This window comes from Cannabis sativa, chromosome 7, assembly GCF_029168945.1.
Source record: "Cannabis sativa cultivar Pink pepper isolate KNU-18-1 chromosome 7, ASM2916894v1, whole genome shotgun sequence".
NCBI classification, from domain to species: domain Eukaryota; kingdom Viridiplantae; phylum Streptophyta; class Magnoliopsida; order Rosales; family Cannabaceae; genus Cannabis; species Cannabis sativa.
In genome coordinates, this window is record NC_083607.1 from 36,503,156 (window position 1) to 36,574,847 (window position 71,692).

The 71,692-nt window shown below is 37.1% G+C and overlaps 6 protein-coding genes across 7 annotated transcripts; 1 reads left to right on the forward strand and 5 right to left on the reverse strand.

Moving 5' to 3' along the window:
- Positions 1–6,680: 6,680 nt before the first annotated feature.
- On the reverse strand, positions 6,681–13,001 carry LOC115697160 (protein SUPPRESSOR OF FRI 4). 2 transcript variants are annotated; one of them, XM_030624066.2, is made up of 7 exons: positions 12,650–13,001; positions 10,677–10,777; positions 9,507–9,630; positions 8,957–9,333; positions 7,995–8,146; positions 7,841–7,894; positions 6,681–7,094 (listed from the first exon to the last, which is right to left on the reverse strand). In XM_030624066.2, exons 1-7 carry the CDS (start codon positions 12,841–12,843, stop codon positions 7,023–7,025), a joined length of 1,074 nt encoding a protein of 357 aa, XP_030479926.1. In that variant the 5' UTR covers positions 12,844–13,001; the 3' UTR covers positions 6,681–7,022. The 2 variants fall into 2 exon arrangements, with proteins under 2 accessions (XP_030479926.1, XP_060974803.1); XM_061118820.1 differs by having other exon boundaries at positions 6,681–7,894; positions 12,650–12,988.
- Positions 13,002–29,855: 16,854 nt separating this feature from the next.
- On the reverse strand, positions 29,856–31,559 carry LOC115696602 (uncharacterized). The gene is made up of 3 exons (XM_061118622.1): positions 31,224–31,559; positions 30,559–31,115; positions 29,856–30,459 (listed from the first exon to the last, which is right to left on the reverse strand). Exons 1-3 carry the CDS (start codon positions 31,557–31,559, stop codon positions 29,856–29,858), a joined length of 1,497 nt encoding a protein of 498 aa, XP_060974605.1.
- An 8,718-nt stretch (positions 31,560–40,277) lies between these two features.
- On the reverse strand, positions 40,278–40,878 carry LOC133029210 (uncharacterized). Its single transcript, XM_061101700.1, has 2 exons — positions 40,528–40,878; positions 40,278–40,433 (listed from the first exon to the last, which is right to left on the reverse strand). Exons 1-2 carry the CDS (start codon positions 40,824–40,826, stop codon positions 40,292–40,294), a joined length of 441 nt encoding a protein of 146 aa, XP_060957683.1. The 5' UTR covers positions 40,827–40,878; the 3' UTR covers positions 40,278–40,291.
- Positions 40,879–41,937: 1,059 nt separating this feature from the next.
- Positions 41,938–43,127, reverse strand: LOC133039703 (uncharacterized). Its single transcript, XM_061118623.1, has 2 exons — positions 42,285–43,127; positions 41,938–42,177 (listed from the first exon to the last, which is right to left on the reverse strand). Exons 1-2 carry the CDS (start codon positions 43,125–43,127, stop codon positions 41,938–41,940), a joined length of 1,083 nt encoding a protein of 360 aa, XP_060974606.1.
- Positions 43,128–43,317: 190 nt separating this feature from the next.
- Positions 43,318–44,724, reverse strand: LOC115696600 (uncharacterized). The gene is made up of 2 exons (XM_030623493.2): positions 44,118–44,724; positions 43,318–44,010 (listed from the first exon to the last, which is right to left on the reverse strand). The coding sequence occupies exons 1-2, from the start codon at positions 44,352–44,354 to the stop codon at positions 43,933–43,935; spliced, it is 315 nt and encodes a 104-aa protein (XP_030479353.2). The 5' UTR covers positions 44,355–44,724; the 3' UTR covers positions 43,318–43,932.
- A 22,826-nt stretch (positions 44,725–67,550) lies between these two features.
- On the forward strand, positions 67,551–71,485 carry LOC115696599 (uncharacterized). The gene is made up of 3 exons (XM_030623492.1): positions 67,551–67,750; positions 67,832–68,694; positions 70,965–71,485. The coding sequence occupies exons 1-3, from the start codon at positions 67,551–67,553 to the stop codon at positions 71,483–71,485; spliced, it is 1,584 nt and encodes a 527-aa protein (XP_030479352.1).
- The last annotated feature ends 207 nt before the right edge of the window (positions 71,486–71,692 follow it).

Consider the following 71,692-nt stretch of genomic DNA (forward strand, 5'->3'; position numbering starts at 1 on the left):
AGTAGTTTTCATATTTTGCATTTCCGGTGCCCGGTATTTTGGAACCCGGCGTTTGGCTCAGTAGAAATCACAACTTAGTATGTTAGTAGTTTGGGACGGGTTATTAGACATTGGGAATGTCGGGAATGGCCGGGAAGTTAGAATTTCCCAAAAATACCCCTTTAGTGTGTTTTATGTGGTTTTAGTGTGGAGGGGCAAAATGGTCTTTTTGCCCCATTAGTGTTTTGTCTTTTGTGACTTATTATTTGAAAATAAATGTTTATTTATTTGTTATTTGGGCTGAAATGGATATAGGTTTAAAGTTTTCTTTTTTATTCATTTTTCATTCAAAACTTAGAAAATAGGAAAAATTGCAAAAAACTCTCTCTCTCTTTTCCTCTCTTTCTCTCTCGGCTGAAGGGTGATCCTAGGGCTGGAAAATTCTGATTTCAAGCTATTTCCTTTCATTCTAAGTGTTCTTCAATCTTGGTAAAGTTTCTAACTCTTTTCCCTTTGTTTTTTTTAGAAAATGTGTGAAAAGATGATTATGCATGCATGGTTATTTGAGTTTGTTGCTGTTGTGATGTTGCTGCTGAATTTTGTAATTTAAGCATGTTTAATTGAAGTTAAATGAGCTGTTTATAAAGCATGATTCTTAGGTTGAGCAAGTTATGGTTTTTCTATGCAAAAATGTGATTTTTGAAGAAAATGTTGTGAAACTGTTGCTGTGTTGTTGTTAATGTTTTTATTTGTTTTCAGAGGTTATATTATGCTAGTTTAAGAGGATTTAAGTTGGTTTGAATGCATGTTAGGTGGTTTTGCTCAAGTTTGAGTTTGGAACTCAAAGCTTGAGCTTTAATGGCATTTTTCGTATCTGTGAATTCTGGGTTGTTTTGATGCCTTAGAAATGTTCTAGGGAAACTTTTAGTTCCTAGTTTAAGTCCCCGGGAAGTGATTTAGCGTGTCACTTATAGTGTTGTGATTTTTATGGTTTAGGAGCCTGTAATCCGCCGCTCAGCTAAAGTTCCAGTCAGGTTGACCGGCACACCTGAATTCGGAATCCAGGTAAGATTAGTATAACAGTATGCATATGTAGATTACATGTTTAGCGTGCATGTAGGAAGCCTGTTAGATTACATTAGTTATGTATGTTGGCTTCGAACCATCCAACCCTGTCACGTCGGTACAATGCTGGAGTATGACCAGCAGCCGGAGTATGACAGGTTCGACCGATCAGGCTGACACTTGGTTGGTGGTTCCGTACTATTGACGTATCCCGTCGGTACAGGCTGGAGTATGACCAGCAGCCGGAGTATGACCGGTTCGACCGATCAGGAGGATATAGTAACACGTCGGTACAGGTTGGAGTATGACCAGCAGCCGGAGTATGACCGGTTCGACCGATCAGGCTGTTACGTGTCAATAGTACCGTCCCTATGAACGTTCAGAACTCAGTACCATGTTGGACATGGCAAGAAGGGCTCGCACCGTGTTGGACACGGCAGTAGCGGGACTCAGTATCGTGTTGGACACGGCAGTTAGGGTTATGATCAGGGGTATGCGCGTCTGATCATAACCGGGATTATGTATGAGTATTATTATGCTTTTCTTACTGAGTCTGTCGACTCACAGTTCTACGTTTATGTGTAGGTAGAGGCAAGGCTAAAGCTGATGGACCGTGAGCGAGCTTGTGAAGATTGTACATGTCGGGGCGGTTAGGCCTGGAGCGTACGATCATCGGGACAGCGAGGCTGATTTTGTAACTGGTCGCTAGGCGACATTTATTTTGTGTATCAGTTAAACAGTTAAATCTTTTTGTAAATGATTTTATAATCGGGATCCCGAGTCTTTTGTAATATTATTTTATAAGTTTAATTAAAAAGCAAAAATTTTAATTAATCACGTTTTTCCATAAACCTCGTTGATTAGCAACGAGCTGCACAGCATGTTTAAAAATCACGTAATACGCCTATGTTAGTTAGGGTGTTACATATATTGTTGAGCTTCCAATAAGTTGAACAGAATTTACCAATTAAATTCCTAACTTATTAATTCCTTGTTGAATCCACTCTTAGAACTTGGAATTGCACGCTCAGACTTATATAGAGCATTCTATATGTTTCACGATATAGATATGCTATCTCATTTAACCATTGTTATAATCTTAATGTGATCAAAGATCCTCTATATAGATGATTTACATCGAGATGGGATAAATTTACCGTTTCCACCCCTCAATGTATTTGGCCCCTTAAAACACTTAGCTACCTGTAAATGATGTTTTAGTGATCTAATATATAGTCACTGAAACAAGAGCTCATCCATTTACTTCTATTTAACTAAGCTCGAAGGGAATCATCACTTGACTTCTATACACCAGTAGAAGCTATAGATTCCATATTTATGTTCAGCGTTCCCACTCATTCATGCTATCATGTTCCCAAAATATACGTATCACCCTAACTCAAAAGTAGGCTTAACTAATAAATCAAAGAACATGAATGAATAGCACTCCTGAGTTGAGCCTAAGCATATCAGGATTTAGATTCTTTTAATCTTAAGATCAACTATTGATATTGACTTGGAAAGATATATAACGGTAAGTTTGTAATATCTTAACTTAGTTGCAATATCGGTCCAGTCCAATGTATACTCCATACATTCGAAACTAGTATACTTTGCTAATGTCCTGGAAAGAACATAACACTTTCTCCAAATGTAAGTACACATCATCGCTGATTATCACATTAGTGTAAATCCAAAGCACTGATGAAAGAGGGACTTATTCTTTTGATTCATATGATCACAATCACATTCCACTGTGTTGACGATACTGTAATTGTGAATAAACATATGATCTGGATTTAACTGATTTTGTGTGTGTGAATGTAATAAACATATTAAACCATTAGCATGTAAAATTCATGCAAATATTAATCACTTCAAATTTCTTATATTGATTACTAATCAGATTGTAAAGAGTTTTATTTAGGGCATAAAACCCAACAATGTAAACATAAATGACTTCTAATCTTTCATTGATAACAAATCAGATCAAATTGAAATGGGTTTTATTTAGGGAATAAAATCCCAACAAACCTAGATGGGACAGTTCCTTCTATAGTGATTTCAGCCTCCTTCATTGTTCTTCACCATTCGAACCTTGAGTGAAAGAGTGTCATGCCCACACATAGCAAGTCAAGTACTCAATCATAGTGATTAAGACGGTGGTAACCAAACCCGAATGAGAGAAAGAGATCCAAGTTCAGATCTTGATAATGCTCTACGACAAAAAGGAATCAAGGGCTAGAGATCTTGAACGGAATGAGTCATTATATTCCGCTCTATCAATGCAAGGCTTTTTTAAACCCTTATATGTTTAATTTCATTGTTTTAGAGATATTCATATTTAGGATGTTAATCAACATACTTGTAAGTAAATCTAGATCCTGGTAAAATATTCCCAACACTATGATCATCTAAGAAACTATGGTTGTTTAGCTTATGCTTCTCCTCATACCAGTAGCCACAAAATTGTCCCCTAGGGCCAAAGCTTATATCTTTATTGGCTACCCCAAAAATATGAAAGCTTACACCTTACTAGACATTCAATCCAACCACATTTTTCAATCTAAAGATGTTATATTTTATGAATCCATATATCCTCTTACCAACAACAACCCCAATCTCAACATTGACAATTTTTCCCTGCTGCTACTAAACCAGCAAACAACACTTCTGCAACACCTGTTTTAGCAACCAATACTCCTAACTCTCCAATCCCAACAGACCCTATTTCTCATTTAGACATTGCAAATAGCACACAAAGCAGCACCACAGTTCCCCCAACAGTTTCCAACTCTGGTAGGAACATTACAAAACCTTTATATTTACAAGATTATATATATGATAAGGTTGCTCATTCAACAAATTATCCAATTGCTAACTATGTTTCCTATCATCGATTTTCTAATTTTTCAGGGCTTCCATTCTTACATCTCATACATTAACTGGACCGAAATCATATGTTGAAGCTTCCAAATATGCTACCTAGTTACAGGCCATGGATGCTGAAACAGATGCCTTAGAAAGAAACCATACTTGGATTGTCACGACATTACCACCCAACCAACATGCTATTGGAAACAAATGGGTATACAAGATCAAATACAATCTAAATGGATCGGTCAATAGGCTCAAAGCCTGGCTTGTTGCTAAAGGGTATACACAACAACAAGGTATAAATTTCCTTGACACTTATGCTCCTGTACCTAAGTTCAATACACTAAAATTACTCTTTGCCCTCGTTGCCATCAAACATTGGCACCTTCATCACATGGATATGAGGATGTTTAAATGAAACTACCTTAAGGTTACACTCCCAAAGGGGTTATACCACACAATGTTGTTTGCAAATTAAACAAAATCTTGTGCGGTTTAAAACAAGCATCTAGACAGTGGTATGCTAAACTAAGCTCCACTCTCATTACACAAGGCTTCCAACGGTCCAAAAGTGACCACTCCTTGTAGCTACTAACAACATAAATGCTCTCAACCAATTTATTACTACTCTTGACACTACATTTAAGCTCAAAAGATCATGGAAGCCTACGGTTCTTCTTAGGACTTGAAGTTGCTCACTGCAACAAGGGAATTTCAGTCTCCCAAAGACCATTCACCGTGCAACTCCTTCAAGATACAAGTCACCTTGGCTTGAAGCCTGCTTCGACACCACTGGAGCCAAATCTCAAGTTGATAGTGAATCAGGTGACCTTCTTCCAGATCCCTAGCAATACAAAAGTCTTATAGGCAAGCTAATATACCTCAAAATCACTTGGCCTGACATCAGTTATGTTGTCAACAAATTAAGTCAATACCTTCTGGCACCTCGACAACCTCATTTACAAGCTGCATTCAGAGTTGTCAACTACCTCAAAACCTCCCCAGGGCAAGGACTATTTTACCATGCTGCAACACCAAATCCCCTCCAACTTCATGCCTTTGCTGGTGCTGATTGGGGGTCTGCCCAAATTCGAGGAGATCAATTTCAGGGTACTGTGTTTTCTTGGGGCACTCTCTTTTGTCTTGGAAATCCAAGAAACAACAAACTATCTCCAAGTCCTCTGCTGAAGCCGAGTACAGATCAATGGCTCATGCCACTTGTGAACTCACTTGGCTCACATCAATACTCCAAGACTTTGGTGTCTCCATTATACTTCCCTCAGTTTTATATTGCGACAACAGTGCAGCTATTCACATTGCTGAAAATCCAGTCTACCATGAACGTACAAAACATGTAAAAATTGATTGCCATACAGTTCGAGAAAAGATAACCAATGATACACTTCAAATGAATCATGTCACTTCTCATAACAACTTAGCAGATGTCTTAACTAAGCTACTTTTCCCCAATCAATTCCACAGCATTATATCCAAGATGGGTGTCAAAGATTTTTACACACCACCTTGAAGGGGCATATTAAAGTTAGTCTTAGTTAATTTTCTGTTATAATTCAGTCAGTTAGTTAGTTCTAACTACCTCTTGTACCTAACACTCTATATATACTGCTCTTGTACCATTATTCAATTCAATTTGATCAATACAATGCATTTTGCTTTACTCTATTTTTTCTTTCTTTTCTTGCTTACTAATATATAAAGATTTTACGAAACTCCTCTCTATTCTAGGTAGGGACTCACCCTAAAAGAAGAGAGTGGACATAAATAAATAGACCAAAATAGTACATTTGATAAAAATAAATAAATAAATAAATAAGCACTTTTTTTTATAAAATCACACCAAACATATTGTTTATCTAATTATCAAAACCTAATTATAAGATTAAAATTTGGTATCTACTAAGTATACTATAAACACCACAAATTATTTGCACGAGCAAAAAATTAACATTATCTGTATTAGTTTTTGCTAGAAGATGGTCTGCACAATATCGTATATTAGCCTTAGGCATATTAGAACATCTCCAATGCACAAGCAAAAAAATGTATTAAATTTAACACAAAATTAATAAATATTATATTTAACAAACATTTTATAATTATGCTCTAATACATAATAGCAAATTAAATATAATTGTTAAAAAATAATAGCAATATTGTAATCAAAAAAGTTTAAGTGCCAAATCTGATACAATAATATATATCTTGTACTAAATTTAACATAAGTTTTAACACAGTATTGAAGAAAGATTTTTTATAAAAGTATCAAAATATAGTATAACTTCAATTATTTGGGACCTCGAGGAGATGATCTTAGAATTACGTTACATGTTCTGTGATCATCCTCATTTTACAAGTGACAGCTCTATCTTGCGTTGGTTACACACTATCCAAGACATGAAATCAATTGGCAAATACCATTTTCAAGCAAAAAAATTAAAAATTAAAAATAATAATATAAAAAAATTAGCATATATCACAAAACATGGAGAAATACTAAAAGTCACCCACAGTGTCTATTACCCATATAAAGTATCATGTAACTACAATACAATTCAATATCCGATCCAGAAAACCAACTATTTAAAGGGTGCTATCACATGGAGATGGTAATGCTCTTTCCTAGTGTGGGGTACTAAATGTCCCTTTTCAGAGCCCAACAAGAGGAGGTTCTCAAATTTCTGAAGCTACTGCTGTTCAAAGAGTTTTAAAATTAACAAACACAATAGAAACACATGTGGTTTTGGTTAAATAAATATATTTATATCAATGAAAAATCGCATATAATTGAAAAGCCTAACCCAAATGTATTAATACAGCTAAATGGATGAAACCAAGAAAATGGGATACATAACCTACAAAGTTAAGGGTTAAGAATCCATGAATTTTGAATTAAATAAGTGAGCCGCCCTTCAATTCACTCTTGGCCAAAAAATACAGCAGGAATGTTACTTGCTTGACTTTAAGGCTTTTAGTGGCAGTCACCTGGTTTGCTATTTAATGAACTTTGATAATGTAATACCCGAACCCACTGCGTCCTCAAAACTGTCAAAAACATGCATCAATTGAAGCCTCACTCTGATCTAAAATGCCATTCTACCTGCAAGCCTGCTTTCTGATATCCTTCTATCAATGGCAGCATCAATTGAGCTCATCTGAAACATAAATCCACATCAGGAAATGATAAGCAGTGGCTTTAAGACATATAACATGAGGCAATCCAGATATATATATACAATATCGATCTTGTTCCTATGCTAGAGATGCCAAACTAGTGAAAGAAGCTGACCTGGGCCAAGTTGAATCACTGTTCGGTCATAAAATAAATAGCAATCATGCTATGAATGAGCAAAAATCTGTCAGGTTTGATTATGTTTTACTTCCAATCAAACCCCCATGCTTCATTTAAAGTTGAGTATTGGGAAAATGAATAACAAGAAATACACTCAAATTTTACATGAGCTACTATGTTATGTACTGAGTACAAAGCTTAGGTAAAAGAATGCTCGGGTAGATATTGCAGGGAAGCCCATCAAACAACATAATCACTAACATAAAAGTAGCATGAATACCTACTTGAATCTTTTGGTGCCCACAAGATTGGTTGGCATTGCGTAGAAACAGGATCATGACAGTTTAAAATGTAACAGCATGCCTATCAACCAATTAGGTTGGTAGCAGAAAGATGGACAACTTAATGCTTTTTTTTTTTTTTTGCTAAGTGTGTTCTTTCATTTTCTTTTAATTTTAAAAATAAGTAAAAATATAAATCCATACATCAGTACCTCTATAACAGGAAACAATGTGTAAACAACTGAATCTGAAAACATGAAACATAAAAGCCTACCCATGTGGTTAGAGCAATCCAAACTCCATTAAATGAAGAGGTAGTATCACTTACCTGGCTAGTTTCATCATGCACCTGATACTTGCTTAAAGACATTCTTCTTTCCTCCTGCAAATATTGCAGTCACGCATTGTAACAAGTTAGCAAGAATAACCAGAAAAAAAAATACAGTTAAAATAAAAAATTTTAATAAAGTAGAAAAACCTACCATGGACATAGCTTCATCATCCCAAACCAAATAGACCTCATTAGTGGCTGGCTGGGTTGCAGAGGTTTTATTTGTAATGACAGGAGGAGGTCCAATTGAAGGACCACCAGTATTTGGACCCGAGGCATACGAGTGTGAATTGATTAACTCACCTATAGCAAAAAGTGAACAAAGGATTAATAAACAAAGGACCAACTTCACAATATCATGTACAATGAAATCCAGCTCTTCATGGCAGAGCCATTAAAGGCATGGATATTACATTAGTCAGGAACTGATTTATGTCGGACCAGACAAAGATTGGCTCAAAGCCAACCAAAACAAATTTCGCCAAGCCCAGCCTTCTCGGTGTTTCATCTTCTTAGCTAGAACAACTACTGCGAAGCATAGATAATACAAATATAAACAAAAAAAGGTCGGTGCTAGTTGATACTTTTAGTCATTAGGGAGAATACCTTGCATCCTATCACTAACACAAAGCTCCATCTAGCAAAAACAGTTCATGATGAACTCCATAAGTTGGAAGCCCAGCCTTCTCAGCCAGTCCTTGACTTCGTGCAAATTATGTTGTTACCAGTTTTAATTACTGTAATTTTAGTTATTATAAATAATGTTTCTTAAATAGCATGTTCTCTAAACTGGTTTAGGTGAAGGTTAATCTCAATGTCAGCCCAAGGTGCATGTTCAGGGGCCTGAACTACTTCAAATAATCCTCATGTGTAGAATTGGAGCCCAAAGTTAAACTTATTTCTTAGAAATATAATCTAAATCTAATTTACAGTTTATTTTTACATCCATTTCTAAACTAAAACTTCCACAAAATCTATCGAAAGCAATATGATCAATATGATAGGTTAATGGAAAGCAAGAAAAAAAACATATCATTTCAGTGAGACAATACTTAGTCTAAGGATCAGAATGCTTGGAAATATGGAAGCTACTAGTCAGATAAGTGTTCAAACCTGAATGTGCATCTAACAAGGCTCTATTATCTACTGTTGAGCCTGGAGGGATGCTTGTTGAAAGCACCTGAGTAGAAAATGTCAAATTTTGGGCAGGTAAATTGTTATTGCCACCAACAGGAAATAAGGGCTGTGATACAGTAATAGGAGGAGCTGATGTGGGCATTCCAGGAGTCATCTGCACAGGCTGGAGTGAAGGTGGTGCAGATGATGGCATAGGAGGCCTCACATTCTGTACTGGAAACAATGGCTGCTGAGCATACCCCACCAATGGAGCAGACTGAGGCATTGAAACTGCTGGAGATTGTGGATACCAATGCTGGATACGATGAGGATTAGGCCAAGCATTAGGAGGCACTGGTACTGAAGAGTTGTACCTGGCACCATAGAAAAATAAATTTCTTTTGTTAAGACTAAATGTCAAATGAACAAGTAAACTGTAGGGAAAGCTATATGTTATGCTACTACAGGAAAGCATAATGATAATATAAACAAATTTGTTCAGCAACTAGCTCCATTAAAAACAAAAAACCTCTTAAAACATACATACATTGGTGGCATCGCCCCTAAAGCAGGTTGAGGAGGATATGCAATGCCCATTGATGCAGGCACTATTGAACCCAATGGTGTTGATAAAACATCCCCTTTTGCCACTTTTGATGGAGCATCTTCATCTGCAAGAAATTTACGATTAGTGAGATTTTGTTCAATCATATGCCAGCTGCTTCCGTTCTGCGTGACAAGCTCTTAGACACTGAAAGCCCAACTTGCAACACTATTAATTCTAGTATTTTTCTATATTCAACAAGAGAAGAGATGTTAAAGCAGTATTGCAAGGAGGGAAGAAAGTTGGTTACTGAAAACCAATACCAAAGCTCACTTAATCAAAGAGGTATGAAATAACTTTGTTGTCAATTTCCAGATGAATTAAGGGTTTCATAACTTAAAAATTGTTTTCAATTTTTAAAAATAGAAAATAGCTTTTCAAAACTAATAGGGGTCGTTTGGCCAAATTTTTTAAAATCTGAGTTTTAAAAAACTAAAAAACAGAAGACATCAAAATGTAATTTTCAATTTTCAAAAACAATTTTTTTTGTCTAACATATTATATTTTACATTTTCGCTCACATACCTAGACCCAGACCCGGGACCTGGGACCTCAGACCCCGAACTCAGGACCCCGGACCCCGGACCGAGGTCCCTTGGACCCGAACCCCGACCCCGAACTTAGACTCGGACCCCAAACCTGGACCCTGAACCCAGAACCCAAACCAAGATCCGAACTCGGACCTAGACCCCATACCCAAACCTCGGACCCCAACCCTGAACCTGAACCCGGTCCCGGACTTGGACTCCAGACCCGAATCCCCAGACCCCGACCCGAACCTCAAACTCGAACCTGAGACCCGGACCAAGTCCCCGGACTTGGACCCAGACCAAGTCTAGATCCGAGCCGAGTTTGAGTCTGGGTTTGGGGTCTGGGACCAGGTGCGGGTCTGGGTTCGGGTCTAAGATTCAATCCCAAGTTGGATGTGTTCATGTCATGGTATGGTGTAAACTATTGATTTTTTTTAGTAAAAAAAAATCTGAAAAGAGTTTTAGAAAAACTTGAGTCAAACACCATTAAATTTTTAAAATGATAAAAAAAAAACTATTTTTTGTTCTCACTTTTAAAACACAAAAATTTAAAAACTGAAAATACAGCCAAACAGCCTCTTACCTTCTTCACCATAATGTGCAGCCAAGACGTCATCAGGAATTCCTTGCATACCATATATTTCAATTTCTGTAGATTCTCTCCCTGATTTTGCATTGGGAACCCTGGATTGTCAAAACAAATGAACAATGGTCAATGATATAGATATATATTACATAAAAAGAAAAACTATAAGATACATTTAGACCACTACGCACACAACCCCCAACCAAATGAGGTAGTCTCAACTGGAAACTGTAACAATCAGAATTTTAAAAAGAAAAAGAAATAAGGAAAGAAAAACATAAAAGAGCTTAAGGTGAAGGCCCTAGAAAATATTATGGCATTAGGGATCAAAATATACTATCACCATTCTTGTGGCGTCATCCATTGCATATTTATTTACTTCAAAAGTATTATTTAGATGAAGGCATCTTTGGAATGCCTCCTAAAATAACCCAGCAAACAAGTAAATATCCTTGGGCCTGTAGTTACGCAAACATTGGGAGCTTTGAACTCTCCACATTGAGAGAGAAAAAATAAAGCCAAGCGCAGGGAAATCATATTGAAATTAAATAAGGAAAGTCATGCAAGGATAATAATAATATTCATAATACTAATGCATATGCATATGCATATGCCTCATGATAATTGTCAGATAAACATTACGAAAAAGATTGATCTGTCCCAAACAAAACCCTGAACTAAACTTGCTAGCCTCCCGAATAATCAGACGCCCTTTGCTCACACACCCCAAGGGCTATCATATCACACAAATAACATTCTAGACACCAAAATATTCTTATATTAACCGTTTCCACAGTCTTATTGCCTTTGCCGCTATCCTATGGAATCAATAAATCAATACTACATCATTCGAGTATAATCAGCCATACATACTACATCAAAATTCAAAATGACAATCAATCAAAACTTATATAAAAAACAAAGAAAATTGATTGGAGAAAGAATGATATGCACACAATAATAATAATAATAATAACAGGAAAGGATGATGACCCTTATGAGACTATTTAAGAAACGATAATTACAAACAACATCATATTACCGTTCCCCAATTCCCAAAATGTTATAAGAAAGGTAATCTTAAAGTCTTAAACCACACAAACAAACAAAGAAATTATCAGCAGGAAGTCAGATTGTCCATCCATGAATAAATTGAGATACAAGAAACAATTTAACCAATAACCCTTTAAAATTGAACTGAACAACTTAATAGGAATTATTGTTTAGGCATACCCAGTTATTATCACATACACGTTACAGTATAGTCCCAGAACAAAACAAACAAATAGAAAAAGAAATTTCATAAAACCCATCACTGTTTCAGTGATCCGTGCTTGTACCAGAATTTTATGTATCCCCGAATAAAATCCAGCATAAGGAAAATCTCAAACTCAATTAGAGATCTTATCTTCTTTTGTAGTTTTAAGTTTAACGATCCCGACATCAATCAATTTACCAAAATCATTTGTTTATAAATATTTAATCTTTTAACCTAACATATACATATACATATCCATACATAAACTCATAATAGAAAAAGAAAAAGAAAAATCACAACAACAACTTGTATTAATGGAAAGGTAATATGAGGAAGTTGTTAGGAGAAAAGCCAGGAAAACCCAAAGGAAATTAGATATTTAGAAGAAAAAGAAATACTCCAACCCCTAATCAAATCAGTAACTACTTTATACACTTCTTAAAGATGCATACTCATGTTGCTACCCAGTTAATTTATTTTGTCCCATAAATCCTCCGTGACTTCAAGAACATGTTATATTAAAACCTGAAGAACTATTTTCCATTGTTTTCTCTATTGCCTAAACTCCCCCTCTTTTCTGTGGAACCTATAAAGCAAATTCTATGATAAAAATTGTTTCGTTATCTAGAGAATGAATGAAATTTCATAACTTGATGAGATCACATTTAAAAATACGAAAAATTGAATAGAAGAAGAAGAAGAAAATACGAACTTGGTGACGCTCTCCTTGTGGACCTGGAGGACGTGAATGGCCATACCACTGGCAGTAGAGAGTTTCTTGTGACAGACATGACACTTAAAGTGCTTAGCTTTCTGGTGCTGAACCAATATCTTCTCGTCGTCGAACTCTCTATCGCAGTAGTAGCACCACACCTTCGAGGCAACCCTCTTCTTCTTCTTTCCCATTAAGGCCTTCTAAAACTCGCTAGGGTTACCGATTGTTGACTCCGATGGCCCTCTCTTCCTCCTTGCTTTGGGTTTTCGGATTCCTATTATTTATTCTCTCTCTATTTCTAGTTTTTTTTGTTCTGTTTTTTTTTTTTTTTAAAGCACCTTTCTTTTAGGTTATATATAAATTAGGAACAAACAGCCAGTTCTATTTTATTTAGTGGTAATTAAGTTAAACACTATATCAAATTTTAAATTTTGATAATTTTTTATATAAACTTTTTCTCTAATAATATCAGTGATTTTTTTACTCTTAAAGAAACAAAATAAATTAATATTATAGAATTCTAATTTTTCAAATTATTTTAAATTTAATAAATGATAATTTTTAATTAATTAATTTATTATAAATGTATATTATTAAATCATGATCATGATCATTCTCAATAAGTTTTTACATCCTCGTTATCATATCTCATTTTTAATCATGATCATTCTTAATAGATTTTTACATAAAAATATTATTAAATAATGAGTTAACTGTTATAAATATTAATAATTATGTGGATGTTCAAATCTTTTATTTATTACCATGAACTGTAATCAACATTCCTCTTTTCCTTAGTTTCCCTTTTTCTTAGTTTCTTAATATCTCACTCTTGTATTAGTATAAATAGGGGTTCACCCCATTGGAATAAACAACTCAGAAATTCTCATTCACTTTCTCTTTCTCTCTTCATCTTCTTCTTCTTTCTTCTCATCTACTATCAGCACGAGTCTCTGCCCAAGCTTCAAGCATGAATCTCTGCCTAAGACCCAATGTATGTATTTTGTTAAAGTTCTTGAATTGTTTCAAAGTCACGATACACTAATTATATATTTATATATATACTCATCTGACTGAAACAATTTCAAGAATCATTTTGGTTTCCTTTTTCTTTTTATCTATATATCTATATATTATATATGTATGTATATGTTTTTATATATTTATTATTAATTTCATATATATATTATGTTCTTATCATTCATAATATTTACAATATATGTGTGCCTATGATATGATAGAGAAAATCTATATAAATTATACATATATCCAAAAGATTATGTATTATCGATAAAATATTGCATATATCCTAAAGATTATGCATCATCGATAAAATCTTGCATATATCCTAAAGATTATGCAAACGTAATATTCATTATATAGTTGATGGATATATAATGAAGAGATGAATACATATTTATATATATGTTATTGTATTCTTTGAGGACAATGAAAAGTAATCTAATATCGATATAGATTTTGACAAACATTTCCTGAAGTAAATGTTTTATATTTGTCAAAAAAAAAAATGATTGTATTTATGTGAATACAACTAAAGAATCATTAAAAATGATTATTATTGATGCAATTTTATAGTGGGTTTTGAATATCCAAAACAAATATTAAGAAAATTGCATTGAAACATCAAAGTATAAGAATAACAATGAGCATGACTAATGTTATTTAAATACATGAGGCATGTATTTATTGTTCATCATTCCCTGCAGAGAATGATAGGAATTGAAGTCAATTACTTTTAAAGATTCCTCGTATTAGTCATGTTATTATACATTGTTATTACTTGCAATGTTGGAAATTATTGAATCTGACATATATTAAAGATTAAATTTTGCATACATCTTGGAGACTATGCAAAAATTGCATTCATATATTCTTTGAAATATCGTAAAAGAAATTGTTGAATAATTTTTTATATTTTTATGGATGAACAAGTAATAAATTTTTAAGAAATTTATAATAATGTTCTACTTGCTCAACGTCATTCCCCGAAGTGAATGTAATGATTTTAAATAATCAATGACATTATTTACTACTCAAATATTTCCAGAAAAAAGTGAAAACAACCAAAAGATGAGATACCACACACAATCAAAGTGCATGAAATCTATATATCATGTGTGGAATTGAATAATAGTGGTCGCGTACTTGTAGTACGGACACACTTATAATCAAGATAAAAGTATACTTGATTATTTAATAGAATGTGAATTGTACAAACTTATTGTACATTTAGAATATTTAAATATCATTACCTAAAGAGAATGAATAGGCATGAAATTCTATTTCAAAGAATATAGATTTCACATATATTGGTAATGCTAGAAGCAAATTAATATATACATATTTTATTATTTCTTGAAATCAATAGTTTCAAACTATTGTTAGTACAGGATATGTATATATATAGTTACTATATAATTCAGTTTGCATATTCCCAAAAGTGGATATATAATTTACTAATATTTGTTAGTGATCCAATATAATCAAAGTGATAAAGAATCACAAAATGATTATTTGAAAAGCTTCCTGAAGAAGTACTCTTACATACAATTGCTACTTTGAGTAGTAAAATATCTTAGTATGTACCTAGATGTATAACTTTTATCTAGTTATGAAAGTAATAAGAGATGACTTATTATATGTACTGGTTGTACATTTAAATATATAATATATCAAGTCATGATAATTAGACTGATGAATAGTCTATTAATAAATTAGACGACTTGTTAAAAAGATACCAGGAAACATGAATGATATATTATGGTTATATCTATTTGACCATTATAACAACATGATGAAGTTGTCATGTACATTTTACATTATACACATCATTGAATTGATGATAGTGATTCCTGAAGAAATATAAAGTTTGATAAACATAATAGTGACTCCTGAAGAGTGTATATGTTTTGGAGAATAATATAATTATATTATTCGTGTATATAAAAATGAAACTTGTAATGATTATGTTGTAATGAATTTACATTACATTTTGAAAGTTTCATTGAAATACAAATTATAGTGAACCTGAAGTTCATGAATTGAATTATTTTGACATGATCAATCATATGCAATAAATTGTCAAAGAATTTGACTAAATTTTGTTGAAGAACCAGAAGATTCTTCTCATTGTTATTTATAAGGCTCAAAAGAAGAATGTGCATATATTTCCACATAGAAAATATTTAAATTATATTTTCTTAACAATCTTGAGCCATTGTTAGATTTTTATTGCATAGTTTCTTATCGATGTGATAAGATTATATGATCATGCATTTACAAAATGTGTAAATTTATGTATTTCTAATTATACACGTATGACTCATTCTTAGAAATGAATTAAGTTCATAAGTATTGAACTTGAAACTGAAGTTATTGAACCTGAAGTTCAATGTCATATAATATATATGAGTTTAAATAGATATTGATTCATTGTGATATATTGAAATCCCTACAGGTGTATTAATATTATTAGATATCACAATTTTTAAAAATTCTCTCGATCAGGGGGAGAGAAGCAGTTGGGATCGATGATAATTTTTGAAAAATGATCCTTGCACAAAGTATATAAGAACAGTATAGTTCAAAATGATATATACCAACTGCAAATCAATATTATTCAAAGTTGAGATAGAATGAGTTGAAAACGTCTGAAGCGTAAATGAACAATGTAGAAATTATTAATAAATGTTCATTTGATTTGCCCTGAAGTTGTTAAATCTAGAGGTACTCATGGAGATACCTTAATGTTATAAAGTATTAAAATGATAACCGTGATGAAAACGGTACTTGAAAAGACTCCCAAGAGAAGTTAGACATAACACATTTGATCATAATTGAATCCCTGAAGTGATTCTATATAGGTACCTATAAATGATAAACATATTTGAAAAATATGTAATTTAAAGAGATCTCTATAAGTTATGTCAATATGGGAGGAAATTATCATTTATTGAAATTTTTGTCGACAATAAATATTGAATGTTTGCATATGCAATAAACTAACATGAGATAGCAAGGATCATGGTATTAGATTTGTCGAGAATCATCGACATACATTTTGATTTTTGGCCAAAAGATTATGACGCAATCCAGACAAATTTACTCACATAAAGTGAAGTAAGACCTGTAGGGTGTGCAAATAAATATTTCTAATGAGAAATTTGCATATATGTATTTGTACATAATGAATTGTTGTACAAAGTTTGCATAGACATGAGATTGATTGAAGTAAGGCTTAAATATTGAGAAAATATAATCATGATTTGATTATAGCCTGGAATATATTTTATGAGGATTTATAAGCGTCACATAAATGTTGCAACAAAAGGTTATTTATTTGGAGCTCCTAATATAGTGAGAATTTGAAATAAGCCTTATCTAAAAATTCTAGAAGAATTTAATACATGTCTTAAGTGATATAAATTCTAAGTCGCGCGCACTATATGACAAAGATCTTTGTATGAAATAAAGACATGTAAGTAAATTATTATTTGAAAAATACGTATGGTTGTCTATGCAGTATAAATACGTAAATTATACGTTGTGATAGACTCTTGAAGAGTTTTTGATTAATTTTCAAAACAAACTTTTATTTCTTTTGTATATCGAGAAATATTAAATGTATAAAGTTTGTTCATTAGTATTGAAGTCCTGAAGTACTTCATATGTATTAAGAATTATAGATATATGATCATTTGATATGAAAATTAAGATCATACAACAAGATGGAACAAATATATGGTCTTGGAGTACCATCATTATCACAAACAAAAATTTATATTATCATTAATGTGTTATGTTCATATCTACTTGAAATGTTAAATTTTAGTATGAACAAGATTGTATATACACATGAATGATACAATTAGTTGGATAAAGATTAATGTTCCACGAACCCCTCATCTATAATTTAGAAGTCCATACATACTCTGGAAGAGTTATAGAAAATATATGATCAAAGATTGTATATTGTGATATTTTAAAAGTGATAACAATAATCTTATGAGATTTATTATCACCAAAAGAATTATGGATCATATGTGCATGAGGGGGAGACATATTCATGTTGCACTCTTTTTCCCTTAGCTCAGGTTTTGTCCCACTGGGTTTTCCTGGCAAGGTTTTTAACGAGGCAACTTGCAAATAGTTATGAATATGAAATATATATTGTACTCTTTTTTCCCTTAGCTCAGATTTTGTCCCACTGGGTTTTTCTGGCAAGGTTTTTAACGAGGCAACTATAAATCATGTTAACATACTTGCATTTTATGAAGCAAGTAGAGAATGTGTGTGAGTGAGATCATTGACATAGCATATTTGGGAAACATATGAATTGCACTCAATAAAGAAGTATCAACCCAAGCAATTCTCTATGGATAATACTGCTTGCATCGCTCAACTAAAAGGATGGTACATTGAAGGAGATAGAGTTAGAACACATTTCACGAAATTCTTCTTTATACGCTTCAAGAAAATACATATTGGTGTTCAACATATTTAATCAAGTGTCAATCTTGCAAACTTATTCACAAAGTTATTACCAACATCAACATTTGAAAAGACGGCAGACAAGATCGAAATTCGTCGATTAGAAGATCTCCACAAATGCCTAAATGAGGGGGAGTTAGTTTACACTATACTCTTTTTCCTTTGATCAAGTTTTCAGCAAGATGCTTAATAAGGCAGTTATTATGGACATCCAAGGGAGAGTGTTATAAATATTAATAATTATGTGGATGTCCAAATCTTTTATTTATTACCATGAATTGTAATCAACATTCATCTTTTCCTTAATTTCCCTTTTTCTTAGTTTCTTAATATCTCACTCTTGTATTTGTATAAATAGGGGTTCACCCCATTGGAATAAACAACTCAGAAATTCTCATTCACTTTCTCTTTCTCTCTTCATCTTCTTCTTCTTTCTTCTCATCTACTTTATATTATTTTATATTATTTTATAACATTAACTACTTAATTTTATGTATAGTAAATTTGCAATTTCTATGTTTTCCTTGTAAAGGAAATGTACAAAATAAAATTTATTAATTAATAATAAAAAAATAGATACAATTGTATCTAAAAATATTTAAATTCATATGTATTTTTAGATCTTTTAATTAACTTATATATTTTTAAATTTTTATAATCATTTAATTAAAGAGCTATCTTTAAACTTATAGTAAAGAAAAGAATGAAAGTTATAAAATTGTCACATAAAATAAAAATATAAAAAGGAACACAATCGATAAATTCATAGAAAACTCATCATGTAATTTCAAAACTTTTAAAAAAATTATAGTGAAAACTTTAAATTTAATTAATTAATAAGTATAAATTATTAAAATAGAATAAAAATTAAGAAAAATAAATAGAATAGATAATAGTTTGTAGAGATTTTCAGTAATGTTCAAATAATAATTAGAGACCAAAATATTATGAACTTAATATTGAAGTGAATTAAAAATAATAAACTAACTATGAATTGATCACATAAAAAGTGTTAATTTTTTTTTTCAAAGAATATTAAATAAAAATGTATTATCATATGGTGTATGTATGCATGATAAATGAAGAGGAAGTTTAAAAACATGGCAATTCCTTCTAACAAACAAAATATTAGGACACAATAAAATACAATAATGCATGAATGATTGAAAAAAAAAATTAGGTAAAAAATTACTTTAAACACTAATAATCCAATGAATGACACTTATATAATATTAAAATAATATAAAAAATACTTATATAAAAATAAACAATTCTAATAAATATAAAAGAAAGAGATGAACATTTTGTAAATGTTGACCGAGATTTTCGGCAACCGATTTAATAATATATATGAGAAAGCTGTAGGAAGTTTAATGCATGAGATTTTTACGTGGTTGGGGCATTAATGAGCCTTAGTCCACGAGTCTTTTTTATTTATGAGAGTATTTATTACAGAGAATGTTCTTTGTAGTTTTTCTCTCTTTTTTCCTCACAAACCCAGAATTCTAGACCCCTGTCTTAATGTGTTGGGGGGTATTTATAGTATTTTTCTTGGGTGATCCCTAGAACCGAACTTCTTGTCTTTTTGTGTATTTTCAGTAGGAGCACACATTCCCAACAGATACAAAATGGGGAATGCATGGTTTATACCCTAGGTATCTTAGGGGTTAGGTGGATATAATCCTTTATCCCTTCTTGACTGATGTGATCCCTCATAAAGTAGCCGTCACTAGGCTTATTAATCATAGCGTGATAGCTGCAGAAGAGGGGTTACGTCGTCAGACGTAATGCTTATGGCAGTTTCAATACGTCTTCTCTCATGCGGCATTAAATGCGAGGTGACTGTTCAAATGGAGTCTGGTGCCTCATGGAGGTGCTTTGCCATAACTCTGTCTTCCGGGAGTACGTGGAGCCCTCATATCTTCTCCGGGAGGTATTTTCTTGTTGATACTCTTGATCCAAAAAGGCTTACCATATTTTTCAAATCCACGTGTCGCAGTCGCATTGGTCCACGTATTTTGGGCAAAATTAAGGGCAACATTTACCCCCCAAGCCTTGTTTGGTGGGAAGTAAACGAGACTTGCTTAGGTGCCTCCAGCTATCTTATTGATTACCTGGCACGTGCTTCGGTCGTGTGGGATGCATTTATGACAATCATCATTACAGTTTTTGCTTTTTACAGGCAACGATTCGCTTTCCATCCATTAATGATCCGGCGCATTTAATGGGTGTCAATCCAATACTCAAGTGTTTCCAGCCGCTCTGATGAGCGCTTATCCCAACCGTTAGATCTGTAGAATACGAATCAATTGCTATTCTCACCCTACGATGATGCCTGATCATAATTGCTTCACACCTGTTCTGGCCTATAAAATGCAGCCTTTTCCTTTCATTTGGTTACTTTCACTAGTTTGCCAAATTTTCTCAAAGCCCTTACAGAGAGAAAAAATTCCAAACACCATAGATTTCTTGCTGCTCTTCCTTCGCCGCTGCCAGTCTTCGTTATACCGTCGATCAACAGCGACCTCCAGCTCTCAACCTTCATGTAAGTTCTCTGGATATCTTGTGCTTGTTTATTGTTTGTTTGCATGGTATGATTAAAAATTTTGGGTTGAGTGCTGAATTTCTGGGAAATAACTTTGACTGAATTTGATGTGTGATGCGTAGAATCTCTCTTATTTGTGTCCTTGCTATTTTCTTTTACTGTTTTTTTAGAGTCGACTCTCTTTTGTCGAGATAATGTTTTTAGGGCATAGGGCGATTCTGGCCTCCACCCTCTACGCTTTCTTTTTACTTTCTTTTCCTCTACTTTCGCTGCCTTTGGGGTTTTTGCACCCGATGCTTGCTAAGGAAAGTCCTTAGGGTTTCCATTTTTGGCAAGCATCCGGAGGGGGCCTCTTTCCAGCGGTTAGGGGACCCCCATTCCCTTTTTTAACATTAGGGTTTGGTTTGGGGCCTAACTGCTGGACTTCTTATTTTTTTAGAACAAAAATGTCTGCCCCTACCTCTGGAACGAAATCTTCCATGAAGGGGGCGGCCACCTTGGCCACTCTGGAGGAAGTCATGAAGGGCCCTGTTGCCCAGGAGAACTACACTTCTCGTGCCAACGGTGGGGAGGCGGATGAGCTCCATCCACTTTGGTTTGTGCTCATCAACTAAAGAAGATCGTGACTGTGGCTGATATCAAGCCGTCTGCGTCCGGGGTCTTTCACCGCCTGCCTCGAGACGAGGAGACGCCCAATCACAACTATGGGGAGTTCGGAGCTTGGAGCCAAACCCATCTTATATTTGGGGCCATGCTCCCTCTTCAAGATTACTTTATTAACTTCCTTGTTTTTGTCGGCCTTGCGCCTTATCAACTAATTCCACAAGCTTACCGCCTGCTCTCAGGCTTGTTTATTTTTTATGTTGCCAGAGGCTGGGCTTCGCCTAGCCCGGCTGAAGTTTTATACTTTTACGAACTTGTATCTGTCCCCAAGAAGGGGGACAAGTTTAAAGATAGTTTTTTCACCCTCCGGGCCCATCCTTTAAATGAGGGCTCGGTCCTTTTTAATTATCAAAAGAATGTAAAGGAATACCGCCATCACTTTTTCTTCTCTTCTGGCTTCCAAGCCGTAGACCGCCCGGAGCTTCTCACGGAGTGGGTTAGGATTCCTCCTCTTCTCTGCACTGCTCCTACCCAGCTGTTTCTCCAACATGCCAAGACTTTCTCCACTTATGACAAAAAAGGTCTTAACGTGGGGGACTTGGTCAAGACGGAGAACTATCAGATGGCCAAGCTTATCTCCGGGAGCCAGTCGATGGATGACTTTAACCTTTCGAAGGTTCTCTGCCCAAACATCCGTACTCCGGCCGCGGAGAAAGCACTCCGGGTGGACATCATAGCCTTGGCAGAGGACCGATATCAAAAGTACCTCTTTAGGAGGGAACATGAATTGGCTTACATCAAAGCTCAGGCTGCCCCCGGGAGGACCCTTCGTCTGGAGGCGAGCACAGATCGGATGCCTTCTAGGCCTAAATTGTTGGTCCTGGTTCCCAATACTGAGGCTCTCGATGCCAGCACATCCAGCTCCGGTAAGTCTCCTTTAACGGTCCATCATGTTCCTTCTATCCAAGAGTATTCCCGGTATAGGCCTATAGAGTTCGACGAGCGTCTTCTTAAGTTTAGGATGCCCCCACTCGGTGGGGGGATCATGCCAAGGGCTTTTACTTTTCCCACTTAGGTCATTTCTTAGGCCGGTCCCGGATGGGTTTCGGACCTCCTGCACCCACCCCTCTGGATCACTCAACTTATTTGTCTTCTAGTTGGTTTCTCCCTTTGGACAACTTTCTTGGAAATGATGAGGCCAGCATTGTAGTTCAAGACTTTGCTAGGGCTGAGTTAGATAGTCAGGGTAGGACTAGCTTTACTGTTTTATTTTCATGTGTATGCTTCCTTATGGCCATTCTGACACTTTATTTCTTTTTGAAGCAGCCAGACCGATGGAAGATCTCTTAGCGACTCTTGCCGAAACCTACAGCCCGGACCTTTCCCTGTTGGGTTTTGTGCCCTAAATAAAACCCTTTACAATCTGATTAGTTATCAATATAAGAAATTTGAAGTGATTTATGTTTGCATGAATTTTACATGCTAATAGTTTAATATGTTTATTACATTTACACACAAAATCAGTTAAGTCCAGATCATATGTTTATTCACAATTACAGTATCGTCAACACAGTGGAATGTGATTATGATCATATGAATCAAAAGACTAAGTCCCTGTTTCATCAGTGTTTTGGATTTACACTAATGTGATAATCAGCGATGATGTGTACTTACACTTGGAGTAAGTTTATGTTCTTTCCAGGACATTAGTAAAGTATACTAGTTTCGAATGTATGGAGTATACATTGGACTGGACCGATATTACAACTTAGTTAAGATATTATAAACTTACCGTTATATCTTTCCAAGTCAATATCAGTAGTTGATCTTAAGATTAAAAGAATCTAAATCCTGATATGCTTAGGCTCAACTCAGGAGTACTATTCATGTTCTTTGATTTATTAGTTAAGCCTACTTTTGGGTCAGGGTGATACGTATATTTTGGGAACATGATAGTATGATTGAGTGGGAGTGCTGAACATAAATATGGAATCTATAGTTTCTACTGGTGTATAGAAGTCAAGTGATGATTCCCTTCGAGCTTAGCTAAATAGAAGTAAATGGATGAGCTCTTGTTTAAATGACTAATTCTTAGATCACTAAACATCATTTATAGGTAGCTAAGTGTTTTAAGGGGCAAAATACGTTGAGGGGTGAGAACGGTAAAATTATCCCATCTCGATGTAAATCATCTATATAGAGGATCTTTGATCACAATAAGATTATAACAATGGTTAAATGAGATAGCATATCTATATCGTGGAACATATAATATGCTCTATCTAAGTTTGATAGTGCAATTCTAAGTTCTAAGAGTGGATTCAACGAAGAATTAATAAGTAGGAATTTACTTAGTAAATTCGGTTCACTTATTGGAAGCTCAGCATATAGATCCATGGTCCCCATTCTAGTTGAGACTATACTGCTTGTAAGACTCAATAATTGATTTGTGATTAATCAATTATAATTCTAAAGTTAGACTATGTCTGATTTGTGCATTTTCACTAAGCAGGGGTGAAATTGTAAAGAAAAGAGATTCTAGGTTTATTTATTTATTAATAGACTTTATATGTCTAATTAATAATTAAATTAAATGACAATATTATTTAATAATCTATTTTAGTTATTAAATAATTAGTTTTGGCATTTAAATGGTTAGAATTGGAAAATTGGCGTTTTTGAGAAAATAGAAATTAAATTTGTGAAAACTGCAAAAACCAAGTGGGGCCCATTACACACCATGGCCGGCCACTTAAAGTGGTTTTTTCAAATTGATATTTTTATTATTTTAATGCCAAATAATTCCTAACCTAAACATAGTAGTTGCCTATAGATAGAAATAGATGGCTCAGTCAAAATCACCACTTTTTCATAACTTTGAATAAATTTTTATGTCAGAAAATTCTCTCTTCAGAAAAACTGAGCCTTCCCTTTTCTCTCTATAGCCGAAATCATCTCTCTCTTTTCTTCTTCATAAATTTCGAACCTTAGTGATAGAGTAAGTACCCACACACAGCAAGTGGTAACTCAATCATAGATTGGAAGACTGTGAAGGATCACACACAAAGAGAAGGACATTCGAGCTCAGATCTTGATAATACTCTGCGACAGAAAGGATACAAGGGTTAGAGATCTGAGTGGAAGGAGACATTAATTCTGCTGCATCAATGTATGGTTTTCTTAACTTTCTATGTGTTTATTTATCGTTTTAGAAAGTTCATATTTAGGGTGTTAAACAACATACTTGTGAGTAGATCTAAGATCCTGGTAAAATAAATTCCAACATTCCCTTCCTCCGGTGCCTACCCAGGTGGTGACTTTGGGCAGGTCATCTTCCAGTGCCCCCTTGGGCACAATCGTTTTGATTGACGAGGATGGGGAGGCCGAGGAGGAGGAGGAAGGCGAAATTGCGGCTCTGCTGGATCGGAAGCGCAAAGGCCAAATGGTGGAGGCTGAGTCTTCCAAGAAGCCTAGAAGAAAGGACACTCCGGCCGTCAGCTCAGACTCGGGGATTCTGCCTGAGGCAGAGGAATACATTGTACCCCCCGGCATCATCCTTACTCTGGTTCCCGCCGATGAGGAGAGGCAGCAGCTTCGAGTTGCCAAACATAACTATGCCATGGATGAATATAGCATGGGGAATGCCGAGGTGGAAGCGTTGAAGAAGGTCTTGCGAGAGGCTCAACAAAATTCTCTGTGCGAGGAGGCCTTCAAGAATGCCTGGGACCTAAACATGGACCCCCTGACGGACTGGTTCAACGGCTTTGTCGGCCCTGCCCTTGCTCCCTTCACCTCTGAACTGACTAGCCAATTCGTTTCCCATCTGACCCAACTCCCGGCCAAAAGATACGCAGCATGCGCTTCCACGAACGCCATTTATCAGGTTCAGGATATCAGCGCTTTCATGACCGCAGTGAGTCTTTGTTATTGGTTTTTCCTTTTCATTTGTGCTCTACCCTGTGGCATTTGATCTCTCATACTTAACTCGTTTGCTTTTCCAGATCGCTGCTGAGACTGGTCGCCTCTCAAAGACTTTGATAGATCATGGGTACGTCATGTCCGAGTTTGGGGGCATGGACGAGGCCATGAAGAGTCTAAGAGACCTGGCGGCCGAGAGGAAGGCGTTCCGAAAGGAAGCCCAGCAGAGGAAGGCACATGCGGAGAGGAGGCACCAGGAGGCATTGCAGGCCAAGGCGGAGGAGCTGAAGGCCCGGGACGAGGTCGTGGCCAAAGCGAGGCATGAGCTTAGGGAGGCCAAGGAGGCTGTCGAGGAGCTGACTGTCAGGTTGAAGTCAATGGAGGAGCTGCATCAGGCAGACTTGCAGTCGACGACCAATTTGACCGTTGAGGTGAAGGAGCTCAGGGATTTCAAAGATCAGGCCCTGAAGAAGGCTAAAAGAGATGAGCTCCTAGCCCCTGTCGTCTGCAAGCATGGCACTAAGTGCTTCGATGACGGCGTTTTCATGGCCTTGCAAACTAATGGCCAAAACCTCAAGCTCGACTTCTATCCCAAGCCTGAGGAAGTCCTTGCTCGCTTCTGGGAGAAGAAGAAGAGGCTTGATGCCTTGCTTGAGGAGCGCAATGGGCCTTGTCTTCCACCTCGAATTGATTAAGCCAATCCATCATCCACTACTACTTTTATTACTATCTTTTTTTTTTCTCTTTTACATTTACAGTCTATTTTCCCTTTTTTCAGACAATTTAATCTTTTTCTTTAAGGGGAGACAATTTTAAGGCACGTCCCCAGCCCCTTAATATTTTTTTAGAGCCTGTTACTGGGTCCGAACATCTTTATATTTATGCTTAAATACATACTTTGCTTTAATTTCGTTAAACTTTTGGCCTGTTTTACATTTGCCCATGTGGTATGCCTTATTACCACCTGAGTGGCATGAAAAATTGTTTTTAAGGCACTTAGCTTTACAAATATAAATTTGGAAGTTGCATATACTTGTCTGGTACAAATTTACTTTACAGAGCATAAGTTTATATTTCTTGACTATTGGTAATACTTTCGGAGGTGATCGGCGTTCCAGGTCCTAGGCACCATGGTCCCGTCCATCCTTTTAAGCTTGTAGGTCTTGGAGCCGATTTCGTCCTCAATTTCATATGGTCCTTCCCAATTAGGCCCAAGTACCCCCACTCTGGATTCTTGAGTGGCTGGGAAGACTCGTCTTAAGACCAGATCACTAATAGCGAATTTTCTACTTTTAACTTTTGAGTTAAAGTGTTTAGCCACGTTCTTTTGATAAGCTGCCATTCGTATTTGAGACTCATCCTGAAGTTCTTCAATCTGATCCAATGCGTCTTGTAATAAAGCCTTGTTTGTTGTTGGATCATAAGTTGTTCTCCTATGGGATGGGAATAGCGTTTCCACCGGGACCATTGCCTCACAACCGTATGCCATTGAAAATGGCGAGTGGCCAGTTGTGGTTCTTAGGGTTGTCCGGTAGGCCCATAACACTCTTGGCAATTCTTCGGGCCAATTGTTTTTGCAGGCCAACAACTTTTTCTTTAGAGTGACTTTTAGGATCTTATTGAGCGCTTCTGCTTGTCCGTTTGTTTGTGGCCTTGCCACCGCGGAGAAGCTTTTGATGACTCCGTATTGGTTGCAGAAGTCGGTAAATTCTTCGCAGTCGAACTGCTTTCTGTTGTCTGAGACTATCTTGTGAGGCAAGCCATATCGACACACTATGTTTTTGATAACAAAATCTAGTGCTTTTTTAGCAGTTATAGTCTTCATTGGCTCAGCCTCCGTCCATTTTGTGAAGTAGTCTACTGCTACTATGGCATACTTTACCTCTCCCCTTCTTGTCGGTAGGGACCTAATAAGATCTATTCCCCAGACCGCAAAGGGCCAGGGACTAGTCATCAGGGTAATCTCGTTGGAGGGGGCTCTTGGTATGTTCGCGAACCTTTGGCACGAATCACATTTTTGGACGTAGTCTATGCAATCTTTTTTCATGGTTGGCCAGAAATACCCTTGTCTCAGTATTTTCTTTGAGAGACTCGGGCCTCCTGTATGATCTCGCAGAACCCCTCATGGACTTCTAGCATAATTTTCTTAGCTTCAGGGTCCGATACACACCTTAGGTACGACATGCTGAGTCCTCTTCGATAGAGAATGTTATCCATCATCACATAACGGTGTGCTTGGTACTGTATCCTTCTGGATAGTGCCTTTTCTTGGGGCAACTCGCCTTTGGTTATGTATCCGATGATGGGGATCATCCAGTTGAGCTCTTGTTCAACTGCCGCCACAATGCTTTTGGCTTTAATGCTTGGTTCCGAGAGGCGTTCAACGGGCACCACCCCAGTTTCTCAATTTCACTGTCTGATGCTAACTTAGCCAAACAGTCTGCATGAGCATTCTTTTCTCCGGGGATTCTCTCCACTTTGTAGTCCATGAACTCATGGAGCAACTCCCGAACGATTGCTACATACGCGACCATTTTTTCTCCACGCGTTTGATATTCTCCCGATACTTGGTTTACTACCAGTTGCGAATCACTGAAGACTTCTACTCTTCTGGCCCCCACAGCTTTTGTTAATCTCAGCCCCGCAATCAGGGCTTCGTATTCGGCCTCATTGTTAGAGGCTGTGAATTCGAACGTAGGGCTGCCTGGAGTCGAAGTCCGTTTGGGAATATCATTGCTACCCCCGCTCCGGATCCATTTTCGTTGGAAGCACCGTCCACAAATACTTTCCATTCTGGGATTTGAGGTGTGGGCACACTTGCGTTAGCCTCTGCCTCATGGCACTCCGTTATGAAGTCTGCTAGCGCTTGTCCTTTTATGGAGGTGCGCAGTATGTAATGTAGATCAAACTGGCTTAATTTTTTAGCCCATTTGAGAAGTCTCCCGGACACCTCTGGCTTTTGTAGGACTTGTCGGAGCAGATGGTTGGTTAAACCTTGATTGGGTGTGCTTGAAAGTAGGGTCTTAACTTTCTTGAGGCCATTAGGAGGTAAAAAACTAGTTTTTCGATCACCGGGTATCATGTCTTCGCCCCTATCATGCGTTTGCTAACATAGTACACGGGATGCTGAGTTTTTTCCTCTTCCCGTACTAAGGCCGCGCTAACCGCATTCTCGGAGACAGCCAAGTATAGGAACAAGTCTTCTACGAGGACAGGTTTTGATAGGATCGGGGGTTTAGCCATGTGTTCTTTTAGTTTTTTGAATGCCTCCTCGCACTCGTTAGACCATTCGAATTTTTGACATTTCTTCAGGACGTTGAAGAAAGGAATGCACTTGTCTGTGGATCGGGAGATAAATCGGCTAAAGGCAGCAACCTTCCCGGTCAAGCTTTGTACATCTTTGTGCTTTTTGGGAGAAGGCATATTTAGGAGAGCTTGGATTTTTTCCAGGTTTGCCTCTATCCCTCGTTGGCTGACAATAAATCCTAGAAACTTTCCTGATTTGACCCCAAAAGTGCACTTCTTTGGGTTAAGTTTCATTCCGTATCTCTGAACCACTTCAAAGCATTCTTCGAGGTCATCTGCATGGCTTGCACATGCCTTTGATTTGACCAACATGTCGTCCACGTACACTTCCATGTTCCATCCCAGAAGGCCTTTAAACATTCGGTTCACCATTCGTTGATATGTTGCACCAGCGTTCTTTAATCCGAAAGGCATGACCAGGTAGCAGTACACCCCCTTATCGGTCATGAAGCTAGTGCATTCTTGATCTGCCACGTGCATCTTGATCTGGTTGTAGCTGGCATAGGCGTCCATGAAGGACAGTAGCTTGAATCCGAAGGTGGCGTCCACCATTTGGTCGATCCGTGGTAGGGGGAAACAATCTTTTGGGCAGGCCTTGTTTAGATCGGTAAAATCTATACATACCCGCCATGTCCTATTTGGTTTAGGCACCAACACCGGATTGGTTAGCCATTCTAGATAATACACATCCCGAATCATGCCACTAGTTAGTAGTTTGTCCACCTCTTTCTCCAGGGCTTCTGCCTTTACTAGGTCGAGAGGACGCCGCTTCTGTTGAACTGGTGGCATATCCGGGTTAACGTTGAGGACATGGGTTGGGGACTTATGCCGGTCATGTCTCCTTGGCACCACGCAAAAACATCCGTGGTTGCCCTTAGTGCTTTAATTATTTTTTTCTTTTTCCTCTGGCTCTAGGCTTTTTCTCAGCCGAAGGACCTTGGCGGGGTCAAGGTCACATACTGATATTTTCTCGACGTCCTCCATTGGTTCTACGATTTTTTCGGATCCCACACGGGGATCCAACTCATCTTCTTCCGCCATTCCTGGCTCAATAACTTCACGGACCATCAATATTGGTAGGTGGGCGGCAACATTATAACATTGCCTGGCCTCTCCTTGGTTACCCCTCACGGTCCCTACTCCAGCTTCCTGAGTAGGGAACTTTTAGCACAAGTGCCGGATCGATGTAACTGCGCTGAAGTCCACTAGGGCCGGTCGGCTGAGGATTGCGTTGTAAGTTGTCGGGCAGTCTACCACCACGAATGTGCAGTATTTAAAAGTGCTTTGGGGTGTGTCCGAGCACAAGGTGACTGGGCAACCTCACTTTTCCCATTGGGATGAGTGTTGTCCATTGAATCCCGCGAGTTGGGAACCGCTTGGCGAAAGATCCCGGTCCGTGAGGCCTATCACCGTGAAGGCTTCTTTAAATAGTAAATTCACATAACTCCCATTGTCGATTAGTATTCTAGCCACAATCTTGTTGGCGATGGGAGTCTCTATGACCAGGGGGTCATGGTGAGGAAAACACACCGTCTTTGCGTCTTCTTCTGTGAATGTAATTGGCTGATCCATGAGTCGGGGCCTCTGAGCAGGGAGCTGAGTGACTTCCCAAACCTCGCTGTGTTTTACGGCCCCGACATAGCGCTTTAATTCCTTTCGGGTAGTCCCTCCAATATGGGGCCCTCCAGAGATCATAGTCACTCTTCCATTGGGTCTTGGTGGCAAGTCGGGTGCCTGCTGAGGTTCCCCCGGGGAAGCGACTGGTGCCAATGCTCCGGGCGTACCCCCTGGTGTTCCTTGAGGCAAAGGTCCCACTGCCAGAACCGGGTTGAGATGGGGCAGCCGGTTCTTAATCCACTCGTAGAGATGACCCAGTCGAATCAAGCTCTCGATCTCATCCTTAAGATTTTTGCATTCATTGGTACTGTGTCCAATGTCGTTGTGGTACTCGCATCTTTTGTTGGGATCCCTTCAGGAGCTATCTTTATATAGAGGGGGCGGTCTCCGATAGTGCGTATTTTGCCTGGTGGCGAAATATACACGGTCTTGGGAGTCCCTCAGCTCCGTGTATTGGGTGTATTGGGGAGTGTACCCCCTATTCTGTTGCTTGTCCTCCGTCCGGTTGCTTCCTTTCGAGGACCTCTTGCTCCGAGAGCCTTGAGAAGGTCCAGCTAGGCTTGCAGCAGGAGCGGAGTGAGACGAGACTTGTCCACTCATCCCCGAAGGATTCCCATAGTGCGAAGATGCGGGAGCCAATGCCTGGCTCTGATTATATCCTGGGGTAGCGGAGAATTGTATGCCGCTTATTGGTGGAGTAGCCGAAGTTAAGGTTCTCGAGAGTTGGACTCCGGACACATATCCCGCCACTCCGGTCGGATTGTATCCCCCATAAGCCACTATTTGGGCCTCTTCTAAGTTGATGTATTTTTGGACTGTCTTCTGGAAATCTTGGAGGTTCGAAGCTCCTTCTTGATGTAATTCGTTCCAGAATGGAGTTCCTGTACGGATCCCCGCTTGAAGAAGTGCAAGCTGTTGTCCGTCATCAACTTTCTTAGTCTTCGAGACTTCTTCCTTAAACCTCTTTATGAAATTTTTCAATGTCTCCGTGGGTAATTGCTTGATGTTAGTCAAGGCGCTGACTTCGAGATTTATCTTTCTTGCGGCGACGAATTATCTCCGAAAACTAACTTGCAGCTTGTTCCAACAGTCCACTGATCCTGGTTCCAACTTCTTGAACCATTCCTCCGCGGACCCACTCAACGTTAGCGGGAAGCATAAACATTTGGCGTCATTGCTTACTCTTATGACCGTCATTACTCGGTTGAATCGAGATAAGTGATCGCTGGGGTCCAAGTCCCCGGTATAAGCTGCCATTTCGGGCATCTTAAAGTTTTTGGGGAGTTCCGCCTCCAAAATGTGTCTGGTGCACGGTTCTCGGTCTTCGCAGTCAAAGTTTGAGTCATCACCTTTTTGTCTCTGGGGGACCCGAGCAATCTCTTTGCGTAGTATGGCAAGCTCACCCATAATTCTCTCGTTCAGCGTTCCCATGGGGACCGCCGGTGTATGTTTCTTTTGGTCTAGGTGATCCCGAAGGTCACCATGTTTTCTGTTGATCTGATGTCTTAGATCGACGGGAGGGTATCTTTGGTTCGTTCTTCCTTTCTCCCCGAGATCCTGGTGCACAAAAATTCTTTTTCGGTCCTCTCGATCCCGAGGGCCAAGACTCCCTTTTTAGAGTTTGCCCCTATGCGGACCTTGTTGGAAGTTATTTTACCAGGAACTTAGATCTACTCACAAGTATGTTGATTTAACAACCTAAATATGAACTTCTAAAACGATATGAAATTAAACACATAAGAGTCTCAGAAATCTTACAGTGATTGCAGCGGAATATATGTCTCCTCCCACTCAGATCTCTAACCCTTGATTCCTTTCTGTAGTAGAGTATAATCAAGATCTGAGCCCGAAAGTCCTTCTTTGTTGTTTCTGAATTCTACACAGCCTTCCTCACTATGATTGAGGTATTACTTGATGTGTGTGGGCACTACTCTAGCACTCATACATTTCAAAACAGTGAAGGAAGAGAGAGAGAGAGGGTGGCGGCTCAGAGACAATTTTCTGAGAGAAAATTCTTTCAGAATAATGCTGTGAAAAGCTTTTCAGTTGTATGTAACTCTGAAGCCTTTGCCTTCTATTTATAGAAGACCACCAAGGGCTATGATTGACATTTGGAATTGAAAAAATCAAAGGGAAAAGGAAGCTAAGTGGCCGGCCTAGGCAATGTGGAAACAAGGCTTGCCACTTTTCCAACTTTCCTTTTCCTACACTGATAGTTTCCTGTTTTGTGAAAAACTGCCAATTCCATTGTTCAACCATATTAATGACAAATCTAATTATTTAATAATTAAAATTAATTATCAAATAATATATTATCATTTATTTTATTAATAATGAAACTAATTAAAGTTTCCTAATTAATAAATATGCCCTTCAAAATCTCTATTTACTGTTTTGCCCTTAATAAGTGCTAAATTCTCAAATAGACAAGTCCATCTTGAGAATTTTTAATTGATTAATTAAAATCAATTAAATGAGTCTTACAAGTAATATCATCTCAACTAGTGAGGGGACCATGGGTCTATATATCCGAGCTTCCAATAAGCAGATCTAGAATTTACCACTTAAATTCACTGACTTATTAATTCTTCGTTGAATCCACACATAGAACTCAGAATTGCACTCTCAGTATATAGAATGCTCTATATGTTCCACCATATAGACACATTATTAGTTATCCATTGTTATAATCCTAATGTGATCAATGATCCTCTATATGGATGATCTACACTGTAAAGGGACTTAAATTACCGTAACACCCTACAATGTATTTTATCCTTAAAACACTTAACCCTGTATAAATGATATTTCAACTAAGTGAAATGAGTACTCAATCATTTATCTCGTTTGGTTAAGCTCGAAGGAAATCACCCTTTGCTTACTATTCGTCAGATAGAAGCTATAGATTCCATATTTATGTTAGCGCTCCCACTCAATCACACTACCGTGTTCCCAAAATGTATGTATTGCCCAGACTAAAGATTTAGGCTTAACTAACAAATCAAAGAACACGAATAACACTCTTGAAATTAAGCCTAACCATATCAGGATTTAGATCATGTGATCTAGGATCAACTTATGATATTGAATTTGAATAGATGCTTACGGTAAGTTTCAAAATCTAATTCAAAGTTCAATATCGGTCCATTCCAATGCATACTCCATGCATCCAACCTGAGCTTTACTTTAACCTATGTTCTGGAAAGAACATAACATTTCTCCAAATGTAAGTAAACTCTGTTGTAGATTGTCATATCAGTGAAACCCCGGTGTTCGATAAATCTAGGAATACTTTATTCACATAGTCATGTTTATTTTCCACTGTGTTGACAACACAATAAACATGTTCAAGTATGTGAAAGGGGTTTGGATGAATTTATAAATCAAATAGACAAGCAATTGATTAAGTGAACCAAAACATACACAAGTGAATGTAAAATTACTTCTGTTACTTTATTGATATTGAATAATCTGGATTACATTGAAACAGAGTTTTATTTAGGGCATAAAACCCAACAGACCTTTCCCTTTCAGGAAATCTGAGCGGACCTTTCGCGGATTCTGCACCTTTTTCTTTTTTCCCGGGGTGGAAGTAGGATTTTTCCGTTGGTTCCCTTCAGAGGGATACTTTATAGGGCTAGGCTCCCTGGACTTATGCTTTTGGATGCTTGGTGAGGACTCTTCTGGTGTTTCTCCAAGTCTTGCAGGGATGGCTTTAGGGTGTACATGGATCCTGCTTTCTGCATGGCGAGCATCACCTCTTGCATCCTTTTGTTTTGTTCTTTTTGGGCCGTGATTTCAGCTTCATGATCAGCAGCCTTTTGTCTCAAGAGCACTAGTTCTGTGTAACTACCTTCGTCGTAGGTGTCGTACTCGTCGAAGTTTCCTTCGTATTCGTCGTCATTGGTTTCTCCTCCTACCTCAGAGTCCACGTTGACTCTTGAGGCCACTTCCTCATCTTCAAGATTTTGGGCGCTTGAGGAGGACGGGGTTGACATGCGTTGCGAGTCTCCACCATTGTTGCTTTAGCTTATAAGACTGTCGTCTATTCGCAGATGCTTCCTTCAGCTCTCAATGAAAGCACCAAAATGTTGACCGAGATTTTCAGCAACCAATTTAATAATATATATGAGAAAGCTGTAGGAAGTTTAATGCATGAGATTTTTACGTGGTTGGGGCATTAATGAGCCTTAGTCCACGAGTCTTTTTTATTTATGAGAGTATTTATTACAGAGAATGTTCTTGGTAGTTTTTCTCTCTTTTTTCATCACGAACCCAGAATTCTCGACCCCCATCTTAATGTGTTGGGGGGTATTTGTAGTGTTTTTCTGGAGTGATCCCTAGAACCGAACATCTTGTCGTTCTGTGTATTTTCAGTAGGGGCACACATTCCCAGAAGATACAAAATGGGGAATGCATGGCCTATACCCTAGGTATCTTAGGGGTTAGGTGGATATAATCCTTTATCCCTTCTTGATTGATGTGATCCCTCATAAAGTAGCCGTCACTAGGCTTATTAATCATAGCGTGATAGCTGCAGAAGAGGGAGTACGTGGAGCCCCCATATCTTCTCCGGGAGGTATTTTCTTGTTGATACTCTTGATCCAAAAAGGCTTAGTTAAATTATCTCAGAATCATATTTTTCAAATCCACGTGTCGCAGTCGCATTGGTCCACGTATTTTGGGCAAAATTAAGGGCAACAATAAATATATGTGAGATTGTTTTAAGAATATTTCACCACTTTAAAAGTTGTAGAAGCTCCTGCCGACTGCCAAATCGTCTTTGTACGTGTTTGAAGAAAAAGCATCTTCATATACACTGTTAAGAAAAAAAAATTATTTATAATTAATGTATAGACATATCAATTTTAATATACAAATTATTGAGCACATTAAAAATGTATAAAAGCACTTAAATACAACAAAAAAAAATGTTAAATAAGAGAATAAGAGAGACATGAAAATTAAGAAGTTGAAGTAGTATACTAAATTATGAAATCAATAATAATAGTTTAATGCATATATGTTAAAATAATACTAAATTTAGAAAAAATATAGAGATTTTTTCTATTATAGACCAAAAATAGATGAAATTTACATTTATGGCCCTAAAAAAGGAAATAAACAAAAGTGGAAACTAAAAAGTTGGTAATTACAAAAATACCGGCTGAGAAAACGGAAACCACCATTCTCAACCATTTTTCTTCGTGACCAGCCGCAGCTTGTTCGTGACCCAGCGATCCAACCCCAACAACCCATTCTCAACCATTTTTCTTCCAAATCCAGCAAAATCAAAATCTAAAAAAATGTAGAACTCCTAGGAAACCAGCTGAATCCCGAAAATCCAAAATCAAAAACGAAAAGGGAAAAAAAAAACCAGGAAACCTCCATTGATGTACAAAAAAAACTCAAAAACAACAATCATTGAACAAAGAAATCGCGATCAGAGGAGAAGAACCGAGTAGAAGGAGAGCTGGAAATCAAAGAAACTCACCCATGATTGAATCAGAAGGACAATTGAAGGTAAACAAATTTTTTCATGAACGTGGAAAAAAAATTTTAGTGTAGATGAATAGAAATTTGATATTAATTGATGAAAACCGGATTAAATTGAAAAAATAATGAAATATTGATGAATCTGAGAAAAAAACAACAACGGTTTGCATGAAAATAAACATTAAGGCATATAAATAGTTGCTACAGTGTTTTATTCTGAAACTGTTGTTTACAAGTTGTTTTACAGTGGAATAATAGTTGTTTGGGATCTAGAAACTGGAAAATATGAATCTACTGTTATTAATTGGTGATCAGTTTTGAAATAGTTGTTTGATAGTTGATTTAACCTATATAAATAGTCGGTCAGATGAAAGTGTTAGATGCATAAGTTATTGTTGGAAATAGTTGTTTATTGGTTGTTTTGACAGATTAAAATAGTTGTTTGCAACTACAAAAACTGAACCAAGTAAATAATTTACATTATTTCAGGAAACGGAACCATTACAAATATTGGTGCGAGCAATGGGCATTGGGATGACAACGAAAACTATGTTGATTATGAATCAAGTGGAGAATTAATTTCGACCAAGTGCACTTTTGAGGAACTAATGAGAATAATGATGGAAGAACTCCAATGCAACCATGAATCAACACAACTACAACTGAAATATCAACTGAAGGAAGGAGGCCAACCACTACACATCAAGGATGACAAAAGTCTGTTGTTCTACATAAAGCTATTAACGAAGGAGGTTGATTTCACAAGGTACCCATTGTGTGTGAACAAAACCGATAACACGGCACCACCTAACCAAACAATGGTGTGGAACAATATGATCATGGAATCGTATGAGAACAACGCGGCACGGGAAGACTTGCGGCAACTCCGGAAACAACACGGCAACAACTTCCAAGCAACAACTATCTCACGCAGACGATGGGATCCGGTGAAGTTGATGCATTTTTCCTAGAAACGATAACGGTGTCATCGAATCAACCATACAACAACCGTACAACAACAGAGAAAAAACTACGGCGGTAGATGAATATTTTGACTTCACCGACTATGCAAAGCTTGTGGCCGCAGAAATGGTACGGCAACTAGAAAACAACCGGGAAGAAGAAGAGGAAGTGGACAAACACGTAAATGATGATCATCAATGACAAACGACATGAAACAATAGAGAAGGGGCAAATTTACAAGGACAAAGAAACATTGATAAGTACACTATGCTACTTTGCAATCAAGAAGACATTTCAATACAAAGTAGTGAAATCTTGCACAAAAGAATACAACATAGTGTGTTTGGACACAAACCGCAAATGGAGTTTAAAGGCTACAAAAAATGGAAACACTGAAACATTCATAATAAGGAGCTACGAAGAAGAACACACATGTGCGATTACAATAAGATTTGGAGATCAACGACAAGCTACATCAAAGTTGATAGCGAGACTTTGTAAAACCAAAATTCTTGAACACGAAAACAAAGTGCAGCCTATGAGACATAAAGACGAAATGAAAGACAAATACGGAATAAAGATGAATTACATGAAAGCATGGCGTAGTAAAGAGCGAGCACAAACCCGGCTACATGGAAATGCTAAAGAGTCGTACAATCTCTTGCCTAGATACTGTACATGCTACGGAAAACAAATCCAGAGTAAAAAAAAATTTAAAAATTTTACTTTGATAATATTTGTGGAAAAACAGTTGTTTTTGAGTTGTTATTTCGTTGAGTACATGTTGTTTGAAACAATCTTTGTTTGATTAAAATTCGGTGAACATTAATAGACATAGAGAAAGATGATGATGACGGTTTCAAATATGCATTTGTTGCATTAAATGCTGCTATAAAAGGTTGGCCAACCGCAAACCAATCATCGTGGTAGACGGTACATTCCTAAAGGCCGCGTATGGAGGCACGTTGCTCACTTTGCCAACACACAAGATGCGTAATCTAAAATTTTTCCACTAGCATACCGCATAGTTGATTACGAGAACGATAAATCGTGGGAGTGGTTCTTAAAAAAAATAAGAGAAGCATTCGGGGGTTCGAGAATGTCAATGCCTAATATCGAACGGACATGAAAGCATCATCAAAGCAACTAGGAAAGTGTTCCACTGAAATAACACATGGCTCTTTTGCATCTTCCACCTCTTGTCGAACCTCAAAACAAAATTCAAGAAAAATGCAAAGCATTTCGCAGTGCCATTCTTTGCCCGCAAAAGCTTACACGAAATGGAGTTTGAATTCCATATGAGGGAGCTAGACAACTTGGATAAGCGCATAAGACCGTACTGGAGAAAATTGGCCATGAAAAATGGTCAAGGTATCATTCAGAAAACAACAGGTGAAAACTAATAAGGAGGATAAAATCAATGATATGTTCACCTATTTATAGCGTTGTATTTGCGTTGTTTTTGCGTTGCGTTTGAGTTTTTTTTTCCAAAAGTAGAACTATGACAGAAACTGTCCAAATTGTAGGTACTCTACCATGACATCAAACATAGCCGAGGCACCTTGAACTCGGCAAATTTAGCGACAAGGGAAACACCAGTGACAACATTAATGGAGTGCTTGAGGGCACAAATGCAAGAGTGGACATACAATAATAGAAAGGAGGCACAAAAATGCACAACAAGGCTGACACCATCATCTGAGAAAAAACTCATAGGGAAACTATGTACAGTCATTGCGACTAACAGTAAGTTCAGATTATCGTTCGCATAAAGTAAAATTAAAACAGTTGTGTTTGCATAGTTTTTTGGTTGTTTTAAAGTTGGTTTAAAACTTGCGGTGAAACCGACAAACCGAACTGTTTGAGGTGATAGATGAAGACAGAACAAGAATAGTAAACTTGAAGGAGAAGACGTGCACATGCAATAGATTTCAAAAAGATGAAATGCCATGTAACCATGCAGTCGCCGTCATGAAGGACTTGAACATAAACACATACAACTACTGTGCACAATACTACACATCAAAAGCATGGCTGCAAACATATGAAGAAACAGTATACCCAGTTGGAAACGTAAGAGAATGGGAACTTCCAGATTTTTTTGAAGAAATCATAGTGTTGCCTCCAAAGGAGAGAATCAAGTCTGGAAGGCCGAGGAAAAGAAGAATGGCAGCAGCTTGGGAAACAAAGAAACAAAACAAGTGTGGCAAGTGTGGACAAAAGGGACATAACAAAAAGACACAACGGAAGAATTACGGCATAGAAGTGGAAACAACTACACATCAACCAAAAAACAACTATATTAAAACATTTAGAAAACACATACTGCATATTACGATTGGTTGTTACATACATTTTTTTATTGTGATTTTTTATGTGGAGAGATATTGATAATAGGAAATTGGTATTATTATCATTAATATACAAAAGAACATCAAATATTATAGATAACTAATTAAATGAGTGGAAGAAGGTTGAAATTAATAAGAAGGAAAAATAAACTACATAAAGTGATTACAAATGCAATTTAGTTGTTTATCAGATGGTTGTAATAAGGTTGTTAATAGTATCTTTGTCATGAGTAAGAGTAAATATAAAGATTAAAAATCCAAAAATATGAACAAATTAAAAACCAATTCCAATTAAGAAAAAAACATGATAGAAACAACAACTTGTCTATGATTATGAACATAATCTGGTAATAGAAAAAACAAAAGCTACATAAAAAAAAAGTAGTATTTCCAACAACAACCAATAGATAACTAAGACAAATTCTTCTTTGGACCCTTTGGAGGAGCCTCATCTTCACTATCAATAAATTCCACTTCTTTCATGCGAGCATACTTATAGAACAACACGGACAAGCCTATCACGGTGTTTCTCAACATCAAATATGGGAGGAATCGGTTTCATATCAATAAAGTATTCGGCGAACGATGCAACGAAACAACCACAGTCACTGCAAAACAACCAAAAAACAACAGCAGAAAAACTTAGAAAAGGAAAATAACATTACAAATTTTAAAAACATTTGAAAATAAAAAATAAAAACAACTTACTTAGAGGTTTGTTGAGGCAAACCATCAACCTTAACAACTTCGAAAGGGTCTAAACAAATCGGTTTGTTTTCCTTTTTGAACTCATCAAACAAAGCAAAAAAGTGGGGCAACAACACCGCAAATGGGCCGACAAGCTTTGATAGCGACTATCTTTCATAGCAGTCGACAAGGAGTTGTACATGTACACACGCCTTTCCTCAATATTCAATCGACCAAGAATCCAATGTGATTCAGTCTCCATATGGATGATAAAGAAAACATGATCGCACAAATGCCAAGGGGAACCACATAACATTTTTCTACCTCTTATATAATCAGCAATGGCATGCTGGGCAGTTATCAAAGAAAGATTTTTTTTCTGTGCAATAAATTTTTCATACAAAGCATGAATGGTTTTGAAGAATAAGCAATCGGTGGTTGTGAACTTAACCTTTGGCTCCTTTGCATACTTTCCTTTTTTACGTAGATAGTAAAAAATGATGTCCGAATGCGAACAAAAAAATGATAAATGTTGGAAAATCAGAAAATGAATTATATTTCAACAACTTAAAAACAACCAACAAACAACATGAATAAAACTATATACTGAAATTTTTGAAAAAAATCAAAAGAAAAAATAAATTAACTTACAGAATTAGTCAAACATTGGCCAGGATATGCAAGCTTGTGGAACCACATCTTGGTTGCAACATCTTCCACGCCAAAACGAAAAGGGGGAACAATCTTATCCTTACCCTTCAAGTAAACCTTCTCCTTATCATGCCTAACATTTTTTAAAAAAAAAGTGAAACATAAATAGTAAAGTAAAAAACAAAAAATACAAAAAAACAACAAAGGTGCTGAAAATAAACACTTACGGATCTTTCTTCGATCGGCGTCCTTCACCAAGCCACAAGTCAAAATCAATCTCGTCTTTATGTTCTACATCTTCACCAATCTTATCATCGAGAGGACACAACCCAGCCACATACTTAACAACTCCATAACCAGAACCATCTTTAGAACTAGAAATGGAAGAGTCATACTCCATAAACGGAGACGTCAGCGCTATGGGTTTCTTAGATTTCCTCTTGTCAACAAGAGGAGTTTCTTCAACGGGAATTGGGTCATCTTCAAGTTCAATGTTAGAATCAACATTGAGACCTGTTGCACCCATCTAATATATTTTTTCCACAAAAATGAAAGAAAATAGACGAGTGTTAAACACAAAAAGTATGAAGAAACTAAAAAACAACCAAAAAAAAAATATACCTCAAAACAAACAAGACGACGATCCGTAACCTCAACATTTTCGAAGCTGAAATCGTTTACAAGGATCACCACCAATTCCATCTGAAGACATCTGTTTATATATGGTATTAAAAAGGAATTAGAGCATGGTTAAAAAATAACAACCTTTACACAACCAAAAAACAACACAAAAGCAACATTACCATAAGCTCAACTGCTTTTACCCCGAGATGAACGGTAGCCTCAACATCTATTTGAGTAGGGCCGTCATTGAAATCAACGAAATTCTTGATACAGAAAATAAAGGAAAAAGAAAATGGAAAAAAGTGAAGTTATTTTTTGTGAAATACTTGAACAACTAAAAAAAAACTACATAACAAAATAAAAACAACAAGTAAAATAATAAGACCAACAATAAATTAGAACAACAAAATCTACAAACACAAAAATGCATATAAATAACATAATAAATACAAATAAATAGTACGAAAATAGTTGCAAATTTACGAAAAATAAAACATAACAAGAGACATAACAATAACATAGAATTACAAGAGCACTACCTAAAACGGACTTACAACAAAATAAACCACACAAAGTAACTAAAACCTAGTTACATTGTCTACTTATCTACCTTCTCCTCACTATCAGTGGCATCATCATCACTGCCATTATCATTTTTTTCTTTTGAGTCAGAATCTTCATCGGGTTGATCATCCTTCTCTTCACCTTCACTACCCTCCCCTTCGTCATCACCCATAACATTCTCTTCTTCATTTTCATCGGTTTCTTGATTCATTTAAATCAAAATCGCTTCATCACCACCTCCATCATCATCATTGGAAGAGTCAACGCTTTTTCCTATATTGAAATTACATATTAAATTAGTATGAAACAACTTAAAAAAAACAGAAAAACAACTATTGAAAAACTAAAATACCTTGGCATAGGAATCGGCAAAAACAGTAGAAAGCGTATGCATTGAAGCCATCCGAGCACCAAAAGAAACAAAGCGTGCGGACACAAACTCTTTCAACTCAACCAAATCGTATGAAATCTTCGTTGGGAAGTATGCAACGAATCGATCTTGACCTCCAACCCATGAAATTTCTCGGAAAAGGCCTCGAAGCTTGACGAAATGTCACTCCGAGCAACGAGTTGGCTCTTCGGGGACGGGGAAGACTCTTGTAAGAGTTGAAGTCGGTGTCGAACTTGAAACTGCCCAGTTTCAAAGCTTTGAACTCACCAGCCGTGGGCCTCATATTTGAAAGTTGCAGCTGACCAAAAAACACCAAAATTAAAATTTCAATTATAAAGATTAATAATAATAAAAAACAACACAAAAACAACTACTGAAAAACCAAATTACAACAAACAGATATACCTTATCTTTGGAAACATCAAAGATAGTAGTCTTCAAAACTTTGAAAGTAGGTTGACTATTGCATGTCCACTGAGTGATCCTTGGAATACGAGAGCTTTCCTTTTGGCAGTACTTACCTTTCATGTACTTACAACACTCGTAGAACCAAACTTGTAGAACATGAGGACAACCAATCAGAGTGTAAAAAACACTCGGCCTCTTTCCCGAACTCTTTGCCTTCCTAACCCCGTCAACCCAACTATCAAGCTTACCCTTCAATGAGGAAATAGTCAATTCAAAAGAACTCCGGCCCCAAGCAAATTCATTGTACCTCCCACTATCTACAACATCTAAAATAGACTTGGGTACATTTTTATGCTTAGTGCCACTAAGCAAGAACCACTCCACGAAATACAAAACTGCCAACTTCACAGCATCCTCATCAGAATCACCCCACCTCTTGGTGGTAAAACATTCCCTAACAGATTCCTTAGTGATAGAGGACGAAGTTGGCCAATATCTTTCACAAAGACTATTAACCTCTTGCTTAAAATCTAAGACACTACAGTCACCTTCACAGTCTAACCCAGTAATCAATGCAAATTCCTCAATGCTAAACCTAAGCCTAACACCGCGTATCATAACCCACAACTCAGCATCATTAGGTTGCTGAACCTCTCGGAGCAACAACCCATGAAACACTTGGGGTTGAACTTTAAACTCGGGAAGGTCAAGGAAATGACCAAAACAGGTTTTTGAAAAGATTTCAATTTGTACATACGAAAGACAAGATTTAATGTTCTCTATCACTCTGGAAAGTAGCAGTGGAAAAGGCTTTAGCAATGAACAGATTCTTACGGTCATATATATAATCCCATTCCCGTAGCAATATAAACAAAATAAATCGGGACAAAAACAAAAAAAACTAAAAAAAATAGAAAACAAATAATAAAAATAATATTTTTTTAAAAAAAAGACACCTTAGCAGGATTTTTCTTTGGTAGGTCAAATCCTTCAACCTTCACCGAGGTCCTAGCATGGACACCGCAACAAAAAAGAAAAACAAAAGCAACAAATCTTAGATACAATAACAATGAATATATGAAAATGTAGTAACCAAATTACAGCCAATAAAAAACCTAAAAACAACGTTTTCCTAAACCCTTACAGTATGATAAATGTAATAGATAAACAACTTTCAAAAAAACATAAACAACTAAAATAAAACAACACTGTACAAACTCGTTGTTATGAAATTTCGAAAATGGTAGTCGAAAATAGTAGTGTGACAAACAACCGAGAAAAAACTGACAATAAACATATACAAAACTAAAGAATAAACTGAAAGATCTGGTTGCAATTGAAATTAGTAAAATGCTTTTCAATACCAATAGTGTGTAAAACAACCGAAAACAAATTCACAAAAAACATATAACCAACCAATGGGGAAAAGCAACTCAAAACTGTGACAAAATACGAATTGAACTGGGTTTTTTTTCAACAACCAAACAACAACTGAATAAAAACAACAAAACAACATCAACCACAATACAGGACAGAAATACATAAAGAACACAAAAAAAACATAAAAACATCCTAATAAACACCTAAACCAGTGACCTAAAAAGCTCATGTAAAAATTAACACAATAAAATGAAACCAAGCAAATTTAAATTACCTTTGATTTAACTTTGGGCTTTTGGTCCTCACCATGCACTTCATCCTCAAAATCGGAATCTGAGGAAACCTAGAACAAAAAATGGGGAAAACTTTAAATCATCAAATGAAACACCAGAAATAAAACAACCAGAAAAAAACTAAAGAAAAATTTAAAAACAACAAAGAGAAACTTACATCGCGTGCAGACTTGGAAATTTTTGCTCTCTTAGTCTTAGGAGCATCTACTTTAACAGGAAGGGCTCTTTTCTTAGAGGCCGATGTCTCTGGAACATCAGCCACTAAATTTTTAGCAATTTTTTTTAACCCCATTTTAGGTTCGACTTTGGAAGTAACAGCTGGAGCCTTCTTCGATTTTTTAGAAACTTTCTTCGCCGGAGATGGTGATTTCGAACCACTTCTAGTGGTTGCCATTTATATAGAGAAAAAATAGAGGAGGAAGACAATGTAGGTTGAGGAAAACGTGGGTGAGGGCTTGGAGAAGGTGATCGTGGGAAGAAAAAAATGGTTAGGGCTTGATAATGGTGATCGTGGGAAGCTCTGTTTGAAGAGTGGCTGAATAAGATAGATGAAAAATTCAAAAAAAAAAAAAAAAAAAGAAAGGATTTATGAGGTGGCGTGCGTGTACGTGTGTAAGGAAGAAGGGAAAGGTAAAATTGTAATTATTAAACTTTTTGAAAAGTAAAATTGAAAAATGTAAAAGTTAAAAATGTTTAAAAAACCGGGTAAGGATAAAAATGTAAAAAAGGTGTCAATTTTGACATGAGGTGTAAAAATCTCAAAAATATAAAGTGAACCGTATATTTGGTTGGTATATATTTATAAAAATCACACTCAATTATTTTTAAAATCATAAATATCTATATTATAACTAAATGAAAAAATTGTATACCACACTAATTCCTATATATCTCTAAACCAAACCTAAATTTAAATAAATTAATATTTATATATATATTAAATTAAATCTTCAAAAAAAAAAATGATAATTGAAAAATATCTAAACCAAAAGTCACTAAATTCGTACTTGATTCTAAATATTAAAAAAAAAGTAATTAAAAAATAACTAAATAAAAAATGTACATAGATAAGACCTTTTAGAATTGGAATTGTATATAGATAATTTTTCTAATTAATGAATCGATTAATATTTATAAACCTGTATTAGTGTAATTAATTAGCTAATTTTTTTAATATATATTATTATAAAAACTAATTAATTTCAAATTAGTTAGTAAGATATATTTTTTAAACTTCAAATAACAAAAAATTCATACCTAATTAAAGATATTTTTTAAAATTTAAATAAATTCGAAACCGATTGTTTTATATAATATTTTTAGATTAGTTTGAGATATTTATGCAAATATATATTTTAAAAACAAATACTTAAAATTCATTGTGACACATAGATCTCCTTGAATTATTTCTTTACCGTTATCAGTATTAATTCAAATAGATGAGAAAAAATAATAAATAGAACAAAATAATTCATATAGTATATATACATATAAATATATTTATAAATTGTAACTAAATTTTTAAACACTTACTCAAGTGCGTGCAAGATACCGTTCCGTTGAACTTCTGCACAAGCCCTGTAACCTATATGTGTGAGAAAGATTGAGAGAGCAAGATAGAGAATGCAAAATAAATATCTAATAAGATATACTTAATTAATCTGTTAAAATGAAAATCCTCTAATTTCATTTGTATCATCAATTCATCTTTTTTTAAAAGAAATACCAACAATTAATTTACTCAAATATGAAATATTAGGAGAGAAGAAAAGAAGTGAAAAAGCAAAGAAATAGTAAAAAGTGAAATACACTTACACAAATTAATTTTCCATAAAATCATGTATCTTAGCAAATGTGCTCTTCTCAAATTTATTATTTTAAAGTAAAATGGATGTTTTGTACATGCATTCTATTTAGTATTGCATTGAAAAGTTATAATAACAATAATAATAAAAAAAAACTAACCTGAGCAGTAGAATTATAAACAACAAATGAAAAAAAGAAAATTGAAAAATTTATTTGCAAAACCCTTGTGGCTTCTATCAACCTTGCTACTGAGTATTGTTGTAATCTATGGTTTGGTACATATTTGGTATATATAATTGGAATATATCGTATATATGAGAGAAATAGGGAGAGATATATATAGTTAGATTATTATCATTTATAAATATATATAGATTATTATTATTATTATTATTATTATTATTATTATTATTATTATCATCTGAATAATTCTACTGCAAGTATAGTTTATATATAGTATTTTTTTAAAATAATTAATTTATGCTAGATATTTTTATAGAAAATTTATTAAAAAATAGTAAAATATCAATTTATAAATTTATATTCTAATAAAATATTCAATAAAATGACAGAATAAATGAGAGAAAAGATTGATGTACTTGGAGTGATTTTAGGGCGCCATGTCACCGCCTCATATTTCTGCTTTATATATATATAGATAAATAAATATATCTTTATATATTAAAAGTGCCTATCTAACGGCAATTCTTGGTTTAACAGAATATTCTTAAAAATAAAAAGAATATTCTGTTAAATTTAACGATTAGTTTGATCTCCCGTTAACAAATAAACCCAATAATTAAACCCAAAAAATTAAATAATCTTTTAAATATTAATAATCTTTTTTTTAAATGAAAAAAATCATTTTACCCACATATCTCTCTAACAAACCTATTTTGGGAGAATATTAATATTTTTTTTTATTTATTTTTTTTTTTTAAAAAAAAATCTTTATATATTAAAGTTAACATCACGTTATCTAATATTTTCTCTGGATAAGCATAGGAAGCAGAAATACCACTTCTATCTTTGTGTGATTGCAGATATACCACTTCTGTCATTGACCCACTTTTTAGCTTTATAAATGGAGATGTTCATATAATATTAACACTTTACAGAATATTTATAGATATAAACTTACATTACAATGCTATGTTAAAAAAAGAACTAAATAGAATAATCTACTACTCCAATAATAAATTTATTTACAATTTTATAATTACACTAATATTATTTTTAATACATTATTAAATAATATTTCAAATATAAATATTTAATTTTTTCAAACAAAAAATTTGTAATCTTTAAAAATAAAATACATTCAAAATCTTAAAAATACCAAAATCTTAAATAAAACTAGCAATACGTGGCTCGGCGCGTACATTCACCTAGTCTTTATATATTAAAAGTGCCTATCTAACGGCATTTCTTGGTTTAACAGAATATAAATATTCTGTTAAATTTAACGATTAGGTTTGATCTCCCGTTAACAAATAAACCCAATAATTAAACCCAAAAAATCAAACAATCTTTTAAATATTAATAATCTCTTTTTAAATTAAAAAAATCATCTTAGCCACATATCTCTCTAACAAACCTATCTTAAAAAAGAATATTAATAATTTTTTTATTTATTTTTAAAAAAGAAAAATATAGATAAAATGTCTAGAAAAGATATAATAGCTTAAAAAAATTAAAAGAAGATGAAATAGGCTGTAATTAGTATTTACCTTATATGTTTGTGCTTATTTTTAGTTTTATTTTTAATTTTAACACCAAGAGGAGAAGGTTGAAAAATATTAGAATATGAAAATATTAATGGTGCTTATTAGTAATTTGCAAAGAATGTGAAAATCTATAAATATATAGTTGTATAGCTATTATTATCTTTATATATTAAAAGTGCCTATCTAACGACATTTCTTGGTTTAACAGAATATACTTAAAAATAAAAGAATATTCTGTTAAATTTTACGATTAGGTTTGATCCCCCGTTAACAAATAAACCCAATAATTAAACCCAAAAAATCAAACAATCTTTTAAATATTAATAATCTCTTTTTAAATTAAAAAAATCATCTTAGCCACATATCTTTCTAACAAACCTATCTTAAAAAAGAATATTAATAATTTTTTTTATTTATATTTAAAAAAGAAAAATATAGATAAAATGTCTAGAAAAGATAAAATAGCTTAAAAAAATTAAAAGAAGATGAAATAGGCTGTAATTAGCATTTACCTTATATGTTTGTGCTTATTTTTAGTTTTATTTTTAATTTTAACACCAAGAGGAGAATGTTGAAAAATATTAGAATATGAAAATATTAATGGTGCTTATTAGTAATTTGCAAAAAATGTGAAAATCTATAAATATATAGTTGTGTAGCTATTATTAGATATGAAATGAAATAATAGAACTTTTTTCAGTTAGAAGATTAATGTACATTTTACTATAAATAACTTACATTATTATAACACAACTATGTTTTACTTACTAAATATACTGACACATATTTTATTTTTATAAAACAAACCATTCAAATAATTATACTATTTTAATTATTAATTAAAATAAAAAACTAAAATATTAAATAAAACTAACACTACGTGGCTTGGCACGTAACAATCACCTAGTAGATATATAGGTGACTATTGAATGGTTATATCTTTTTTTAACCATGATGGTTACATTTTTGTTGACCTATAATAGTAGGATATCAACATTATAATTTCTTTTTTTAGAATTAAATTAACTATAATTAACTATTATTTAAAATAATTAATTTTTAATTTGAATATTTAATAGACCCTTTTTAACAATTAATATTAATAATTTTATTTTTATATTTAAGTCTCTATTATATTTCTTTTAACAATTAAGCCATTTAATTATAATATCTACAATAAAACTCTATTATTTTATAAAATTTAAACTTTCACCCTTTCTAAAATATACTTTTGAATAATTAATCACAAAATCTGAGAATAGTGCAAAATACTAGAATATGAGAATTCATGTTTTATACATCATATCTAAACTCCCATTTTATCCGTATATCGTTTTAGACACAACTTGAAAATAAACTAACAATTTCATATATGTATATTTTTATTAGTAACACATAATCGAGATCAATAACCAGTAAATAATGTACTAACTTTGTTGATGATACATAGACAAAATTATTAATTAATAACATCTGTTGCTAAGTTCATAAAAAACACATGTTCAAGATCCATAACTAATAACAATTATTATTTTAAAAAATTTCAATAATAAATATTCAAGATCAATAACCAATAACAATTATTAACTTTCAAACTTTTTCAATAACACGTATTCAAGATCAATAATCGATAATAGTTAGTAACTTTCAAACCTTTCGATAATATATATTCAAGATCAATAATCAAAACAATCAATATTTTTTAAACTTTTGTAATTTTTTCTTTTTTATGATTCCTCTCCGATCAAATGATACATGTACAATATATTAATAATTTAGAATTGCGAAGAAGGAATGATAAAGTGACTTCCTCTTTGAGAAAGAAAAATTACATGACAGAGGGTGGAATAAAGTACAGATGTGTCGAGTGCGGTAAAAAAATGATCTTTAATTTTATAATTGCTATTAGATTTTAATTTTTTTTAGAAAAAAATAAATTACTTGAACTAATCTTGGACTTGCACACTTATTCAATACTTAAAGTATTGATAATAATATTGAGTGTAGAATATTAAATAGGTTATTCCTGCTATTTTTTATTAATTAAGGTTATGTGTGTAATATTTTAAAATTATAAGTGGTTTTATTATGAATATTTTAATAATTTAAATCCAAAAAAGTTAATTTTTAAAAGATTATTATTTAGTAACAAATGATAAAAAAATTAATTAATGATTATTAGTAATTTAATTTTAAATATAGTTAATTTTAATTCAAATTTTATAAGGAAATAAATTTTCATATCAGGTAATAAGTTATTTATTTATTTTAATTTCTAAATTAATCACAACCATTCAATAGTGATCTAATGACTAAAAATAAATGTAACTATGATGGTTACACATTTGATGTAACCATTGAAACCTCTTCCATAAATATATATAGGTATTAATTATTGTTTGAGATTATTATTATTATTATTATTATTATTATTATTGTTGTTGTTGTTGTTGTTGTTGTTGTTGTTGTTGTTGTTGTTGTTGTTGTTGTTGTTGTTGTTGTTGTTGTTGTTGTTGTTGTTGTTGTTGTTGTTGTTGTTGTTGTTGTTGTTGTTGACTGAGGTTTTCGGCAACCAATAAAATATTATAAGATTCGAGAACTGTAAGAAAATTAGAGAAGAATTTTTACGTGGTTGGGGCGTTAATGAGCCTTAGTCCACGAGTCTGTGTTATTTATGGATGTATTTAATACAGAGAATGTTTTTGGTGAGTGTTTACTCTTATAAATACAGAGAATGTTTTTAGTGAGTATTTACTCTTCTTGCTCTTATGCAACCCAAAATTCTCGACCCCATTTAATGAGCTTTTAGGGGATTTTTATAGTGTTTTTGGTGGGGTAATCCCTAGGATTATTGTACATGTGTATCTGTAAAATCCATAAAGATGGGTATTCCCAATGAATATACCATGAGTAATGCATGGTCAAGTCCCTAGGTGCAGTAGGGCTTTTATGTGGAATGTCCTTATTGTCTTTCGACTAATGTGACCCTTCACAGTGTAGCCGTCAATAGACTTAAATGATCATTACTTCGTAGCTGCAGATTGGGGGTTGTGCCGTCAGACTTTATTGCATGTAGCAGTCCCAACACGCTTCCTCCCATGCGGCATTAAATGCGAATTGACTGCTCAGGGGAAGCCTGACACCTCGCGGAGATGCCTTAGTATTACTTAGGTATCCGGGAGCGTATGGGGCTCAGCATGCCTTCTCCAGGAGGCATGTCCCGGATGCTACCTTATATCACAAAGACTTAGCAAATAATTCAAGCCTTGAGACGTTCTGATCCACGTGTCTCTGTCTGGTTGGTCCACGTATATTGGGCAAAATCAGGGGCAACATTTACCCCCCAAGCCTTGTTTATTTGAAAAAGAAAACAAGGCTTGTTGAAGTGCCTCCGGTTGACCCTTCGGTTTCCTTACACGAGCTTTGAGCGCGTGAAGGTGCATTTAATGATCGCTTTTAATGCAGCGATTCACTTTTTGCAGATGTCGATTCGTTTCATGCCCCTTGATTGATACGGCGCATTAATGGTGTCAGACGGATACTCAAGCGTTCCCACCGCCTTAATTATGAATCAATCCAACCGTTGATTTTTGGGAATTTGAATCGTGCGCCTCCCCAACCGTTCGATTGGTAGGTGATAGTGCCTGTTCCTCATGCACTTTGGCCTACAAAAGCCACCATCTTTCCTTCATTTGGTTACTTTCCATTTCTTGCCAACTTTGTTCGAGTTTTTCAGAGCAAAATCCCAGACCCAGAAAAAAACTTTCGAACACTCTACAAATTTCCCTGCTTATACTTCGTTCACCACTGTCAGCCTATATTTCCTTTGTTTGATCGACAACAGAACCCCCACTTTCAACACTTCACTGTAAGTTTCTCGCATCCCCTGCTTTACTGTTCGTGTTTATGGCATGCTTTACTTATCTGTTTGTTTTCTAGGTTTGGTATTTGAAGTTTCTGGGAATGTATTCTTTTGAGTTTTTCACGTAACAGGTCTAGATTCACCTTCTCTGGTGTTAGGGTTATTCTTGTCACGTACTTGTTGTTATTTTTTGCAAAGGACCATACACTCTTCGTGTACTGGCCTTCAAGGGAATAGAGAAGACTTCATTTTTCTCGATTTTCTGCCCTTTCTTTTTCTTTTACGCGCAATGTCGCCTTTTGTGAGTTCTTTCCACCCGACTTTTGTCCAGGAAATCCTTCTAAGGTTTTCTGGTTGACAGATGTCCGAAGGGGCCTCTTTCTAGCGGTTAGGGGACCCCCATTCCCTTTTTTGATTTAGGGTTTGGTATGGGGCCTAATTGTTGGAATCTTAACTCTTTTTTCAGAATCAAAACATGTCTGCGTCCGGCTCAAAATCATCCAAGAAGAGTGGTAAGCGTCTGGCTACCCTTGAAGACGTCGCGCTGGGTCCCGTTGCCCAGGAGGGGTATAAACCTCGGGCCACAGGATGGGAGGCGGCTGAGCTTCATTCCACCCTAACCTGCCCCCACCAGCTAGAGAACATCGTGGAGGTGGCTGGAATCAAACCCTCGACATCCGGGACATATCACCGGCCGCCTCGAGATGCGGAGATGCCCAACCATAATTATGGCGGCTTCGGGGCTTGGAGCCAGACGCACTTGATCGCCGGGGCCATGCTTCCTCTTCAAGACTATTTTATTAATTTTTTTGTATTTGTCGGCCTTGCGCCATACCAACTGATTCCCCAAGCATACCGCTTGCTTTCATGCTTGTTTATTTTTTACTCCGCCCGGGGATGGGGCTCTCCCAGTCCGGCGGAGATTTTATATTTTTATGAACTTGTTTTCGTCTCCAAGAAGGGGGACAAACTTAAAGACGGTTTTTATGGATTCCGGGCCCACCCTTCCAATGATGGGGTGGTCCCTTATAATAGGCAAACTCATGTTAAGGAGTATCGCCACCGCTTCTTCTTCTCCTTCGGGTTCCGAGCTGTGGAGCACCCGGAGCTTCTCATAGAGTGGGTCAGGATTCCCCCCTATGAGCGGACCGCGCCTACTCAGGTCTTTCTCTAGAGGGCCCAGGTCTTCGCGACTTACGACCGGGCGGACCTTGACGTCGAGGGCTTGGTCACGACGGAGAACTGCCGGAAGGCCAAGCTGATCCTGCCGCACCAATCAGTGGAGGACTCTAACCTTTTTAAGGTTATCTGTCCGAATGTGAGGGTGCCCGCTGCGGAGAAGACCTTCTGAGATGAACTCATCGCCACCGCAGAGAAGAAATACCAGGAATATCTCTACCGGAAGGCCCAGGAGAAGGCTTATTCCAAGGCCAAGGCAGCTTCCGAGAGGCCCCTTCGCGTGGGGAGCCCGGTCGAGAGGAAAAGCCAGGCGATTGCTGGGAAGCCCCTTCGCATTGGGAGCCCGGATGAGAGGACTCCCAGGCCAAAGCCTTCGGTTCAGGTGCCGAACACCAGGGCTCCTGATGCCAGTACTTCCGGCTCCGATAAGTCTCCTTTAGGAGTACATTACGTTCCTTCCGTTAGCGAATATGCCAGCCTTAGGCTTGTAGGGTTCGATGAGCGTCTCCATAGGTTTAGAATGCCATCGACCCGGTGGGGAGACCATATGAAGGATTATTATTTTTCCAACTTAGGAGATTTCCTAGGTCGGTCCCGGATGGGTTCTGGTCCTCCGGAGCCCGTTCCGTTGGACCCTTCGGCCTACATTTCTTCCAGCTGGTTCTGGCCTTCGGACAGCTATCTCAGGGATGATGCAGCCAGCGTTAAGATTTGGAACTTTGCTAGGGCCGAATTAGAGAGTCAGGGTAGGACTAGCTTGATTGCTTTATTCGAGTGTTTACTGTTTCCATGGATATTCTAACACTCGCCTCTTTTCTTTTGTTGTAGCAGGTAATTCCATGGATGCCATCTTGGCCGCACTTGCAGGAGCTCACACTCCTAACGCTCCCCTTCCTTTAACTTCCTCCCAGGTGGCCACTCCCTTGAAAGCTTCTTCCAGTGCCCCTCTAGACACTATTGACTTAGTGGATGAGGAGGAGGCGCTTCCTGAGGAAGCTAAAGAAGGTCAAGAAGAGCAATGGGCTCTTCCTGAGGAAGTTGAAGAAGGTGAAGAAGAGCAAGAAGTTGCTCTGATTCGCAAGCGCAAGGGCAAGATGGTTGCTGAGGAGGTGCCCAAACGGCAGCGGAGAGCTGATACTCCGGCCCCTGGTCCTGACTCCGAGATATCTCCCGAGGTGGAGGAATACACCGTGCCTCCCAACATAGTGCTGACTCCGGTTCCTGGAGATGAGGCGAGGCAGGAACTCCGGATAGCCAAACACAACTACGCCATAGACGAGTACTCCCGAGGGCATGCTAACGTGGAGGCTTTGAGGAGGGTTTTGCGACTTGAAATGCAAAATACCCTTAATGATCAGAACTATCAAAATCTGTGGGATCTAAATTTAGACCCCCTGTCGGATTGGTTCAATCGTTTCCTTGGGCCTACTTTGGCTCCCTTTGCCGCGGAGATGACCGGCGAGTTCGTGTCTCAGCTCACCCGGTGTGCACCCAAGCGATTCGCTGCTTGTGCATCCTTGAACTCCATCTTTCAAGTCCAGGATCTCAGCCACTCCCTGACTGTGGTAAGTATTTCGTAGTTTACTTTTTTCCTCATGATTTTCTCTTAAGGACTTTTACTCATACTTGTATCCTTTTCCAGCTCGCTGCCGAGGTCGGCCGCCTTTCCAAGAACCTTATTAACCATGGCTTCGTCTTATCCGAATTTGGGGGCATGGACGAAGTCATGAAGATCCTTCAGGATTTGACCGCTGAAAGGCAGGCGTACCAGGAGGATGGTGAGCGCCGGGAGGCCCTTGCTAAGGCCAAGTTTGAGGAAGAGGCCAGGCAGAGGGAGGCACAAGCGAAGGCGATGATCCGGGATGAGGCCCTTCGGAGGGATAGGCTGGAGGCCAAGCACCAAGAGGAGCTGAGGGCGGAGGGCGAGGCTACTGCCAAGGCCAAACGTGAGCTTCGGGAGGCTAGGGAAGCCTTGGATGAAATGGCTGCCAAGGTGAAGTCCCTAAAGGAAGTTCACCAGGCAGACTTGGAGTCTAGGGCCAACCTGGCCGTGGAGCTGAAGGAGCTCAAGGACTACAAAGATCAAGCCTTGAAGAAGGCTAAGAAAGATGAGCTCCTTTCTCCCGTCTCCTACAGCCGGTGCGTCAAGCGTTTCGACGATGGCGTCTACATGGCCTGGTCTACGAATGGCCAGAACATCAAGCTCGACTTCTACCCCAAACCCGCGGAGATGATTGCTAAGTTCTGGGAGAAGAAGAAGAAGCTCGATGCCATGCTGGAGGCGCGCATTGGTCCTCGCCTTCCTCCTCGCATTGACTAGGCCGCTCTGAGTTCAACCCATTACAACCAAGATTTTTCTTATCTCACTTTTTTTTTTATTTACAGCCAATTATCTTATATTTAAGACAATTTTTATTTATAGCTGTTTTATTTTGCAAGGGGAAACATTGGTTAAGGCCTGTCCCCGGGCCCTTTGTACATATTTGTAATTATTTTTTGACCTGCCCTTAGGGCTAGGATTTTTTTTTTTAATATATATATGATCTTATTTGATGCACATATCTTTCTTTTGGACCTGCCTTTTAGGTCAGTATGTTTATACATATGCTTTTTTCCTTTTTTGTGCATACCTTTTTTTTTTGACATGCCCTTTGGGTCAAGATATTTTACTTAGCCTGTTTTTTGTCTGCCCGTGTGGTATACCTTAGTACCCCCCTGAGTGGCATAGAAACTTTGTTTTTAAGGCACTCAGTTTTATTTAACATACGGAGGTTGTATACACTTAGACGGTACAAACTCTTTAAACAAAGTCTAAGTTACATTTTTGGACTATTGGTAATATTTTCTGAGGTGATCGGCGTTCGAGGCCCTTGGCACAATGGTTCCATCCATCCTTTTTAGCTTATAAGTGCCTGAACTGATTTCGTCCTCGATTTCATATGGTCCTTCCCAATTTGGCCCAAGTACCCCCACTCCGGGCTCCTGGGTGGCTGGGAAGACTCTTCTTAAGACCATATCCCCAATAGCAAATTTTCTATTTTTAACTTTGGAGTTAAAATATTTGGTCACCTTCTTTTGATAAGCTGCCATTCGTATTTGAGACTCGTCCCGGAGTTCTTCAACTTGATCCAAAGCTTCTTGAAGTAAAGCTTGATTCGTGGCTGGATCGTAAGTCGTTCTCCTGTGGGACGGGAATAACGTTTCTACCGAGACCATTGCTTCACAACCGTACGCCATTGAAAAAGGCGAGTGGTCGGTTGTGGTTCTGGGGGTCGTCTGGTAGGCCCATAACACTCTTGGCAACTCTTCGGGCCAGTTGTTTTTGCAGGCCAGCAGCTTTTTCTTTAGGGTAACTTTTAGGATTTTATTGACTGCTTCTGCTTGTCCGTTTGTTTGCGGCCTTGACACCGCGGAGAAGCTTTTTACTACTCCGTGTTGGTTGCAGAAGTCAGTAAACTCTTCTCAATCGAATTGCTTTCCATTGTCAGAGACTATTTTGTGAGGCAGGCCATATCGACACACTATGTTTTTGATAACAAAGTCTAGTACTTTTTTAGCAGTTATAGTCTTCATGGGCTCAGCCTCCGTCCATTTGGTGAAGTAGTCTACTGCTACTATTGCATACTTTACTCCTCCCTTTCCTGTTGGCAAGGACCCAATAAGATCTATTCCCCAAACCGCGAAGGGCCAGGGACTAGTCATCAGGGTAATTTCATTCGGAGGAGCTCTCGGTATGTTCGTTAACCTTTGGCACGAATCACACTTTTGGACGTAGTCTATACAATCTTTTTTCATTGTTGGCCAGAAGTATCCCTGTCTCAATATTTTCTTTGAGAGACTGGGTACTCCTGTATGATCTCCACAGAACCCTTCGTGGACCTCTAGCATGATTTGTCTAGCTTCAGGGTCCGATACACACCTTAAATAAGGCATGCTGAGTCCTCTTTGGTAGAGAATTTGATCCATCATTACATAACGGTGAGCTTGATACTGAATCTTTCGAGACAGTGCCCTTTCGTGGGGCAACTCACCTTTTGTTATGTATTCTATGATGGGGACCATCCAGCTGGGTTCTTGCCCAACCGTTACTATGGCCTCTTTTATTTTGATGCTTGGCTCTGCCAAGCGTTCCACTGGTACTACCCCCAGCCCCTCGATTTCACTATCTGAAGCTAACTTAGCCAGACAGTCCGTGTGAGCGTTCTTTTCCGAGGGGATTCTTTCTACTTTGTAGTCTGTGAACTCGTGGAGCAGCTCCCGGACTATTGTTACATACGCGGCCATTCGCTCGCCACGCGTTTGGTACTCTCCCGATATCTAATTTACGACTAGCTCACTGTAGACTTCCACTCTTTTGGCCCCTACAACCTTCGCTAGCCTCAGCCCTGCTATCAAGGCCTCGTATTCGGCCTCGTTGTTTGAAGTTGAGAAGTCGAACCGTAGGGCTGCCTGGAGTCGAAGTCCGGTCGGGGATATCATTGCCACCCCCGCTCCAGAACCATTTTCATTGGAGGCTCCGTCCACAAACACTCTCCATGTGGGGATTGATGGTGTTGGCGTATTCGTGGTTGCCTCGGCTTCATTGCATTCGGTAATGAAGTCTGCCAAGGCTTGGCCTTTTATGGAGATTCGGGGAACATAGTGTAAGTCGAACTCACTTAACTCCATTGCCCACTTGAGGAGCCTACCGGATGCTTCTGGTTTTTGTAGGACCTACCGGAGTGGGTGGTTGATCAGTACCTCGATCGGATGTGCTTGGAAATATGGCCTTAATTTTCTTGAGGCCATCAGGAGGCAGAAAACCAGTTTCTCGATGATGGGGTACCTTGTCTCCGCTCCTACCATGCGCTTGCTAACATAGTACACAGGATGTTGAGTTTTCTCTTCTTCCCGGACAAGGGCAGCGCTGACCGCGTGATCGGAGACGGCCAAATATAGGAATAGGTCCTCTCCGAGAACGGGTTTTGATAGGATAGGAGGCTTGGTCATATCTTCTTTCAACTTTTTGAATGCCTCCTCGCACTCGTCCGACCACTCAAACTTTTGACACTTCTTCAGTATGTTGAAGAAGGGGATGCACTTGTCTGTAGACCGGGAGATAAAACGGCTTAGGGCAGCAACCTTTCCGGTTAGGCTCTGAACGTCTTTATGCTTCTTGGGGGATGGCATGCTCAGGAGAGCTTGGATTTTTTCTGGGTTTGCCTCAATCCCCCTCTGGCTGACGATGAAGCCTAGGAACTTTCCTGATTTGACCCCAAAGGTGCATTTCTTTGGGTTGAGCTTCATGTCGTATCTTCGGACTACCTCAAAACACTCCTCTAAGTCGTCCGCATGTCTATTGAATGCTTTGGACTTGACGAGCATATCGTCCACGTATACCTCCATGTTTCGCCCTAAGAGGCCTTTGAACATCCGGTTGACTATTCTTTGGTAGGTCGCTCCAGCGTTCTTCAGTCTAAAAGGCATGACCATGTAGCAGTATACCCCCTTATCGGTCCTGAAGCTAGTGCACTCTTGGTCCGCCGTGTGCATCTTTATTTGGTTATACCTGGCGTAGGCGTCCATGAAGGATAGTAACTTGAATCCGGAAGTGGCATCTACCATCTGGTCGATCCTGGGCAGCGGGAAGCAGTCCTTCGGACTAGCTTTGTTTAGATCAGTGAAATCTATACAAACTCGCCAAGTTCCGTTTGGCTTGGGCACCAGGACCGGATTGGCTAGCCATTCCGGATAGTATACGTTGCGGATCATGGTGTTCGTCAGAAGCTTGTCCACCTCTTTCTCTAGGGCCTCGGCCTTTACCGAGTCGAGGGGGCGTCGCTTTTGTTGGACTGGTGGCATGTCCGGGTTGACGTTGAGGACATGGGTGATGACATGGGGACTTATGCCGGTCATGTCCTCTTGGCGCCATGCAAAAATTTCGATGGCGCCTTTCAGTGTTTTTATTATTCTTTCTTTTTCCTCCAGATCTAGGTTTTTTCCCAGCCGGAGTACTTTGGTGGAGTCGAGGTCGCACACTGATATTTCCTCGACATCCTCCATCGGTTCCACAATTTTTTCGGACCCCACCCGGGGGTCCAACTCATCTTCTTCAGCCATTCCTGGCTCGATGATTTCCCGGACCATCAGTACGGGCAGGTGGGTTGCAACATTGTAACATTGCCTTGCCTCTCCTTGGTTTCCTCTCACCGTCCATATTCCAGCTTCCTGGGTAGGGAACTTTAAGCACAGGTGCCGAATCGATGTGACTGCGCCAAAATCTACCAGGGCCGGTCGGCCGAGGATCGCGTTATAAGCGGTCAGGCAGTCCACCACCACAAAAGTGCAGTATTTGAACGTGCTTTGAGGGGTGTCCGGGCACAAAGTGACGGGAAGCCTCACTTTTCCCATTGGGATAAGCGTTGTTCCGTTAAACCCTGTGAGTTGGGAACCACTGGGTGAGAGGTCTCGGTCCGTCAGGCCTATTGCGGTGAAGGCCTCCTTAAAAAGTAGGTTCACGGAACTTCCGTTGTCAATCAGGACTCTGGCCACCACTTTATTGGCGATGGGTGTCTCAATGACCAACGGATCATGATGAGGGAAGCGCACCGTCTTGGCGTCTTCTTCCGTGAACGTGATGGGTTGATCCATCAGCCGGGGCCTTTGAGCTGGGAGTTGAGTAACCTCCCAAATCTCATTGTGCTTTACGGCCCCCGCGTACCGCTTTAGTTCTTTGCGGGTAGTTCCTCCAATATGGGGTCCTCCGGAGATCATGGCTACTTTCTCGTTGGGTCTGGGCGGCAGACCTGGGACGTGCTGGGCATCGCCGGCGGGAGCAACTGGAGTTAATACGCCTGCTGCACCCCCTTGTGTTCCCTGTGGCACAATCCCTGTCGCCTGGCCCGGATTGAGGTGAGGCAGCCGATTCTTGATCCACTCATAGAGGTGGCCCAATCGGATCAGGTTTTTAATCTCGTCCTTGAGATTGTTGCATTCGTTGGTGCTATGCCCAATGTTGTTGTGGTACTCGCATCTTTTGTTTGGGTCCCTCCAGGAGCTGTCCTTGTATAAGGGAGGTGGTCTCTGGTAGTGCGTATTTTGCCTAGCAGCAAAGTACACACGCTCTTGGGAGTCCGTCAGCTCCGTGTACTGGGTGTATTGTGGAGTGTACCCCTTCTTTTGGCGTTTCTCCTCCGTCCGGGTGCTGCCTTTGGAGGATCGTTTACTCCTCGAGCCTTGGGAAGGGCCCGCCAGGCTAGCGGTTGGAGTAGAGTGCGAGGGAGTTTGTCCATTTATCCCTGAGGGATTCCCAAAATGGGATGATGTGGGTGCCAAGGCCTGGCCCTGACTGTATCCGGGAGTAGCAGAGAACTGTATGCCGCTCATTGATGGAGCCGCGGTCGGGACAGTACCCGAGGGCGGTGCTCCGGGCATGTACCCTGCTATCGCGGTGGGATAGTATCCTCCATAGGCCACTATTTGGGCCTCTTGAAGGTTGATATATTTTTGGACTCTCTTCTAGAAGTCCTGAAGGCTTACAGCCCCTTCTTGTTGTAGTTCGTTCCAGAAGGGAGTCCCTGTACGGATGCCTGCCTGGAGAAGGGCAAGTTGTTGTCCGTCATCAACTTTCTTGGTCTTTGAGGCTTCCTCTCGGAACCTCTTTATGTAGTTTTTCAAGGTCTCGGTGGGCAGTTGCTTGATGTTAGTCAAGGCACTGACCTCCAGGTTTACCTTTCGTGCGGCGACAAATTGTCTCCGGAAGTTGGTCTGCAACTTGTTCCAACAGCCTACGGATCCTGGTTCCAGCTTCTTGAACTATTCCTCCGTGGACCCGCTTAGAGTAAGCGGGAAGCACAGACATTTCGCATCATTGCTGACTCTCATGACCGTCATGACACGGTTAAACCGCGACAAGTGGTCGCTTGGATCAGAGTTCCCGGTATAAGCTGCCATTTCGGGCATCTTAAAATTCTTGGGGAGCTCTGCTTCCAGGATGTGCTTAGCACATGGCTCCCGGTCTTCACAGTCTGAGTCGGAGTCGTCCCCTTTTTGTCTCCAGGAGACTCGGGCGATATCTTTTCGTAGTATGGCGAGCTCTGCCATGATTCTTTCATTTGACGTCCCCGTGAGACCGCGGGCCCGTATTTCTTTTGGTCAAGGTGATCCCGGAGGTCACCTTGATTCCCATTGATTTGATTTCTCAAATCAACGGGAGGACATCTCTGTCCTCTTCTTCCTCTACCTCCGGGCTCTTGGTGCACGGAAACGCTTTTTCGGTCCTCTCGATCCTGAGGGCCAAGACTCCCTTTTTTGGAGATTGCCCCTCTGCGGACCTTTCCCTTTTGGGAAATCTGAGCGGACCTTTCGCGGATCCTGCGCCTTTTTCTTTCGCCCAGGGGTAGAGGTAGGGTTTTTCTTTTGGTTCTCGTCAGCGGGATATCTTATGGGGCTAGGTTCCCTAGACTTTTGCTGTTGGGTGCTAGGCGAGGATTCCTCTGGTTCCTTGCCAAGTCCAGCAGTCATTGCCTTGGGATGCACGTGGATGCCAGCTGCCTCCATGGCTTTTTGCATGGCCAACATCACTTCTTGCATTTTTAGTTTTGTGCTTTTTGGGCTTCTATGTCAGCTTCGTGATCGATAGCTTTTTGCCTTAGAAGCACTAATTCTGAGTAGCTACCTTCATCGTACGCATACTCATCGAGGTTTCCCTCGTAGTCATCGTCAGGAATTCCTTCTTCTTCCTCAGAGCCCTCAGCTGCTCTTGAGGCTACGTCTTTCTCATTTGGATCTTGAGCATCCTCCAGAGGGCAAGGTTGGCGAGTACTTCTTGTCTCCACCATTTTTATAACGTGAAGTGTATTTTTGCAGAAGCTTTCTTCAGCTCTCAATGAAAGCACAAAAATGTTGACCGAGGTTTTCGGCAACCAATGAAATATTATAAGATTCGAGAACTGTAAGAAAATTAGAGAGATTTTTACGTGGTTGGGGCGTTAATGAGCCTTAGTCCACGAGTCTGTGTTATTTATGGATGTATTTAATACAGAGAATGTTCTTGGTGAGTGTTTACTCTTATAAATAGAGAGAATGTTTTTGGTGAGTATTTACTCTTCTTGCTCTTATGCAACCCAAAATTCTCGACCCCATTTAATGAGCTTTTAGGGGGTATTTATAGTGTTTTTGGTGGGGTAATCCCCAGGATTATTGTACACGTGTATTTGTAAAATCCATAAAGATGGGTATTCCTAATGAATATACCATGAGTAATGCATGGTCAAGTCCTTAGGTGCAGTAGGGCTTTTATGTGGAATGTCCTTATTGTCTTTCGACTGATGTGACCCTTCACAGTGTAGCCGTCAATAGACTTAAATGATCATTACTTCGTAGCTGCAGATTGGGGGTTGTGCCGTCAGACTTTATTGCGTGTAGCAGTCCCAACACCCTTCCTCCCATGCGGCATTAAATGCGAATTGACTGCTCAGGGGAAGCCTGACACCTCGCGGAGATGCCTTAGTATTACTTGGGTATCCGGGAGCGTATGGGGCTCAGCATGCCTTCTCCGGGAGGCATATCCCGGATGCTTTATATCACAAAGACTTAGCAAATAATTCAAGCCTTGAGACGTTCTGATCCACGTGTCCCTCTCCGGTTGGTCCACGTATATTGGGCAAAATTAGGGGCAACAATTATGTATATTCAATTAATGTAATAATTAGTATCTATTCTATATAAAATGTGGTTATATAACAGAATTCTTGCAATTAATAATAAATTTGTTCATATTGTTTATTTTTTTATTAAAAATATTTTCAAATTTTGATATTTAGAATTAGTTAAATTTTAAATATTATTTTAAATTAAATTTGAATGTTTTGATGATTTAACCAGATGAGCATTTTCATTAATTCCGAAGATAAATTTAGGGAGAATAATAATTTTTTTTTTAATTACTATTACAAAGTATAATAGTAATTTTTGTTTTTATTTAAATCACTATTATGCTTTCAAATTTCAATGATTATCACTACATTGAATATTATTAATTTTAAAATTATGATATTAAAAAAACTAAAAACTTAAATAAAATTAACATACGTGACTTGGCACATAACATCTATCTAGTCTATCTATATATCTATATATATATAAAGGAGAAGAATGAGGTGGTGACATGGCAGTCTAAAATCACTTCGAATAGGTTTTTCAATTCTCTCCTTCATTTTCTCTTTTTTTATAATTTATAATTTTATTTTATTATTTTTCTTAATATGTTATTAAAAAAAATTGAAGTAAGCCTACCATGTTCTATTTTCTAATATTTTATTAAAATAACTTAAACTAACCGTACAAATTTTATTTTTAGTCCATTTTAATCAATTAGGTTTATAAATATCAATATTAATTAAGAGAAAATATAATTTAAATAAAAATAAATAAATAAATATCACATCTAAACCTGCCATATATATATATACTTGTACTAGTAAAAAGCTATGTGCGAGGCACGTATACTAAATTTTATGCTAGTTTTTTTTTATATTATTTTAAAGTGATACAATTAAAAATTAAAGAAAAAATATTATTAGTTATTAGGTGAGATTATTATTATGTGTATAGGAAGAAATTACAAATTAATTAATCTTATAATCTTAACTTTAATCAAATAGAGTTGTAGATTTATAAACAATAAATAATCACGTAAAAATAAAAAATAATTATTTGAATAAAGAATTCAATATACACCGTTATATATATGAATCCCATTAATCAAAAATAATTATTCACTACTACAAAATTGACTTTTCTCAACGGTTAATAAGGGGGCCAATTATAAAAACCGTTGGAAAAGGTAAGAGAAAATTTTTCCCAATGGTTTAGAACCGAAGTAAAGAAACCGTTGGGGAAATTAAACTAATGCCAACAGTGGAGAACTGTGGGCAATACTAAATGAATTTTTTTAAAAGAAAACCGTGAATGCCAACAGTGGAGAACCGTTTCCCAACAATTATAAAGCGTTGGGAATACTGTTAGAAATATTATTACTGTTAGAAAATATTTTTTTTTGTATTAAAAAAAGTTTCAAATTTAAAAAGAAAAAAAAAGATTAACAAGTTTGTATTTAATTTAAAGATTAAAAAAAAATCAGCAATTTTAAACAAAAAGAAAAATGAAAAAGTGTATAAATAGAACATTATTATAAAATACTATTGTACGAGCATTATTAGTTATTAGGTGAGATTATTATTATGTGTATAGGAAGAAATTATAAATTAATTAATCTTATAATCTTAACTTTAATCAAATAGGGTTCTAGATATATGAACAATAAATAATTACGTAAAAATAAAAAATAATTATTTGAATAAAGAATTCAATATACACCGTTATATATATATATATATACATATGAATCCCATTAATCAAAAATAATTATTCAATATATGAACAATAATTTGTCAGGCTATATGCTTCCCAATAAAGAAATCCACCTCCTCATAGTCAAAAATAAATAATACATATGTAATACAAATTTTTGTAATAGAGTACCTAAAAGAAACAAAACTTCAGTTACCATAATCAGAAAAGGTTTAAGTGAACTAAATAATGACTAAAAAGATCTAAATTACAAAATGAAAATAACATGTCTATATGAGTTTGATTTTTTTTGCTATATGAGCATGATTGATCTAAGAGAAAATAGATAAACCTATCAACATATAAATATACTTAATATTAATTTTGACAAAGAAACAATTCAATTATAAACAATTCTAAATATCAGCTTGACAATTTCAATACACTAATTACTCATTAAATAACCATAACGTATACATCATGATAATTTTATTTTATTTGATATCAAATGATAGAGATTATTGAGGTTTTTAGCCATGGAAAACACACTATGATAAACAAGTAATGCTCATTAATTGTATATTTCAAAGAAACCCAAATTTCCATGAATGTCCCTAATAAGATATAAACAATAAAGTTGTAAATTAAAAAAAGAAAAGTAGCAAAATTTCAATTAATATAAGAAATAGAACAAATTAAAGATTTATACAATACTGGAATTTGAACTCTTAGAGGCCATTAGCGAAGGGGCGAAACTCGTTAGATTCCCTAGTAGAACACTACCTTAATATGAATAAATTAGCATCATCAACAAAAAGAAAATTAAAGGGAAAAGACTTAATAATTACGTGACAAATAATTATTAATTGAATTAGAAAGTTAAGATTATAAGATGAATTCAAATTATTGCTCATATATTGATTAATCCCATTAATAAAAAATAATTCAATATATGAACCCTATTTGATTAAAGTGAAATTAATCTTATAATAAAAGAGGCATAAATAATTAAATAGGGTTAGAAATACGGTAATTAAAGAAAATCTAGATTTTTTTTTTTTGGATTTAATAGGATTTATTTTATTACATATAATTAAAAAGTGACACATAAATTTCTCATAAATCATTTTATTTTTAATAATAAACCATTTTATTTTTAATATAAATAAAAAGTCACCACGTCAATAAAACAAAAAGTATCAAGGTCCGTTTATGCTCTCTCTTGGAGAAGAGCCTTCCGTATTTGAAATGCTGCAAAAGCCAGAAACTACCATGGATAATCTTCTTGCCAAAGCCTCGAATCTTACTGTGTTAGATGAAGATGGCTGAGAAATCAATGAGGCTGGGGGAGCTGTTGCTGGGGGACACTGTGCGAAAGCAAGGTTCTGCTCCAACAGGCCGATGAGTCGTCCTTTACTGAAGACGATTTTAGGTCGGGTCTGGGGAATTGCTGATAATAAATGGGGAGTTGAAATTAAATTCAGCAATAAAAACTCAAGTTTCTTGGTTTTTTCTTTCAAATCTGCCCAAGATCTGAACAGAATTTTGGTCAAGAGCCCTTGGTTCCTCAATTATGGGACTTTGATTCTTGAAAGGATGGAGTCTTTGCCCCAAGATTGGGAGAAGGAACTTCTGCGTTTTCCAATTAGTGGGTGTGTTCTTCATTTGCCGTCCCGTTCAATTACTCAAGGCAATTTGGTTCGTTTGGCGAATTTAGCTGGGGAGGTTATCGATGTTCAGGTTGCGGATATCCCTCGAATTGTGACCAGAGATTTCTTTACCTTTAAAGTTTGGTGCGACATCACCAAGCCGTTATTCCCAGGCCTTTTATTTCCTTCGGATGGAGGAAAGAAATGGCTCCCATTCAGGTATGATCGCCTCCCATTTATGTGTTTTAATTGTGGTTTTTTAGGGCATGATACTCAGGTTTGTGCAGAACCTCCCAAGATGTTTGATGATGGTCTTGGAAATAGGAAGCCGAGTTATGGACCATGGCTCAAAGTTGATGACAAAAGAGAAGCCAAGAGTTATTCAAAGTCGGATGATCATGTCCTCCCTATGAAGAAGGTTAACTGCCCTGCACAAGTTGAGGAAGAATCCTCCTCTTCTGCTATGAAGATTTCTGGTTTGGGGATTGGAGATCAATATGCTTCCAAATCGCTTCCTGGGAATTCGATGGAATTGAATATGGGCTTGGGTCTTCTTGGCTCGAAAGGAACAATCCTTGATAATAAAGAAGCACAGGTCAACAGCAAGGTAAAGATGATGGAATAGATTGAGGCTAGTCATATAAATTGTAAGAGAAATGGCTCTTGGAGGGAAGATAATGGATCTATAAGAGGCTCAGCAGCTATGGATACAGATAGTGTTTTTAATTCTCTATGTTTGGGGAAGGGCAGCTCTGGTTCTGAAATAAATTCTATTAATTTAGTGGATGTTCCCATAAGTTATGTTGATAGCTTGGATAGGCTAAGTAAGGCAGAAGGTCCATTAAAGAGGAGAAGGGTGACTCCTAAAAGAACAAAGAACAAAGGGAAAGCGGGTCAGGCAGAGATCAATCAATCGGAGATGGCTAAGGAAGTAGGGGGTAATTCTTCAAGGGGATTTTCTAATGAATTGGATTTGATCCTTGACGCTACAATGGAAGCGGCGAACCTAGTTGATCTAGGTCGCCGAGAGCCATGATGGCCATGTTTTGGAATGTCCAAGGTCTTGGGAACCCTTGGACATTGAATACCCTGAAGTCCCATGTCAATGATTATCATCCCGGGATGATAAATTTTGTCTGAAACTCGGTTAAATAGCAGTGGTATGGAGTTGGTTCGGGTGAAATTGGGTTTTGCTGGCTATTTTACGGTGGATGCTAGAGGTAAAAGCGGGGGTTTGGCGCTTATGTGGTCTAATGATTTTATGGTTCAAATCAAATCCTTTATGGTCTCTCACATTGACGCTTTGGTTGAGAACGATATGGGGTTTGTTTGGCGTTTTACTGGCTTCTATGGAAGCCCGAATCCAGGTGGGAGATTGGAGAGTTGGAAGTTATTATATAGGCTAAAGACAATGTTCAACAATTCTTGGTTTTGTGGAGGCGATTTCAATGAAATATTAAGTACAAAGGAAAAGAACGGAGGAGGTTCGAAACCAGAATATCTTATGAAAATTTTTAGACAAGCCATTTTAGATTGTCATTTACGGGAAATTGCCTCAAATGGGAATGCATTCACTTGGTGCAATGGGAGAACATCTAATTTGATTTATGAGAAGCTTGACCATGTGTTATGTAACTCGGTTTGGCTGGAAAAATTTAAATCAAACAAGATCACTCTCCTCAAATGGTGGAATTCAGATCATAGGCCGATTTTATTGGAAGCTCAACAAGGTGTTAAAGGGAGTCCGTTTAGAAGAAAATGGGGATCTCAATTCCACTATGAGCATGCTTGGGCGGATAATGAAGATTGCCTCAAAATTATTAATGAAGTTTGGGGGGTTAAAGAGAAAAGGAGGCCTATTGATACTCTTACTCATCTAATCTCCAACTGTGGAAGGAGATTACATGAGTGGAATATCAATCAAAAGAATGCCATCTTTGCTAGATCCAAGGAGTTAAAAGGAAAGATTGATTGGCTTTCCAAGTCTACAAATGTGACAGATTAGATAGCCCGTCAAAAATTGGAAAAGGATCTTAATGGTGTGGAAGAAAAAAGGGAGATGTATTGGAGACAAAGAAAGTCGTGCTCTTTGGTTAAAACATGGCGATCGAAATACTAAATTTTTCCACTTCAAAGCTTCTGCTAGATGGAAAAAGAATACAATTTCGGGGCTGTTTGATGATCGTGGGAAGTGGTGCACCTCTGATGATGATCTAGCTGCTGTTGCAATTAATTAGTTTCAGACTTTATTCTCAAAATCAAATGGTTGTATTGATGTCAAAGCTATTCTTTGAGGAAGAATTCCTTGCCGGATTAGTGCTACTGAAAACTGTGCATTACTGGAGCCATTTACATGTGAAGAAATTAAGTCCACTTTATTCCAAGTTCACCCTCTAACGGCCCCGGGAAAGGATGGGTTACCGGGTCTTTTTTTCCACAAAAATTGGGACTTAATTGAGTCTGAATTCACTGCTTCCTGCCTTGATATTTTGAACCACAATTTGGATTGCAGGAAAATAAATGAGACTCTTATTTGCCTCATTCCAAAGGTGAAGCAACCTACTAAGATGTCGGAGTTCCGTCCTATTAGCCTTTGTAATGTGGTTTATAAGGTGGTATCTAAATGCCTCGCCAATCGTATGAAACTAAGTATGAATTTAGCAATCTCAGAAAACCAAAGTGCCTTTATTGGTGGAAGGATCATTCAAGATAATGCCATTCTTGGATTTGAAAGTCTTCATTGCATGAGCAAAGGTCGTTTTGGAAATAGGGGCAAGATGGCTTTAAAACTTGATACGTCTAAGGCGTATGATCGAGTAGAATGGGATTTCTTGGAAGCGATGATGGAGCGTCTGGATTATGAGGATGAATGGATTAAGAAAGTTATGAACTGTGTAAGATCGGTCTCCTTCTCAGTTATATTAAATGGGTCGATAAAAGGTCTCTTTCAACCGGGTAGAGGCTTAAGACAAGGAGACCCCCTTTCTCCTTTCTTATTTCTCCTTTGTTCTGAAGGTCTTTCATGTCTTATTCAAGAAGCGGAAAGGCTGGGAAAATACACGGTTTACGCTTTGGAAGCTTGGATCACAGGCTTTCCCACCTATTCTTTGCAGATGATAGCCTTGTCTTTCTCGATGCTACTATGGAGGAGTGTAAGGCGATCAAAGAAGTTCGGGAGAGGTATGAGAACTTATCTGGCCAATGTATCAATTTCGAGAAATCTGAAATGTGTGTGGGCTGCAAGATTGAAACTGTTGGGTTTTATGCCCTAAATAAAACTCATTACAATCTGATCAGTTATCAATTTAGAAGTGAAGCATGTTTACATGTATGTTACATGTTTATGGTTCAATACATATATTTGATATATGCACAAAATCAGTTAAATCCAGAACATATAGTTATTCACAATTACAGTATCGTCAATACAGTGGAATGTGATTGTGATTATATGATTCAAAATATTTGGTCCCTGTTCATCAGTGTTTTGGATTTACACTGATGTGATAATCAGCGATGAAGTATACTTACACTTGGAGTAAGTGTTATGTTCTTTCCAGAACATTGGTAAAGTATACTGGTTTCGAATGCATGGAGTATGCATTGGACTGGACCGATATTGAACTTGGTTAAAGATATTGTAAACTTACCGTTGTATCTTTCCAAGTCAATGTCAGAAGTTGATCTTAGATTAAGAGAATCTAAATCCTGATATGCTTAGGCTCAATCTCAGGAGTGCTATTCTTGTTCTTTGATTTATTAGTTAAAGCCTGTTTTGAGTCAGGATAATACATATATTTTGGGAACATGATAGCATAACTGAATAGGGAGTGCTAAACATAAATATGGAAATCTATAGCTTCTACTGGTGTATAGAAGTAAAGTGATGATTCCTTTTGAGCTTAGTTAAATAGAAGTAAATGGATGAGCTCTTGTTTCAGTGACTATATATTAGATCACTAAAACATCATTTACAGGTAACTAAGTGTTCAAATGGGCAAAATACATTGAGGGGTGTAAACGGTAAATTAGTCCCGTCTCGATGTAAATCATCTATATAGAGGATCTCTAAATCACATTAAGATTATAAAAATGGTTAAATGAGATAGCATATTGATATCGTGAAACATATGATATGCTCTATATAAGTCTGAGAGTGCAATTCCAAGTTCTAAGAGTGGATTCAACGAGGAATTAATAAGTTAGGGATTTACTTGGTAAATCGGTTCAACTTATTGGAAGCTCAGAATATAGATCCATGGTCCCCATTCTAGTTGAGACTATACTGTTTGTAGGACTCTATAATTGATTTATGATTAATCAATTATAATTCTAAAAGTTAGACTATGTCTAATTTGTGAATTCTCACAGTTTAGGGATGAAATCGTAAATGAGAGGGTTTCTAGGTTTAATTATTAATTATGAGACTTTGCATGTCTGAATTAATAATTAATTTTAAATGGCAATATTATTTAATAATCTATTTTAGTTATTAAATAATTGGTTTTGGCATTTAAATGATTAGAATTGGAAAAATGGCATTTTTGGAGAAATAGAAATAAAATTGAGGAAACTGCAAAATCAATGTGAGGCCCTTTCACACCATGGCCGGCCACATCATTGCCTTTTCCCAATTATTATTTTTCAATTTAATTTGTCATTTATTGCTAATCAAAGCCTAGCCTAAATAGGAAAGTGGTGAATCACACTAAATAAGGCAGTTATTCTATTACACAGTAAAAGAGGAAACTGTTTATTTGGAAAGTTGTGGTCTTCTCTTTTCCTATTTATAGCAGCCCCTCTCTTCTCTTTGTATGCATGTGTCGCTTGAGAAACTTTGCTCTGCAAAGTGTATCACACGAAAATAAGAGAGAAAACAAAGAGAGATTTCGAAATTCCCTAGTGAGAGAGAAGTGCCCACTCACATCATTCAGTATCTCATCATAGTTTGGAAGACTGTGAAGGATCACATCCAACTGAAGAACTTTCGGGCTCAGATCTTGATTATACTCGCTACGGACGGGAATCAAGGGTTAGAGATCTGAGTGGAAGGAGACATAAATTCCGCTGCAATCACTGTAAGTTATTCTTAACTTTTATGTGTTTAGTTCATCGTTTTAGAAGTTCAATATTAGGTTGTTAAATCAACATACTTGCAATAGATCTAAGATCCTGGATAAATATAATACCAACAGAAACAAGCATGGCAGAGAATCTAGCTGCTTACTTGGGTGTCTCTTTGGTCAAAAATCATACTAAATATCTGGGTATGCCTTCCTTTGTGGGAAGGAATAAAAAGCAAGTTTTTGGTAAAATTAGAGATAAGGTGGAAGCTAAACTTCAAGGTTGGAAGATGGCCCTTTTCTCCCAAGCGGGGAAGGAAATTTTGATCTAAGCTGTGATTCAAGCTATTCCTTGCTATATAATGAGTTGCTTTAGAATTTCAAAAGGCATTCTCAAGGATATAGAGAGTATGATTGCTCGGTTTCGGTGGGGCTCTACTTCCAATAAACACAAGCTCCATTGGGGTAATTGGAAGAAATTGTGTAGACTTAAGGAGCAAGGAGGCATTGGCTTTCAGGATCTAGAAGATTTTAACCAAGCAATGTTGGCTAAGCAAGGCTGGAAGTTGATGACCGAGCCAGCTTGTTTAATGACTAGGGTGATTAAAGCTCTATATTTTCCTCATGGTACCTTTACGGAAGCTAGTTTAGGTCACTACGGGTCTACAGTGTGGCGAAGCATTGTTTGGGGTAGGGAGATCTTACTTAAAGGCTCTCGGTGGTGTGTTGGAAACGGTTGTACTATTCGAATCAATGAAGATGCTTGGCTTCCAAGAGGAATCCCTTTCTCTCTCCGATCAAAAGGTATGCTCCCTGAAGGTACCACTTTAGACAAGTTGATTAATGATGAAGGAAATTGGAAAGTCAATGAAGTTTATAGTTGGTTTCATAAAGATGACATACCTTAGGTGCTTGGTATAATCCCCATAACTTCAAGACCCGATTGGCTATCATGGAGTTTGAACAATCATGGTCAGTATTCGGTGGCCAGTGGTTATAAAATAAGATTTCTTCACCTGGATCTTGCTGAATGTTCGAACAAATCTCTTTTAAAAGCTTGGTGGAAGTTTATTTGGAGCTCTAAACTCACCCCAAAAATGAAAAATTTCATTTGA

Excerpts from the sequence above, each read along its gene's own strand:
- LOC115697160 (XM_061118820.1), bottom strand. The coding sequence starts at position 12,843 with ATGGGAAAGAAGAAGAAGAGGGTTGCCTCGAAGGTGTGGTGCTACTAC. Across the intron at positions 9,334-9,506 it reads TTAGGGGCGATGCCACCAAT|GTACAACTCTTCAGTACCAG; the intron begins GTATGTATGTTT and ends CTATGGTGCCAG. Across the intron at positions 7,895-7,994 it reads ATGATGAAGCTATGTCCATG|GAGGAAAGAAGAATGTCTTT; the intron begins GTAGGTTTTTCT and ends CAATATTTGCAG.
- LOC115696602 (XM_061118622.1), bottom strand. The coding sequence starts at position 31,559 with ATGGGTGAGCTTGCCATACTACGCAAAGAGATTGCTCGGGTCCCCCAG. Across the intron at positions 31,116-31,223 it reads ACTGTTGGAACAAGCTGCAA|AGGTTTAAGGAAGAAGTCTC; the intron begins GTTAGTTTTCGG and ends AATTTCATAAAG. Across the intron at positions 30,460-30,558 it reads CGTGTATATTTCGCCACCAG|TACCAATGAATGCAAAAATC; the intron begins GCAAAATACGCA and ends CATTGGACACAG.
- LOC133029210 (XM_061101700.1), bottom strand. The coding sequence starts at position 40,826 with ATGGGTGCAACAGGTCTCAATGTTGATTCTAACATTGAACTTGAAGAT. Across the intron at positions 40,434-40,527 it reads CGCCGATCGAAGAAAGATCC|GCATGATAAGGAGAAGGTTT; the intron begins GTAAGTGTTTAT and ends AAAAAATGTTAG.
- LOC133039703 (XM_061118623.1), bottom strand. The coding sequence starts at position 43,127 with ATGACCGTAAGAATCTGTTCATTGCTAAAGCCTTTTCCACTGCTACTT. Across the intron at positions 42,178-42,284 it reads TTGATGTTTCCAAAGATAAG|CTGCAACTTTCAAATATGAG; the intron begins GTATATCTGTTT and ends TTTTTTGGTCAG.
- LOC115696600 (XM_030623493.2), bottom strand. The coding sequence starts at position 44,354 with ATGGCAACCACTAGAAGTGGTTCGAAATCACCATCTCCGGCGAAGAAA. Across the intron at positions 44,011-44,117 it reads TTTCCAAGTCTGCACGCGAT|GTTTCCTCAGATTCCGATTT; the intron begins GTAAGTTTCTCT and ends TTTTTGTTCTAG.
- LOC115696599 (XM_030623492.1), top strand. The coding sequence starts at position 67,551 with ATGGTGTGGAAGAAAAAAGGGAGATGTATTGGAGACAAAGAAAGTCGT. Across the intron at positions 67,751-67,831 it reads GCTGCTGTTGCAATTAATTA|TGCTACTGAAAACTGTGCAT; the intron begins GTTTCAGACTTT and ends TTGCCGGATTAG. Across the intron at positions 68,695-70,964 it reads ATCAAAGAAGTTCGGGAGAG|GCATTCTCAAGGATATAGAG; the intron begins GTATGAGAACTT and ends GAATTTCAAAAG.